We start from the raw sequence: 71,281 nt of genomic DNA, 5'->3' as shown, positions 1-71,281 counted from the left end.
AGACAGTTTGCAGCATGGATGCTTGCTTTCTTTCAGGACGGCCAGAGCAGGTCTTTCTGGTTTCCTCTTCTGCAAGCAGACAGAGAAAATTTGCTTTTGAAGGACTCACCTGATTAGGCCAGGCCCACTCAGCATTACCCCCCTTTTGCTATGTAATGTAACACAATTATGGAAGAGTGATTCATAGTTTCTATCCACACTCAAAGAAGAGGGGATTTTCATAAGATCAAGGGTTATTGGTGGTTGCAATAGTGAGGCTTCTCCAAAGATCCAATAAAATATATATAAAAATATTTATTATAAGGAATTGGCTCATGCAGTTATGAAGGCTGGTGAATCCCACAGATCAGCAGGGTGAGTTGGAAAGCCGGAGATCCAGGAGAGCTGATGGTGTATTTCTAGTTCAAATTCAAAGCCTCAAGAACCAGAAGAGCCCATGATGTTCCAGTCTGAAAGTCAGTGGCTAGAGACCAGAGAAGAGCCAGTGTTTCAGTCTGAATCTAAAAGCAGAAAAATCCCCCAGTGTCCCAGCTTGAAGGCAGTCACCGATTGAATGAGGCCCATCTACCTGAGGGAAAAGAATCTGCTTTACTCAGTCTATCAATTTAAATGTTAATCTCATCCAAAAAGATTCACAGAAACACTCAGAATAATGTTTGACCAAATATCTGAGCACTGTGTGGTCCAGTCAAGTTGACATAAAATTAGCCACCACACCAAGTCAACCAAGCTCATAGATACAGAGAACAGATTAGTGGGTACCAGAGGTGTGTGTGGGGGGAGGTTGGTGAAATGGATAAAATGGGTCAAAAGTTACAAATTTCCAGTTATAAGAGAAATAAGTCCTGGGAATATGATATACAGCATGGGGACTATAGTTAATAATATTGTTTTATACATTGGAAACTTGGTAAGAGAGTAACTTCAAAGTTCTCACAAGAACAAAATTTTGTAACTATGTATGGTGACAGATGTTAATGACTTGTGGTGATCATTTCACAATATATACAAATATAAAAATTATTACGCTATATACCTGAAACCAATAAAATGTGGTATGCCAATTACACTTTAATAAAAAGAAAAAAAAATCACAGTGGCCATCTTAGAATTCTACTTATCATAAAAAGGGAAAGAAGTTGCCACTGGAGAGGGGGCGATTAGGGGAAAGGAAGTGGGTGGCTGATACTTTTCACACAAACCTTGTAGAGTTATTGGATGTGATTTGTCCCTAGACCTGGGTCATGCACCGTGTTCCCTCCCCCACCTCCCCCATGGAGAGAATTCTGGGAAGACAAGAAGTCATGGCCACAGGGAGCTTGTGACACCATCTTTAATCTTGCCCATGCTCTGGGACTACTGCGTGCCCTGATCTACCAGCTCCATGCCTGCATCTAACTCTTTCCCCACATTGGTCCCCAAGAGACCTCTTCCCCAGGTTGGTCCTCTTGTCAGTGGATTGAACACTGCTGTGTGTACCTCTAGATCTGAGAAGAGGATCAGCGCTGCCTATTGGCGGATTGTGCAGTGACCCTGGAACAAGTCGGCCCAGAGGTCTCTACTCAGTGAAACTTTTGATTTTGAGATAATGGCAGAACGACATAGCGTTGTAAGACACAATACAGAGAGATCCTAGGTACCATTTATCTGGTTTCTCCTAGTGGTAACATCTTAACAAACCATTGTACCAAATTACAGTCAAGATGCTGACATGAATACAGTCCCTGTGCTTTATTTAGATCTCCCCATTTTGCTCATATTGATGTGTGTGTGTTTAGTTTCATGCAGATTTTTATCACCCATGTCGGTTTGTGCAGTTTGAGCAGTTCCATCACTATAAGGACTTCTCCTGTTCCACTTTATAATCACATCTTTCTCCCTCCCCCACACCCACTCCACATCTCTAATCTCGGGAAACCAGTAATCTGTTCTCCATTTCTATCACCTTGAGGCTTGAAGAATGTTATGTAAGTAGGATCCTAGTATGTAACCTCCTCGGACTAGCTTTTCCTCTCTTGCAGGGGGCAAAATCCCCATGAAGTTCGTCTAAGTTGTGTGTATCAATGGTTTGTTCCAAGTGCTGGTGAGGATTTGTGGAGAACCAGCATGACTCCCATTCCTGATGGGAATGTAAAATGGTACAGCCCCTCTGGAAAGTTTGGCAACTTCTTATAAAACAAGACACGTGATTCCCATACAACACAGCAACTACCTTCTTTGGCCTTTATCCAGAGAAAGGAAAACTTATGTTCATGCAAAAACTTGGCTACCAACATCCATAGCAGCTTTATTTGTAAAATTCCAAAGCTGAAAACAGCCAGCCCTTTCACCCAAACCATGGGTGAATTGTTTACAAAAGGTGAAACAGCCACACCATGGAATTCTACTCAGCAATAAAGAAGAATGAAATATTGAGACATACAACTTGGAGGTCAATGTTACCCGATACCAAACCAGATATAGGCAGGATGCCCCACCCCCAAAATGAGAAGTGTTCTTTTTTTTCTATTTTCTGTTAAGAGACTGCAGAAACTTTGTGTTAATTCTTCTCTCATGTTTGGTAGAACCCTCCAACGAAACCCTCTGGGCTTGGAGATTTCTTGGTGATTGTTGTGGTGGGATCTCCCTTGTCAATGCCGCCCAGCACCTGGCATCTCTGGGTGGGGAGGGAAGCCCTGGCTGACTGCGGGGTTTGAATGGGTATCCCGTGCCAGTGCTGGGGTCTGCGTGGTGGTGCCAGAGTGACTCCTGTTTGATCCAGGGAAGGAGTGAGCCTACCTGGGTCACCTTTGGTTATTGTGTTGGGCTCAGCTGTAGGTTGCCTTCTTCTGTAGGGTGGTGGGTGTTCAGTGCCCTGCCCATTGTATTGCGCCTCCTAGTCCTGGGTTCTCTCACCAGCTCACCTTCATCTTACCACCTTTCTTCTGGAAGGTTCTTTTTGGATTGTTGGTTGGCAGAAGCAGTACTTATCAGGAAAACATGAAAGTTGTGAATATAGTTCACAGCTGAACCAAGTTTGGGATTTGGAGCTAGGTGACCCCCGGGGCCATCCTTTCTGAGACCTCAGGAACCCCTGTGCTTGGGGGCAGGAGATTCCTGGTGACAGCAGTCAGAGTAATAACAATAGTCCCTTGTCTGCATGTTCAGCACCTAACAGTTGGCAATAAATAAATAAATTAAATTAAATTAAATTAAAAATTAAAAACAATTTATCACCTCATGTAATTTTGCTCAAAGAGGCTGAAAATGTGTCACTATTTCCTTTTTGCAGAGGAGGAAAGCAGGGCTCAGAGAGAAGTGACTTTGGCTGAGGATCACACTGCTGCTGGTTGTGGCGAGAGAGACTCTGTGTCTGCCCCTCTCCCACTCCACCCCTGCTTTACCCCATCTCTCTGTGCTCCCCACCAGGACGAGAGGGGAGGCCTCTCTTCCCCTGAGGGACTGAGCCTTTGGCGGAGTTGGTGTCTCATCCTGAGTTTAATAGGTGGCAGGAGAGCAGGCCAGCGCCTATCTTGGGGACCTGCCCTCTGAAACAGCCAGGGGAACTTGGCATCTGTCAGATCAGGTGACTAGACATAGCACATAAACCCGCTTTGCCTCCCTTGAGCAAACCCCATGGCATGCGGTGTTTGGGACGCTGGGCCGGCCTGGCATAGATAACATCCAGAAGATGAAACAAGCCTGCCCACTGAGCTGGGGCACAGGTCGAGAGCTGGGCTCCCTCTGTCAGGTGGGAAGACAAGGTTAGGAGGAGCCTCCAGTGGCTACAACAACATGGCGGCCTCCGTGACTCTGTGTTTGGGTGTCTTCTCTCATCCTCAGCAGAGAAAGGTTTCTAAAATAACAAATTAAAAGTGTATTTTTTTTTTTAAGTGAACTCATAGAGACAGAGAATAGATTGCCCGGGGCTAGGGGCCGGGTCGGGGAAACTGGGAGAGGTTGGTAAAAGTGTACAGACTTTCAGCTATCTAGTGAATAGAGTACAAGCATGTACAACATAGTGATGACAGCTGATAATACTGGGTTATATAATTGAAATTTGCTAAGAGAGTGGAATGCAAATGTTCTCACCAAAAATAAAATAAATCTGTGAGGGGATGGATGTGTTAATTAACTAGATGAGGAGGATCATTTCAAAATATGTATGTAGATCAAATCATCAGGGTGCACATTTTAAATATCTTACAATTTTATTTGTCAATTTAACCCCCATAAAGCTGCAAAAGAGAGGTGCCTAAAATTAAAGTAGAAGTTCTTTCATACAGAATTGAAGTTCTATTCAATAGCACTTCATTCATTACCATTAAAATTCCACCACTCAGAAATCCCTCTTAACTGCAGAACAGTGATTCTTCTGCTCTAAACTTTCACCTTGAGTAGCCTTGTCCATACCCATGACTTTGAGCATCACTTATAGCTTGATGTTTTTTGAATCTCTATTTCCTGAATTCTAGAAACCGAAAACCAGCGTCTACTGGAACCTCAACCAGGGTACCCATCAGGCACCAAAAGTACATGTCCAAGACCAATCTTTTTATCTCCCCTCAATCTGCTCTGAAAGTTTAATTTCCCATCCTCCAAACCCTGCCAGAACCTCAGGCTCTGTCCTCTGCTCCTCCTGACCCTCAGCATCTTCTTCCAGGCACCTTGGCCTGTCTCCCATGCCCTCGTTTTATGTGAAGTACTTTCAGTGTTGTATGAAGTCAACTGTGTCGATCGTTTGCTTTTGGCTAATTTTCCTGAGTCCAGATGGCTCCTTGGAGGTGAAGAGGACAAGGCCAGAGCTCGGGGTCTAGAGATGCTCAGGGCAAGGCTGGTCACCCACTCAGGAGGAGCCCTGGCACCTTGGGGGAGGCATGTTGGGGGCAGTGATGAGCGGGGTCTCAGTTTGGTCTCCTCTAAAAGCAGAACTTAAGATGGGCTTGGGTGCACATAGCTGATCTGGGAGGTGATCCAAGGAAGCAGGCGTGAAGGAGAATTGCAATAAAGTGTGTGTTAGCCTTAGTAAGTATCCCAACCCAAACTCATATGTTGAAATCTTAACCCACCGATGTGATGGTATTAGAAGGTGGGGCTTCTGGGAGGTGGTTAGGTCATGGGGACTGAGACTTCATGGATGGGATTAGCACCCTTATAAAAAAGAGACCCCAGAGAGCTCCCTGGCCCCTCCTGCCACATGAGGATGAAATGGAAAGTCCGTAATCTGCAACCTGAAAGAAGGCGCTTACAGAACCTGGGCATACTGGTACCCTGAACGTGGACTTCAGTCTCCAGAACTGGGAGAAATGAATTTCTGCTGTTTGTAAGTCACCTGGTCTATGGTACTATGCTAGAGTGACCTGAATGAACCGACAATTACTAGGGGAAACTGGGGCTTAATCCTACTTGGCACTTTTCGAAGAACTGTGTGGAATACACCCGAGGACTGTCCCTCCAAAAGATGGTAGGGCTGATCCCAAAGTATGGGCCAAATTAAACCCTTTGTAGGCCTACTATGGACACCGGTGGTTCTTAAACATTAGTGCTCAAGAGAACCATCTAGAGTGAAGGTTAAGTATGTCTATTTCTGGGCTTTATCTACACTGATCTTGCACCAGGAGCACAGGACTGTGTCTCACTGTGTCTCTAGTAAGAATTTTTGTCTTAGGGATGCCTGGGTGGCTCAGTAGTCAGACGTCTGCCTTGGGCTCAGGTCACGATCCCAGGGTCCTGGGATTGAGCTCCATATCAGGTTCCCTGCTCAGCGGGAAGCCTGCTTCTCCTGCTCTCACTCCCCCTGCTTGTGTTCTCTCTCTCATTATGTCTCTGTCAAATAAATCAATAAAATCTTAAAAAAAAAAAAAAACAAGGAATGTTTGTCTTAAAGTCTACTTTGTCTAATATTAATATAGCCACTCCTGCTCTTTTTTGGTGGTCGTTTGCATGGTATGTATTTGTGTATTCTTTGACCTTCAACATGTTTGTGTCTTTGAAGCTGAAGTGGTCTCTTGTAGATAGCGTAGCGTTTGGTCATTTCTTTTATCTATTTTTCATCCATTCTGCCAACCTCTGCCTTTCTGTGGGGGGAATCACAGGGATGGACACTGACAGCCTTTAATGCAATTACTGTTAAGATAGCATTCACAGCTACTATTGCCTTGTCTTCTGTCCTGTGTCTTCCTTCCTATATTCTTGATTTCTTCTGTGTTGAACAGGTGTTTTCTAGTCTACAATTCCATCCCCTTGTTGCTTCTTTCACTATATTTTTAACTTATTTTCTTCAGGATTGCCTGGGGTTACAATTAGAATCTTAAAGCAATCCTGTTTGGATTAACACTGACTTACTGTGAGTGGCATATAGAAATTTTAGGATAGAGGGCTCTCTTTCTTCCTCATTCCTTTGTGTCATTATTGTCATCAAATGACGCTTTTACACACTATACACACATCAACATAGTTTTATAATTCTCTTTCTTCATCAGTTTGCTGAAGGTTTGTCAATTTTATTAATTCTTTTCAATAAACCAGCATTTTGTTTGTTCAGCCTTTCTACTGAGCGTTTTCTGTTTCATTTGTGTTTGCTTTTTTTATTCTGTCCTTTGTTCTATTTTCTCCTTTATTCAAGGCAGCCTGGTTTTTTTTATGCTGTTGTGTTTTTAAAAAATCCATACTGGATGAATTCCTGCAGCTATAACAAGCTCCCTTGGTGCTTTTGATGCCCTCACTCTCTGTGGTGCTGATTCTGTCTTGCTCCCCACTGAAATCACCTGGTTTTGGGGGTCCATCCTTTCCCAGTTACTGTTTTGGAGGCCAGTTCCAGTCTAGGGCTCCCTCTGTTGGTTATCCTTGAGATTGCATCAGGCCGTTCCCAGCTCTCATCACCCTTAGTTCCTTAATATCCAGGGCACAGCTCTTTATTCCCCAGAGAAGGGGATCTCTGCTCTATTCTAGGCAAACCCTCAAGCTCTGAGCTGAGCCTCCGCCTGGGTCTTTCCCTGGTGCCACCAACTCAGCCCCAGTTAGACCTTCCTGGTTACCTCCAGGCAGAGTGGTTGTGTCCTCCCTAGTACTCTCAAACCCCAGTGCTCACAAAGGGGTGGGAAAGCTTAGGCTAGGGCAATGCTTGGACCAATGCTTGGCTCTGGCAGTAATAATTAAAGCTGTCCTTTACTGAGCACTTATTCTTCCAGGCACCGTTCTAAGGGCTCAGCATGGTTAGCTCAGCCCTCTGAGGTGTGTACCAATATCATCTTCATTGTAAACATGAAGAAACTGAGGCACAGAGAGTATAAGTAATTTGCCAAAGTCATATAGTCAGTTGAGAGGCAGAGCTGGGATTCCCCAGGCAGTCTGGTGCAATAAATAATATTATGTATTATTTTAAATAACTCATTTAATTAATTATTAATTAATATTAACAATCAATATTCACCTAATTTAATAATTTAAATAATCGGTTTGGTGATGAATCTATTATTAATTATTTATTATGTTGTTTCTGTGTTTGGGTACTGTGAGCTGCTTGACATTCCTGACCATATTTAGTTTTGCAGATAAGAAGTCAGAACTCAGAGCGGGAGCCAGACGATGGAGTGGGTTTGCATTGCCTGTCCTGAAGCTCCTCTGAGCCAGGTGTCTGTGTAGGCAGAATTCATTAAGGATGCTCAGTGAAGTGCCTACATCAGGTCCATCTGGATGGCACAGAATGTGTATGCCTCACGATCGTGAGCCAGCGAGTTTAGAAGTTGAGCTGTGAGAATCTTCTTTTAACGGGCACTGTTAGTTGATCCCGATTAATTAAGCAATGTGAGAAACCTTACTGCCCTGCCCCTTCCACCCATGAGAGCACATCTGACCGCTCATCTTGGATGCAAGTGAATTGAGCATGTGTCTTTTTCCCTCTAAAACACGTTAAAAATGTGTTTGTGGTAAAAAAAAAATGCGTTTCTGGCAAGTAATAGAATCTTCGACAACAGTGGCTTAAGTTCAGAAGATCTTTATCGTCTTTTCATCAAATGTGCAGAATTAGACGGTCCCAAGGTTGGTGTAGCAGTTCAGTCGAAGCTTTCACCTACATTATCTTTGGCTGTTGGCTTTTCTTCTTCACGCTTGTGCTTCATAGTGACAAGATGGCTGCTACAGATCCAGGGATCTCGTCCAAAGTCCCCACACTTCGATGTGGCAAAAGCACAGTCACATGACTTAGGCTCAGCCAAGCACATGTTCTCACTTGGAATTTTTAATTGGGAGCTGGTGACCAGAAGTGGGGACAATGAGAACTCCATTCTGGGGGACAATGGTGATGGTTTTGGCAGCCAAAATGGATTCTCATGCTACCTTACTCTCAGGTCACCAATCGTGTGCTCCCTGGAATTTGTCTGTGATGCTGCCTCTGCTTTCTAAGCCTGGTCCTCCTACTTCTCCACCCAGGTCTGTGAGTTCCCTGGTGTCCTTTCGAGATTTCCTCCTCTCCTCGGTCCAGCCAGAGCCGGTTTTCATTGCTTGCAGACAGGGGCTACCATGCTTAGCTCCTTCCAGTCTTAGCTGCAAGACCCATCCTCAGAGAGAGCTTCCCTGGCTCTGGTGGGAAGGTAGCCTGCTATTCTCCAGGACGGCACCGTGTCTTTCCTTCGTCACACTAATCACAAACTGTATTTTATTTGTTCGTTTGTTCCTTCAGGCTCTGCACAAGGATGTAAACTCCACAAAGCCACAGACTGTTGTGTTTCATGTGTGCAACGTGGTGCCAGACACACAGTGAGTGTTCAAGGTGGTTGTGATAGGCTGAGCAGATGCAGAGACGACAGGTGGATGGTCTGTTTGGGGTGGGGCTGACGTGGGAGGCTCCTGATAGGCAGAGAAGCCCAGTACAGCTTGGGTCTCATTCCTTCAGCCCCCCACACCTCCTCCTTCGTGGGGAGCCAGCACCTCATGGACTATGAGAGGGTGTCATGAAGAGAAGTCCCTGCTCTTCAACAGAATCACAAGGGCTTGTCCCTGCCCCAGGTGCAGAGGGTGCTTGCCTCTCCAGCAACAGGCACCGGTCAAGCACCATGGGGAATGAAAATAGAATAATATTTAGATAAAAGGTTATAATTAGCTTTAATGCCTGCCTATAATGCCTACCTAGACATGGATGGCCCTGGAAATGATAGGGAGGCATAAATGACCCTAGGAGATTATTCCCTGGGCTGACATGTGTGGGCGCGTGTTCCGGTCACTACCAATGTGCCACAGACTGCCCCCAAACTCAGTGGTGTAAAACATCCACTAATTGTTCTTATGAGTGAGGATTTTGGACAGGGCAGGGTGGGAATGGCTCGCCTCTGCTCCATGATGTCCGGGGCCTCAGCCTGAAGTCATGAGAGTCGGGTAACTCAGTGTCTAGGGATGAAGACTCCCGAAGGTTCATTGGTGATTGACGCCGGCTGGTGGCAGGAAGCTTGGCTGGCCTTTCAGCAGGTCCACCTCCCTGTGTCCCCTCTGTGTGGCCTGGGCTGCCTCCCAGCATAGAAACTGGGTTCCAGGGGTGAGTGTCCTGAGAGGAAGAGCCAGGCGAAAGCCATTGTGTCTTGTATGATTTATTAGAAGTCAAATAGCATCACTTCTACTGCGTTCTGTTCGTCAAGACTGTCTCCAAGGACAACCCTTTGAAAGGGAGGAAATTAGACTCCACATTTTGATTGAGTCTGGAAGAGCATATGGAATTCTAATTAGTATGTGGCCCTTTTCGGGAAGTGGAAAATTTCATCTGCCACAGGGATCCTCCCCCTGCTCCTCCGGCTCTGTCCCCACTAAACTGAAATTGACTCTGGCCAGTCAGGGTCAGGCTCTCCCCAATCCTCACATTTAGTGACGCAACTTCCTTCTCTTGTCTTCCTCTGCTGGGATCCCAGGCCCCCTGTCTGAACGTGAGGAAGTCCTGACAGCCTTCCAGGTCAGCTCCTCTGAGAAGTCCTCCCTGATTGCCCCAGCCTCCCAATGGACCTCAAGCCCTTTCCACCACCCTCCTGCCCCCAAACCTGCTCCTCCTTCCAGGACTAGCATGGCGCTCTCAGCATCTGGGACCTCAACTCAAAAAGATGCTTCTTTGAGCTTAGGTGGGGGTCCCAGCGCATTGGTTAGGGGTTGGATGGAGAAAGGGAGTTAATTGGGGGGCAGGAGTGATCCTGGAGGGGGAGGTAAGGAGCTTCCCACTTCGCAGTTTTCCAGGGTTCCCATGGTAGGGGAAGAGCCAAACAGCTGTGCTCCAGGAGGGCTGGAGTCATCAGATGGCTTGGGCTACCAGAAAATGTTGTTCATGCCTCCTTTCTTTATAGCCCACATCCAGTCCCTGGGGACATCTGGTGGGTTCTGCCTTCCGCACTACTCACCTATCATGGCTGCCTCCCCGCTCTAAGCTGCTGGCACTCTGCTCTGGACAGTTATAGTAGCCTCCTCATGGAACGACTTGCAACAGCCAGAGGGTTTCTTTAAAAACCATCCTGGGCTCCTCATTCAGTGTAGGAATCAAAATCCTTATGGTGCCTCTCTGCTCCCTTCTCCCACTGCTCCGTCTCTGCCCTGATTCCACCCAGCCTCCACTGCTCGCTGCAGGAACATTGCTCCAGGGACACTCCCTCCTCAGGGCTTTGCCCCAGTGTTCTGGAACTCACTCCTTTAGATCTTCACTTGACTCTCCCTCAGAGTCCACGCCGTGTTTCTACCCAAATATCACCTGTCAGAGGGCCTGCCTTACTGACCCGCTCCCCAACACATACCCACATCCTGGATTTTATTCATCCATTATACTTGGTGTAATGGATGAGTTACACCAATGGTTACTCCTTCTATTACCCATCTCCCCACATCCACCCCTGTACCTCTACCTCCCCATGATGACAAACTTCCAGAAAGCACAGATCATCTGTGCTGAATCTCTAGAACCTGGTCACAGTAGGGGCTCGTTAATCATCTGTGATTCAGTGAGATCTTGGCCATGGAATTTTTAATGGCTTGGTAACCCTAAGAGGTCATATTTTCCAGTATCAGGTAAGTCAGATTGCCAATGTCATACACAAAAATATCAAAGTCTCTCTGTAGAGTGATGTCCCCAGTCCCCACAGGTATTTCAAGTTTAAGTTTAAGGCCAGGCCTTCAGTCTGGAGCACTGGCCATCAGAAGCTTTTACAAAAGTCTGCAATTCCACAGTGCAGCAGTAGGAGGCACCTCACTCTCATCCCTCAAGGGCTCAGAAAACTTGGGGAGGGTGCACTCCCATCTCAAAACTCACGTGTCTTCTGGAGGAAAAGGTAGAAGAGGAGTGGGAAAAGGGAACTGTTTTTTCATTGTTCTGTGCTTTTGCATTTAAGCAATCTTTATACTGTGACTATATTTGTATAAAAATATTTTAATAAATGTGTCCGTATACATTTGAAATTTTTCATTTTATAAGAGAGAAAGCTAATTTACTACACAGTGGCCATAAACTCAGAAGCCATAAGTAATATTATGTTATTTTGTTCCAAATCGAACCCCCTTGATTACATCTTCCGAAGCATGCTAAAAGTATGGGTTTATTTGGTGAAAATCAGAGACATAGATCATCCAAGTCAGCATGCGGGATTAATGGGATCGCTGCGTTAATACTCTAATTTTGTCGCAGTTTGGCACAGCACAACAAATTATGCTGTGCAATAATTCAAACACATGGAATTTATCAGGTAATGTCATTGAATGTATCATATATTCTATTGCGATATCAATAAATCATCTTTATGTACATGGGCCTATGTTTCCCCCTGTAGATTGGCAACCACTGACAGACAAATGATTGCAATAAAATATTGTAGGTGATCCTAAAGGCATGTGAAGGCTATGATGAGAGCAAAGAATGGAGAGACCTTCCTCTGGCCTCTGCTGGTACAAGGGTGGGTAAATAGCGTCCCCTTTTTGAAGGTTGCTGGGAGGGGAAACAACATAATGGAGGAACCCCTCCTATGGGTCACACACCAAGGGATGCTGGTTGAATCTATTGGTCTAAGGCTGACTTCTGAGGCACATATGATCAAGGTCGGGGGGAGGAGTGGCTGAGAGCCAGAAGCAGGGCAGATGAAGAGGCTGCTTCTAAGAAAAGGGAACTCTCAGGTCCCCTGTGAATGGCTCCTCCTCACTATGGGAAAGACAGAGCCAGTAGTTGGAAAGCAGATTGGGAGGAGGCATCCAAGAGTACCCCTCCAGGGCTGGGAGCCATGGCAGAGATGCACTTTCTTGAGTTTTTACATCATTTACCTCTGTGTTTTTGTAAACCTGTGATAGAATTGATCACTGGATACCTTCTGAGAATTCACATAGGTAGCACTGCATAACACTGGGGTTAGACATAGGGGTCAGCCTGCCTAACTCGCCTGTGACCTAATAAACTGTCTGAGTCTCAGTTGTCTCATCTGTAAAATGAGAGCAATATTAGTCTTTTCCTCAAAAGACTGTTGGAAGGAGTTAATCCACAAATGCCTGTAAAATGCTTAGAACAGGCTTCTGGCTTCTGGTCTGGCAAGTACAAAGCTTGAAAGTCGTCAATCCATCCTAACAGGTACAAAGCTGAACAAACCACTCTTTTTAGAACCCTAAGAAAAGTGAGGTCATAGTGCAAACCCCCGAATTAGAGATTGTAACTTACAGAAACCCTTGAGCAGCATCTTCTGTGGGAGCCAGTGCTTGGGGGAAGGAAGCCTGAACTGTGATTGATGAGTTCCTGGAGGCTCAGTGTAGACACATATGAGAGTTAGAAACTCCAAAGGGCCCTCCAAGGGCACCCCATATCTTTTTTGACTTTTATCCCCAGGATCGCTACTAGATTCTCCAAGTAAAGATCAGAGAAAAATCCCCTCATGCAGGAGGAGGCAGAGAACATTAAGAGGGTTTTTTATTTGTTTGTTTTGTTTTGTTTTTAAAAGGTTTTATTTATTTGTTTGACAGAGAGAGAGAGAGAGAGATCATATGTAGGCAGAGAGGCAGGCAGAGAGAGAGAGGGGGAAGGAGGCTCCCCACAGAGCAGAGAGCCTGATGTGGGGCTTGATCCCAGGACCCTGAGACCATGACATGAGCTGAAGGCAGAGGCTTAACCCACTGAGCCATCTAGGCACCCCAAAGAGGGGTTTTGAAATATTTTGAAATATGCCAGAACATTCTGTTCTCCTTAACAAGGTCTTCCTTCCCTCAGGAGAAGCTATTTAACCAGAGTCTGGTCTGTTGGGGTTTTGTCAGTGCCTAACTGACCCAGAGGAAGGGAAATACCCAACCTCAACCCCCTCCAGTTTTCCACGTGGGAGAAGGAAAATACACATCTCCACTCTGGCCAGTTTCCCCAACAGAGGAGCAGAAACTGAGAAACATGTGTAAAATTCACAGTTTAGGGGCATAGACTCACTAAAAAATGTGATTGATGAGTTCCTAGAACTATAGGATGCTTCCCCTCCACCCACACCTGATCAGCACATTACTAAAGGTTATTTACAGCAGTTCATTTTACCCAGGGCATCATGTCTGGCTCTCAAGAAAAAAATTACAAGGCATACTAAAAGGCAAAAACACAGATTAAAGAGACAGAGCAAATACTGAAACCAGACTCAGATACAGCAGGGATGTTGGCATTATCAATTCAAGAATTTAAAACGACTATCATTAATATGCTAAGAGCTCTAATGGATAGAGTAGAAAGCATGCAAGAACAGGTGGACACTGTAAGCAGAGAAATGGAAAACCTAAGGGGAAAAAAAAAAAGAAATGCAAGAGATCAAAAACACAATAACAGAAGTTAAGAATATCTTTGATGGGCTTATTAGTAGACTGGACACGGCCGAGGAGACAAGCTCTGAGCTTGAGATATCCCAGCAGAAACCTCCCAAACTGAAAAGCAAAGATTAAAAAAAAAAAAAAAAAAAAAGGCTGGGTGGGGGGAAATGCAGAACAGAATATGCAAGAACTGGGGGACAACTCCATACAATGCAACATAGATCTAATGGGAACACCAGAAAGAGAAGAGAGAAAGGAATAGAAGAAATGCCTGAAACAATAATGACTAAGAACTCCCCCAAATTTATGTCAGATCCCAAATCACAAATCCAGGAAGTGCAGAGAACACCAAACAGGATAAATGCCACAAAACCCCTATAGCTAGACATATCATTCTCAAACTATGGGAAATCAAAGACAGAGAAAAAAGTCCTGAAAGTAGTCAGAGGAGAGACAAACCCCACCTTCTCTAACCAGGAGCAAACATGAAAAAATCGCATTGGACTTCTCAGGAAGCATGCCAACAAGAAGACAGTGGAGTGAAATATTTAAAGTGTTGAGACAAAAAACTCATCAACCTTATACCCTGTGAAATGATCCTTCCAAAATGAGGAGAAATAGCGGCTTTCTCAGGCAAACTGAAACTGAGGGAATTTGTTGCCAGTAAATCTGCCTTGCAAAAAAGGTTAAATGAAGCTCATTTGAGAGAGGAAGAATGATATAGTTCAGAAACTCAGCTCTGCCTAGAGAAAGGAAAAGCATCCGAAGAGACATGAAGGTAAAGTAAAAACTTGTATTTTCTTATTGTTCACTGATCTAAAAGATAACAGCTTATTCAAAATAATAATAATAAATCTGAGTTTATATAAAATATATACATATATTATATATATACATATATTATATATACACACACACACATATATATGGTATATATGTGTATGTTTACAAATAAGTGAAATGAGGAACAGCAATGATCAAGGAAAACCACAAAAAGGCAGAAAGATAGTGTGAGACCAAAAAAAGGAGCAAAGGACAAGAGGAAGAAACAGAAACAAGTAACAAATATGGTAGATATGAATCCAACTGTGTGTAATTACTTTAGATGTTAATCGTCTAAATACCCCCATTAAAAGACAGAGATGGTCAGAATGGATCAAAGAAGACTCAACTGTATTTTATTTAGAAGAAACCCACTTTAAGGATAAGGACATCTGTAGATTAGAAGTGAATGACTGGAACAAGATATACCATGCTAATCAAAAGAAAGTGGGGTAACTATTTTATATTCAGACAGCACTGATTTCAGAGCAAGGAATGTTCTGGGAGATAAAGAAGCATTCCATAATGATAAGGAGGTCCGTTCTCCAAGAAGACATGGTGGTCCTTGACGTGTATGGACAGAGGAACAGAGCGTCAAAGTACAACCTCCAACTTCAGTTCTCCCAGAAATCAATGTAGTGCTGTGACTTCGACCTGCTTTTTTTTTTTTTTTTCATTGCTAAAATTCTCCAGAACCCAAATCGGGTGGAGGGCTTCTATTAGATACAACTCTTATGGGACACGTGTGCCTGGGGTTGGTTGGAAACCCCACACGGATTTTTTAATGTCACACCTTAAGAGTCTCCCTTGAGGGTGGAAATCCAAGGGCAGGGATGATGATGTGGTTGATTCTCAATCTCTCTTGAGTCCATGCCCAGCAGAGAGCCTGGCACAGGCTGGGCATTGAGGAAATGCTTGCTGATGAGGGAATTAAAATCCAGGGCAGGCCTCACGGGGATGGGAAGATAGGGAAACCTCTGTCAGAAACTAGAGTAGGTCCTTGTCCATTTCACCCTCTCCCTCCTCATTGGGAACTAGTGCAGAATCTCTTGAGGAGGAATGGACTACTCTATCTCCAGGCCGAATCCAGGGGCAAGGGCCTGGAGAGGGTGAACTTGGAGAGGGTGAACTTGGAGAGAGTGGCAGGGTTTGCAAGAAGAGACAAGTCCCTTGCTCCTTGAGGGAAACCTGCTGTGTCCAGACACCAGAGCTGGGGCGTGGAGGGTGGCGCCTCGACCTCGGGAGCACAGGTGGGCACAGCTTCCGGTGCTGACTGCCCCCGGGGAATTGTGGAGGTGGGAAGCTGAGCCTGGAACAGCTTGAGATGTAGGTGGAGAAAGAGGGAGGTGGGACCAGCCAGCTCACTCCATTTGATGGCTCAAGGAGGTATGAGCGTCCCACATGAGGACCCCATGAAAGGGAAGTGGGCCTAAACCATCGTGAAAACACTTCCAGTGTAGTTAGCTCTCATGAGGTAGGCCTCTGGAGGCTGGAACTGAGGACTGTGTTGCCCCGTCATGCAACACGCCGGGCAGAAAGCCTGCGTTTCTTTGCGCCCCAGCCACATAGAGGGCCTCAGTGGCCAAGCTGGGTCAGCACAAGTGAGATAGGGCCCTGTCATGTTCCTCCAGTTCCAGTGGAGGCAGCAGTAAGAGGGAAGTGGGGATGAAGGCGGGGGTGCGTTAGACCTGAGCTGAGCCCAGGGAGATGCTTCGAGCTGGGCATGAGGCTGAAGCTTCCAGAAATCGAGGCACGATTGCTAAAATGGAATTCATCAGCACAAGTGACAGGAAAGGTATGGGCTCTGCTTGAGGAGCCATCAGAATGCATGTGAAGGCAGAGAAGCTTCCGGCTGAGTTCGCAGGGCCATGGCCTCCTGGCTGTAGGAGGGGCAATGGGGCCCCAGGAGGGAGGAGCCCTGTGGGAGCAGGGGCAGGGCCTCATGGGAACCTGCTCTGCAAAAGCGTTCCAGAAAAGACTCTGACATCCTTTCTCTCCCTGACACCAGCAGCCACCCAGAGAGCGCAGGAAGCTTGCTTGGGACAAGGAGCTCCCTCTCCAGCAGCCTCATTTATGCTCAGATATCCCATTAGAAAATTGTCCTAAATTCACTTGAACGGCCTCTCTAGTTCTGCCCCGGAGCCACACAGAACAAGCCCACTCTCTTTGGACGTTGCAATGTGGGAACAAGGCCCCTTTGGGTCCTCCTTTCTCCCCAAGTACATGGCCCCCGGCCTTTCTGCTCCACCTCCTGAGGCAAAGCAGCAGTCTTGCAGAGCCTGTGCTGATTTCATTCTTTTTAACCTTTATTCTGAGTGTAAAGATGTGAGTGCCAACCATCCCCATCCCCCAACGGCGGCCCAAGGAATGGATAGGAATGTCCCATCTGCAGGCTTGGGACCAGCAAACAGTGTGGACTGTCTTCTCCCCTGTATCCATTCAGAGAGTCGCTGGGTCAGGTGCCCCTCTGTCCTGCAGGGCTGATGGGCTGGAGAGCTGAGCAGGGCCCTGGGGCTCCCGCGGCATGTGCAAAAGTGAGGAAGTCCCCAGCTGGGGTGGGGCCCGTCCAGCCTGGGGGCAAGGGAGAGGGCGTAAGCCCGAGGCTGGGGGTCCAGTCCAGGCCGTCTTGGGGGTTTCCCAGGCTGGACAGCATGGGCAGGGGGCTCAAGCCACGGGTGAGCCCTGCCTGCTCCGTGTCACCCAAGTTTGTATGGGGGCCTCTTGGGCCCTTCATTCAGCCACGTCGATGGACAGCATGGCCTTGATTGCAGGGAATTTGTTGCAGGAGAAGTCAGCGAGCAGCTGCTTGGTGCCACTCCGGGTGGGCAGGATCTCAAAACGCACCCGGGACCGCTCCTTGGGGCGCAGGGTTGGCACGCTGAGTGAGGGAGGGCATGGGTTAGTGTTGGTGGGGACGTGCCCTGGCCCATGGATGAGGCGGGCCCTGTGTGGCCCTCCCATCCTGGGCTGGTGAGGGGTTTTCCTCTGGCTGCCTTCCTGGGACACAGACCCTGCAAACACTGGGGCCCTCAGCAAGGGAAGGAAGGGAGTCCCATGATCTCCCACATATGTTAAGCCCCAGGCACCAGCTCCAAGCTCTGGTGATCTCGACTTCCCAGGAGTTCCAGTCCAGCAAACCCCCAGACCAGAGGCAAATGAGCACATCCACAGGCAGGGTCCTCCCGGGGCTGTGGGGAGCCCCCCTTGGACCCTCTCCCACCATCCCACGCTGGCCCCTGAGGCCCAGGACTTACTCAATCCGGAGGCTACCCAGCAGCAGGCCGCTGCCCTCCACCATGAGCACGCAGTCTTTCACCGGCTCGTCCAGGGGGTTGGAGAAGAGCATCTGGACGTTCACGGGCTTCCGCACTCGCGCCTGGTCCAGCACCTACAGGAGGGTGGTGACCACGTCAGGGCCTGGCTGCTCAGCTCACCTGCCGCCCGGTGAGAGCCCACCTGGCTGGCCGGGCGGGTTGGGGATGGGAATACATCTGTGCAGGGGGTTCCTGGGAACCCGTTCTCATCCCCATGCTTCGGATGGGACGCCTGGGCTCAGAGGGAGACTCGGCACATTGTAGCAGCTGAGAGCACTTCAGCTTCTCTGCTGGGTTCACGGTCATCCTGGGAAGGGCAAACCCACCTCCCAGGATAGTGGAGCTCCATATGGGCTGCTCAGTGGGCTGGGGACTATTTCATTCTGAACTTAGTACTTTCCTTGAGGCTCCTATTCATGGGTCCTGTGTCTCCCCTTTTAGCCTAGAAGCGCCCTCCCTGGGAGGCCAGAGCCTGCTCAGACATACCCGCCCCCACCAACCATGTCCTCAGAGCTTCACGCTCTTCTCCACAGGACACGGCACTGGGCTTCCACCTCAACTCAGGCCCCTCTCCTCTGAGGACACACCAGTCTATGGATGTCCTTTGAAAGTTCTGGAGCCCAGAACTTCCCTGTGTGCCGTGTGTGGTGTGGGCAGGGCTCCCGCATCCCACTGTCCTTGGTCAGAGGCCAGAGAAGCCTTGGTTTCCCATCGGAAAAGCCACCTGGACTATTGGTTTGCTGTTGAAGAGAAAGCTGTGTTTCTGCCAAGAAACAGCCATGACTGAGTGGAGACGTCATCTCTCTAGGCCTCAGCTCCCTCATCTGATAAAGAGGGCTAATCGTCCTTCCCCGCCTTGCACAGAGAGAACCAAATGAGATCATGCATGCAGAAAAGAACGTCTGGGAAAAAGAACATGAAATTGTGTGGCTGCGGGATTCCTTTTCTCCTTCTTACCATGTGACAGCAATAAAGCTTCAGTTCAGATAAACTCAACAACCGAGGCCTCTCTAGTTCCAGAGCCTTCTCTCTTCTTACCAGGCCCTGGGTTATCTGCCAATACTTGGCGCCTACCATGATCTCTACAGTAATTCTTCTCATGGAACTCACTTACGGCCGTGACGTGCTGTACAACGGGACACATAATTTTACGCCATTGGAATACAACGTGACTACATCACCACTGCCATATTTTTCATGTTGATATTCAGTTTGAGATTTTCATGTATTTGTTTTTCTTTCATTATTGCTGCTTACCACCCTGGCCTGTTAACCCAAATCTGTTTATACTCCCAAAAGAGACTACAAGAGGCACCAGAAATCTGTGTCTCAGCATCAGTGGTTCATGGGCCAAGGTGAGGGACATCACTCTTTGGAACAAGGTTCAGATTTCATGATCTGATTCCACAATGGAACGTCCTTAATGTCTGTTGCCGATCAGTGCCTGATAAGATCATGGGATTTCACCAAAACTGTTATCTTTTCATAGAGATTACCCTCATGAGTTTAAAAATCTGTGCCTTGCTCCAAGTGAGCTAAGCATCGATTTTTTCATCAAGACAAGAATATGTTGATGCTCTGAAGGCTGAGGTAAAGATGAGGTTGTTTTAGGACGAAATACACACAAAGATGTCCAAAATAAGAATGATCAGATGCCCCCCCCCCTTTTTTTAGAGGGCAGGAGAGGGGCAGAGGGTGAGAGAGAGAGAGATCATCTTAAGCAGGTTCCACACCCAGCGAGAAGCCCAGTCTCAAAGTCCTGAGATTGTGACCTGAGTCAAAATCAAGAGTCAGATGCTTTCCCGACTAAACCACCCAGGCGCCCTCAGATGCCTTTTTAAAAGATTAAGTAAGAAAGTTCTCAGTGGCACCTTTTCAGCCTGTTTATATTCTAATCTCCTTTCTAAAGATATTCTTTAAAGACAGAGCTGACTTGATATGGAAATCTGAAAGATGCAGAGCCAAAGTGTTGAATAAAAGATAAAGCTATAAGAATGTTTGAGGATAAAGGAGAATAAGCAAGGGGAAACTACCTTCCTTTAAACACGGATCATTTTAGCATGGAATCTTTTCCTAACTGAACTGGCTGCTACCTGATGTCACCTCCCACCCTCAGCAGGGGCATCAGCCCTCAGCTGTTCATCGTGTCTGCTGGGACAAGGCACAGTCCTTGGAAATGTCTTGGGAAGCAGGAGAGGCTTCAGCACACAGAGGACAAGTGTGGACTGACAATGAAGTTTCTTGTGAGTGGGGCAGAGCGCCGACCTGGAGTGCTCGGCTCCAGTCCTGGTTATTTTACAAATTCTGATTAGTTTCCAACCTATTGTACCAGGGATGGCAGTGATGGGCCCAGAACAGGACAGCACCTCCCCTGGTGGAGTTGACAGTCCGCAGGAGACCGAGACCAAACAAGTACACAAATAAAGAAATGTCTGACTTCAACTAGAACAAAGTGAGAGGACAGAAAGCTCTCAAGGTTGTGTAACTAGGGACCACGCTTAATTTAGAGGGGCAGGGAGGGGGCACATAAGGGAAAGACTTCTCTGAGGGCAGGACACCTGCAAGGGAAGTATTTTATTATCCCCATAACAGTGCTGGGGCGCCTGAGACACAGAGATCAAGGATTACTCAGCGTGGCTGTTGATTCATGGTGGTGATTCAATGGCTGAACTCCTGCCCCTCTCTGCTTTCCCCCAAACTGCCTGTCCAGTCACTAGCTCCCCCTCTGAGGTGGGAGACTGATCTGCATTTGGAAGGACGGTCCGCACCAACCAGAAGAAGGAAAAGAGCTCAGTCACAGACTGGCTGCATGGGAGTGCGTGCCTTTGGTCTCTGCCCTCTGAGGTCAGAAATCCCTGCAGCTAGGGTGCAGCTTAGGGAGGAGTAAGACCAAGGAGGCCACAATTACCTGGCTTCTCTAGAAATCTGGGCTTGCAATGCTGGTGGCATTGTGATGGGACAGAAAAGGCAAGCATTGTCTAGGCAGCTGGGGCAGATGGTAGAGACACAATAGATGTGGGTGGAACTGACCCATAAGCCTCTCTGTAACTTCACGGGAATATCCGTCTCCTCTGCCCATCTGTCTGCCTGCCCTGCCCGCCAGCCCCTCACCCCTCAGATCCATGCTGTCTGCCTCTGGTATCCTCTGCCCTGGGCTGGGGGAGAAGGAAAGGGTGGGTAAGTCCCAGGTAGGCTAGACAGGAAGGGATGGGCTCGGAGTCAGTCCAAGTACTGGCCTAGTGTTGAGAAGGGACAGAGCGGTCCTAGGTGCACCTGCAAGCCTCCTCCAGAAGCTCCCAAACCCAACCCACAGCTGGGCTCCTAGGAAGGACCTGGGAGCCAAGTCACAGCCAAAAACAAGCCTTAAAAGCAGAGGCAGAGACATCCTCATCCTCAACCACTGGGAAGATGCTCTTGCTGACTGTGGACAAACCCAGACACCTGGAAAGGGCCCTGGGCTGGGAGTCCCTGGCTCTGGCAGCAATGGCAGTTCCCCTCTCTTCTCTGGGCCTCAGTTCATTCATGTGTGAAGTGGCAGGGTATGGGAGCATGAAAGTAGGCTCCTAAGAGTCCATGATTCTGTAACTCTGGCATCTTGAATATGGAGAGTTGCAAGCGAGGGGCGCCCCATTCTGATACACTCCACCAACATGGTCCGGGGCTGGGCTGTGGGATCCCCCTGGGCAGGACCCTCCCTTGTGACTCTTTGTCATTCCTGAGCCTGGCAGAGCCTAGAACACAGCAGGTGCTCAGAGCTGAGTGGGTGAGGGAGCTGAGGAGTCCCTCCAGCTGCTTCTCAGAGGGTGCCCCCAGTGCCTTGGGACCAGAACCAAAAAAGCCCATGAGCAAATGTGCCTATTTATCACAAGGAACAAGGATGCCGGTCTGAGCAGGAGCTCTGGCCCATCCGTGTGGCAGAGGCAGGACCCAAGCTAGGCCAAGTTCCCTAGCTTCCTTGTGGCTCAGGGGTGCCGGCAGGGCTGGGTTGGCTGGGTGGGTACCCCTTCACCCGCTTTTACCTCCAGGGTCAGGCTGGGGTTGTCCAGGATGATGTCCCTTTCTACCAACACCTCAGCCTCGTCAGGCACCTGGCACACAGCTGTGGTCCGGATCATGTTATCTGCCTTCAGGTACTTCTCATACTGAGCATATGTAATCTTCACAGGGTGCTGTATTTCTAGAAGGAGATGCCAAGGAGGCAGAGTGAGAGGGAGGGGGGTTGATTTCTGAAAACATCAGAGCTAATGCCAAGCCAAGGTGGTGGGGAGCTGGCCAGGAAGGTCTGCAGTCCTGGGCTTGACTGAGCCCTTCCTGCCTGGCTCTGTGGGAAACATGCCCCCGTTCTGGGCACCCGGCAGAGCAGAAGCTGGGGAGGCACCGGGCCTCTGACTGGCTGGGCAGCTTCCCAGGAGAATGGGCTGGTAGGGACTGAAGCTTCCTCCCATTCTAGAAAATGTCAGAGGGCAGGACATGCTACCCGATTGCCTAATGATGACAACAAATAATAACTAGGAAGGGAAGCCAGGGATTGGCTCTGGACGTGCTCAGGATCCTCCCAGGTCGACTAATCTCCTGGGATTCTGTTGTGACAGCATCCTGAGCCACCTCCCCACCGCTGGTCGCTCCTGCTTCCCAGTCACCCCCACGCACGCGGCAGCTGTGGCGTCAGAACCATGCCCCCCACCCCCTCGCCAACACCACGCTCCCCCTTTTCCCTGTCACTTCAGAAATTTTCCGTGGCTCCTTGCTGCCTCAGAAATAAAGTTCAGAGTCCTCAGTCTGGCCCTGCATCACTGAAACCTTACTCACCTCTCCCTTGAAAGAGTCCTCGGTGTTTCCCGTCAGTCCTCTGAGAGCACAGGCCTATGGTCACCTGCGCGCTTGGACATACACGGTTCCCTCGAGTGGAAATGCCTTCCCCTGGCTTCTGTCCTTTTGCCTGGCTCCTCCTAAGCCTCAGGCCCCCTCTCCCTCCTCTGTGGTCCAGGTCACTCCCATCTCTCTCTCTCAGTGGTCACGCTGGGTGACCTGGGGTGCCCTGGTACTAAGAGGTTCATATACTGAAGAGGAAGCTATCTCTGCTGCTGGCACCAGAGGAATTAGCCTAGCCTGTGCTGAATGGGCAGATGAACGCAGAGAATGAATTTTTTAAAAAACTTTTTAACCATTTTCCTCTTGTGAACTAGTTTTGGCCTGCAAAAATAGCTCTTCCCTTGGGCTCTGACAGTAGCTGGGAGCCTGGCGGTTGCTTCTGGTGTGGGGCAGATTTCTGCTAAAATTCCGCCAGCAGCCAGGTTTGCTAGGGATGCTGCCTTCTGGCAGGTGTAAAGCATCTCCATTTCCCTACAGACAGAGCTCTTTCAAAATGGGCTGTATGATTAATCGGTTTTTATTTATGTGAAGCAAATAGCCACCCCACCCTTATTAATCTGCTTTGTAAGGCTCAACTTTTCATAACAGCTTGGAGGATTTTGCCAATGTGAGCACACCTGCCCGCAAATTCTCCCAGAGCACCAGCCCTTTGCTGCTCCGCCTTGCTCTCTTCCCAGCAGCCGCCAGTCTCCATTCCTCCCACATTCTCAGGCATCCCTGCCCTCGGGAATCAGGAGACTCCCCACCTGGCAGCTATGTGGGGAGGAACACTGGACGAGGGTTTAAGACCCTGCTGTATGTTGCAACCCTCCCGGGGTCAAACCTGAAAAGTAATGCATTGTGGGGTGGGGGTGGCAGGTGGCAGGGGTGGCAGAAATAGACTGTAGAAGGTGGGGGGTGGGCCTGGATTTTGCAGTAGGAATCCCAGGACCAAGACCCCCGTATTGCCCCTTACTCTCCAACCCCAGAAGGCCATCAGCGACCCTGGGTGCGTGGTGTCCCCCCAAAGCCACAGGACGAGTTACCTTCTTTGGGATCCAGGGATATTGTGACGGAGTCCTTCCACACCTCGTGCACCAGCGTGCCGTTGTAGACGATGGTCCAGGCCGTCATGTTCACGGTCACTGTCTTCATGTCGCTTGTCAGGTTTTTGAGCAACAGGGCCAGGTTGACCTCTTTGCCCACCTCCAAAATGCCAATTACCTTGAACTTCCCTGAGATGCTGGGCTCCCTTTCCTCTCGTGCCAAGGGTCTCGCAGAGGTGGCACCAAAGGATGCATGGGGTTTGAGTTTCCCCAAGGCCTTTTCAAACACTTGTCTCTCCTGGCTGGAACCTGCACGATGGGGAAAGAGGGAAGCATCTCAGGGAAGGGGTAGAAGCCTTGTTGGCTCTGAGAGGATTCTGATCCAAGCAAGTCTCCCCGCTCTCCGGGTCTCTCCATTTCATCCTCCTTAACGTGAGGCTCACTGACCAGGTGGTCTGTGTGCTTTGCTGGTCAGCTCCGCGTTTCCAAACCAGTGTAGGGAACGCTTTATCCGAACCTGCACAAAATAACCGTATGGTCTGATATTTGGCTCAGGCTAACTAGATTGGTTTCTCCTCCCTTTTCTTCGTTTCCTGTATTTCTTTATATTTGGAGAAAAGGTCCCTTGTGAGAACAAACAGCTCCTTTAGAACCAAGTAACAAAAACGAGTCTAAAAAGGGTAGAATGAGTTCTTAAGCAAAAAAGCAAAAAAAAAAAAAAAAAAAAAAAAAAGTTATGATTTAGAATTGGCTTCATCCAAAGAATTTGTTTCCAAACCACGTTCCCATGTTATTCTGCTTTGTTTCTAAAGATGCTTCTGAGGTCAAAGAGGGGCGCTTCTGCCCTTGTGAAAACAAAACAAAACAAAACAAAAAACAATTCCCCATGGCTGGTTTGGTTCCGAGTTACGACTGGTTTAAGTTGTTGAGAGACTTCAGGTTTTAAAAACACAAAGGATGGATTTTCTGACTCTGACTCAGATTGTGAGCGCTGTGTAATATGATGGTATAAACGGCCCCCAGAGCGTGGCCACGGTGTACCCTCAAAGTCAACCGTGATGGCCTTTTCCCTAAGTTCCATGTAACAAGTGGCCAAGACCTCAGAGGGCAACTCATCCAAGCCCATCACATTAGAAGTAAGGTCCTAAGGATGAGAAGCGACTGGTTCAAGCAACTGGTCTAATCTTGGGGTTAGAGAGGCAGAGAGGGGGCAGTCCCCAGGTGACTACACCCATAGTCCAAGACCCCCCCACCCAACATCCTGCTGAAAAGGAGGCAGGCAGCCCGATTACCCGAGCTGATAGCTCCTGGTGGGTTGGGTTCTTTCTGGTGCCTTCCCATCCTGCAGTCGAGTTGTAAGTCCACACCCAGGGCTGATGTATGTGCGGGGAGCTGAGCCTTCTGTGCCCAGGAGACCTCAAAGCAGGCGTGTTTGCACAACGAGGTTCAGAGCCCAGATACCTATATAGGTCACCTGATGGGCTTACTCAAGACTAAGCTTCCTGCTACTGTTTTCTCCTTTGGTGTTGCCATTGCACAAACGCTTAGCAACCCGTTTTATGAGCTTTTCCTCCCTGGGGCCCTTGCAGACAAGCTGGCATCATTAGGTAAGGAGAACGGGGCAACAACTGGCGGTGTGACCAGCTCTGCTGTCACGCAGAGAGAGGCTGGGGCATTGCCAAGATTCCTGCTGGGACTCACCCCCAACCTGACCATGGCCTGGTCTCTCTCTGCAGCTTTGGAGGTTTGGCTGGGACAGACATAGCCCTTCAATAGGCACAATCAAGGTATGACGGTAAGGGAAGGAACCCCAAAGGACATACATCCAAGTAAGCAGTGCACTTCAAAAGGACCTCAGAGGGTCATTATTCCAGTGATGCTGTAGATGTCCAAGTTGATAAGCATCACCTCTGTACACGAGCTCATTTAAATCCTACTGAAGATGGGCACTGCTAGTTTCATTTTATGGGTGAAAAATCAAGGGATCCGAGATCCTAAGACTCCTGCTTGGGGTCTCCTGGTGATCAATGTGGGACTGGAGTTGACCTCCAGCCCCTGATTATTTGTTCCCTGGCCCCTACACTTGTTTCTCCATTGTGACAGTGTTGAAAATACTTCTACGTATGTGAGCTCAGGGAGGGGGGCAGGGGGGAGCAGAGGCCTCATCTGCCATGTCCCTTGTTACCTCCCTGGAGCTGGCATGGAGTGGGCACTTGGGTAAGTCTCAGTGCGTGAGAGAAGGGCTGTCTGACCCTAGCCATGGAATGGCCTGCAGAGGCAGACTGAGGACCACACCAAGGCCATTAATGTCATGACCTTAGGCCTGTGCCTCTAAGTGTCCACAGGTAACACCACCCGGAGGGGTCATCCACTTGGACCTGGAGTCAGACCCCATTTCCTAGCTCTCCACCTTCTCTCTTTGGTGAACTGGGACTGATACCACTAGCCAGCAGCAGTGAGAGTTTGGGGGTTCACTTTAGGGTGTGCTCTGGGTGCCTTTAGGAGAGCACTTTGCTTGACCCCTCAGAACCTATAATCTGTGAGATCAACCAAAGAGTCTCTTTCCAAACACACCAGAAAGAGAGAGACGGGACCTGTTACAGAGGGACTGGCTGGCTAGAGCCAGTGTTCATCTACTCTTGGCTGTTTCTACAGATGAACGTCACTTAGAGAGTCCCCAGCGAGACAGGCTGCTGACTCTGAGGGCAACTTCCAAACTAAGGTAGCTAATGGGATTTGCAGAGAGGCAACTTTGTAGAAACGAGACTTCCTGGTGACTCATACGGGTGTTTCAGGCTTCTTGGGGGGCCTCTGATGCATACGCAGCAGAGACCCACATTTTTAGGGTCTTTGTCCTCTTCTTTGCTCAGTTAGTGTTTCCTGCCTGTGTTTCTTGGAGGCTTGGAGAGCAGACTGCTTGAGAGATTTCTCCTAGAGCCCTGGGCAGCCTGGGGGTGAGGGTGGGGGTTCTCCCTGTGATGTCCAATCACAGGGCTGTCACCCCAGTTGTGGGAAAGGGACACAGCTGGAGAAGAGCTGGGCTGACAGCTGCTGGGCCCCATCACAGAATTCTACCAGCACCGCATCTGCTGTGACAGGTCTGTCCCCACTGGAAATAGTCCGCAGACCTGTGAGTTGGGTGCCAGGGAGCCCTCCTACCACTCAGGCAGAATGCTCTGAGAACACAGGAGGAGTACGAGGGATTTTCCCTTCTCCACCCTGAAAGCTGTGTCCCCACCATCGAGCCCCGGCCGCACGGCCCCACCAGAGCCCTTCCTACCTTCCGGATACTTGTACTTCTCGGTGATGTCCATGCGAGAGTTGCTGCCCACTGCCTTGGTGCTGATGTACCTGCCAATGCTGTGGGTGTCCGAGGCATTCTGCTTCTGGGTGCTGTTGTAGGCATCGTAGATCCAGGTGATGCGGTCGGCGTTCACCTCCGCAAAGACGAAGGGCATGTCGAAGTCCAGGTTCACATCACCCTCTCGGACAGCAACAACCGAAGCTGGGCCGCACTGGAACACCCCTGGTGGTGAGGAGCAGAGACCACATGCAAGCCAAAGCCAGGGGCCGCAGCCCCCTCTGGGACCTGTCCCTCCAAGCGACACCACCCAGCCCTGTCCTGCCCTCCGCTGGCGTGTGGTGGATGCTGACCTGTTGCCCTTGGGCTGTCTCCTTCCTACCGCTTGTGCTCATGGCTGCCTCTTTTCTACCCCTGCAAATCATCCTTCCCAACTCCTGGAAGAATTTCTTACACCCAACCCATAGGAATTTTGCTCCTCTGAGCTCCCAGCCCTGCCTATCACCTTCCTCTTCCAGCATTGGGCACAGGCAAGGTCAGATAGATGGACAGAAATGTAGATAGATATGTAGATGTAGAAATAGAGACTAGAGAGTGTCATTCACCCAGTGCCCAGCTGAATAAAGCAAGGTGTGGCAGAATAGAAAGAAGAGGATTATTCTATTCGTGTTTACAAGACAAAGAGACAAAAAAGACACGAATCGGGTGCCTGAGTGGCTCAGTTGGTTAAACGTTTGACTCTTGATTTTGGCTCAGGTCATGATCTCGGGGTCCTGAGATCGAGCCTCATGTCAGATTCCGTGCTGGGTGTGAAGCCTACTTAAGATTCTCCCTCTCCCCTGTTACCTCTCTCTAAAAATAAAACAAAACCTCCTCAAAAACAAACAAAAAACCCCCCACATACAGGTACTTTTATATGTCTGGAAGAGTGACTTTCAACATTTTTTTATTTTTTATTTTTTAAAACCATGATCTCTAGGTCACAGGACATAGATGGTCCTGAGACAAAAGTTTTACAGGACAAGACTTGTTCTTACTATGTCCAATGCATTCTGATAGTTTTTTCTTTTCCTAATAGTTTTTTTCTTTTTCTCTCCCCCTACCTTTCTATGCCATTCTGCTTCATTTCTTTCTAAAAGATTTATTTATTTATTTATTTTAAAGATTTTATTTATTTATTTGAGAGAGAGAGAGAGAGAGACAGAAATAGCAGGAGAGAGCAGGGGTTGGGAGGAGAAGGAGAGGCAGGCTGCCAGACGCAGGGCTCGATTCCAGGACTCTGGGGTCAGGACCTGAGCTGAAGGCAGACATTCAACTGACTGAGCCACCCAAGTAAGTGTCCCTAAAAGACTTAGTTTTAAGTAATTTCCACACCGAGTGTGGGGCTCAAAGTCACAACCCGAGATCAAGAGTCACATGCTCCACCCACTGAGCCAGCCAGGGGCCCCTACTTTACTTCATTTCTGAAAATGATTATCACAACCCACTAACTATGGATCATGGTCAAAAGTGTGAAATACAGAGGCCTGGAAAATATCTGGAAGGTTACCTCCCACTCCAAATCCAGTAATGCTTATTGCTTTTGGTAGAGGGGCTGGGTTAGGGGAGGGAGGTATAACTTAGTTTTTATTGTGAGTCCTTTTAGAATGGTTTGAAATTTTTCTAACCATGGGCACATGTTACTTTTATAATCAATTGTTTTAAAAAGTAGGCCCCACACCCAGGGTGGAGCCCAACATGGGGCTTGAACTCACGGCCCTGAAATCAAGACCTGAGCTGAAATCAAAAGTGGGACGCTTCACTAACTGAGCTGCCCAGGTGACCCATGATTTTTTTTTTTTTAATATAAGAAAAACAATTCAAAATGAAGGTAGCAAATAAGAGATGCCCTGGAGGCCACAAGAGGGTGAAGAAAGATTCCTGGAGGGTCTGGGACCCAAGCTTGGAAGCGAGTGGCCAGAAGTGGGAGCAGAAGCCCTGGGCCCAGGGACAGGGATGGGACCAGACTGTAGGAAGGAGAATTTGGTTTGGTAGAGGGACGCTGTGGAGGGGATGGAGGTGCTGGGGGTCGTGATCATGGAGACCTCCAGCCCAGCTGGGGAATTTGGGCTAAATCCCTGGGGCAACAGGGGCCAGATGGTTTCTGTGCTGGGAGACATAGGTTACTAGAGGCTGTGTGGGGAAATCACTGTTGGCAGAACGTGGGTTCTTTCCCTTGCTGCCTGGCACGTGCCAGGGCCTCCACAGCATTGACAACAGTCGTGTGGGCGCGGGGAAGCCACTCATTTAAATAGCAGCCTGAGCCAGGCAAAATTAGGATGGGAAGTCTTCTCTGAAAAATATTTTTGGTTTAATTCCATCGTGCCTTCCAGGGATGGAGAGCCCTCAGAGGCTTTCTGCTTCTGTCTACCCCTGTAAAGAATCGAGAGGCCAGGACAGAGAGTGAAACCCAGAGAAAGGGGTGATGACCAGTAGGGCCGGAAGAGGGTTACCTTGGCTCCTCTCCTGGGGGGTAGCATCCAGAACCTGCCATCCGTTGTACGATGGGCCCAGGTCAGTTCGCACAAACCAGCCTTCATTCCAGACGTGGAAATTCCTGCAGCGGGAAACACAGACTGCAGGGTTTGCCCAGGGCCATGCAGCCGGAGGTGACAAAATACCATATCTCTGGCGGGACAGCCCAGTGCCTCCTCCTCATTGAGTGAGTCTTCTCTGCCCCAGCTATTGGACTAAACTCTGCCCAGCACTGCCTCTCGCAAGCCCTCACAGCACTATGAAACAGGTGCCATTTTTTCCCTGCTGATCTCATAAAAGGAGAAACCAAGGCTCAGAGAAGTTAAGCAGCTTACGACAGCAGAGTCAAAGTTTGGACTCAGGTATGCCTAACCCCCAAACCTGGGTCCTAGACCACGATTTTCTACGGCCCTTCTGAGGAGCAGAATGGTTCTAGGTGAGAGCCAATAACCAAGTGGGCAACCCCACGGTGCTTTCTCGTGTGGGCCCTGCTGGAGTACACGTCTGTGTCTCCTGTTGGCTGAGAATGGATGGGGTTGCGGGGAGAGGGACAGCTCTGGCTAAGAGCCACATGCTGCTGGGCTGAGGTCTGGATCGAAGAATGATATACGCCAGTCCTAAAAATGCTCTTCATCAAAGGCATCCCCTCACCTCCCAATCTCTATGTCTTGGTCACGACTCTAGAGATAGCCAATTAACTGGTCTTAATCACTGCATCCCGTGGTTCCGCCCTCTCCCGTCTGGTCCTCCTCTCCACACCCAATGCAACTGCATTTGTTTGATTCTGGGAGTTTTGATCCAACCAGAAGCTGTAAGTCTGACATGAATGCAAGTTCCATCCAACTTGAAAACGGATTTTTTAATACACAGGAGGTGGAGAAGATAGTTTAGTGCAGAGTACCAACTCAGAAGCCATGAAGAAAATGACAGATAAATGTGGCGAGGTAAAAATATTAAACTTGCCTATACCAACCAGCCAAACAAACTGTAATTCTGTTTCCTGCATGGCGGAGTGGGCTCATAACAGATGGTCCCTTCTGCTGGTAACAGTAAACTCCAAAACAAAACAAAACACAAAAGAACAAGACAACTACTTGAGAATGAACAAAACAGAAGGATTTTGGAAAGGAGTCAAAACTTGAAGGAAGGAGTCAGTGTGGGGTAAATTGCAACTTTGGGTGACTTGGCCTTAAGGACAGGCCACAGCTGGGGTGAAGGGCAAGGCAGTAAAAATTGTTACAGACAACCCACATTTTTCTGACCTGAGGAGCCAATAAATAGTCTGAGTCCACCTGGGCCACTAGAGTGTGAGGGGGAAGCTCTGGAAAGGAAGGGGTCAGAGAAAAAAGATCCCAGGTTAGTTGATAAACCCTGCCCAAGCCTCTGAGCAGCTCTGACCCATGCATGTATGCAGATAAGCAGTCTGGCTGACGATTGAAGAATTGAGCTGAGACTTGAGTCTTTGCTGCCACAAGTGCCACGGCGCTTGCCGTCTGGGTCCACCCCCAGGCAGGCTGCTGAAATAAACTGACAGAATCCCGACTTAGCCAATGCCCAGGATACAGACCCAGATGACTCAGCACATGAAGAACCAGAAAAACGGCATCCATCCTTCAAGGGAATAGACTCTAATCAACAGAGTAACCTTAAAATAGTACGGATGCCAGAATGACTGGACACGGACTTGAAAGCAGCTATTATAATGAAGTTCCATGAAATAAAGGAAAACAGGTCAACAACAAGTGAAAAGAGAGGGACTCTTAGCAGAGCAAGAGAAAAGATGAAAAAAGAACCAAATACAAACTTACAACTGGAGAAAAAGACCCACCTTAAATGAAATAATTCGGTGACTGGGCTTAGAATCAAGAGCACAGAGGAAAAGATCTGTCAGCTTGAAGACAGACCAGTAGAAATTGCCCAAACTGAAGAAGAAAGAGAAAAAAGATTGAAAAAAAAATCAATAAAATGAGGGAGATACATAACGTATGTATAGACAGAGATTTACTGTAATTAATATTATAAAGTACTTACAAATCAACAAGAAAAACACACAAAAGAACAAGTGAAATACACCAATAAAGGATGATGGGCAGGCACTTTTTTATAAGAAATACAAGTGATCACTGAACACAGGAAACTAGTTTTAATCTCACTACAGTGAAAAGAAAATTAAAGTGACAAAGAGGTACCATGACCCTCATAAGATGACAATGATGAAAACCCAGGATGACACACAGGATTCTGTAATACTCATTTCTAGCTGTGGGAGAACAAGCACAGTCAGAGCCCACTGGTGGAACTTGAAATTGGTGTGATATTTATGGAGGGCCGTTTGGCAATAGGTATGATAAACCTTTAAAAATCTACGTGCCCACTTAGCTGGTAATTCCACTCTAGGAATTTCTCCTATAAAAGAATCCCCATGAGAATACACAGGTATACAGGGGAAGATGTTCACTGTAGCATTGTTTGTAAGAGCAAAAACAGTGGAGGAAAAATCCATCATTAAGGAAATTCTCTGCAGACTGTGGTGCAGTCATGCGATCGTGTATTCTAGAACTGTCCAAAAGAATGCCTAAAACCAATCCAGCACTTCCATGAAAGATGGCTACAGTGTATCAAGTAAGAAATGGCGCAGGGTCCATGATTTCAACCACCAAATGATACCATCTCTCTAAATTTTTATCTATTGACATAGAAAGATATAAGAAATCATACAATGAGGGGGTGCCTCGGTGGCTCAGTCGGTTAAGCCACTGCCCAGAACCCTGGAGTTCTGGGATCGAGCCCCATATCAGGCTTCCCCTGCTCTGCAGGGACCCTGCTTCTCCTTCTCCCTCTGCCTCCCCCTGCTTATGCTCTCTGTCTCTCTGTTATATAAATAAATAAAATCTTTTAAAAAAATAATAAAATAGACTTGTTTAACTTGAGCCTATTTGGGTAACTCAACACACATACATCTAATGTGTGTGACTATAAATGGAATGAAATGTCCAGGAGGATCTGTCTCAAAATGTTATTCATATTTTTCTCTGGATAGTTATATTATTAATGACTCTTCTAATTTATTTATTTATTGTTATTCTTATTTTTAAAGATTTTTCTGAGAAAGCGAGAGCACACAAGTGAGTGAGCGGGGAGAGAAGCAGGAGACTCTTCAAACAGACTCTGTGTTGAACATGGAGCCCGCTGTGGGTCTTGATCCCACGACCCCACGATCAAGACCTGAGCTGAAACCAAGAGTTGGGCGCTTAACTGACTGTGCCACCCAGGCACCCCAACTTTTTATTATTTTGTAACCAGGAAAAGTGTATTTTCATTTTGCAGGTTTGGAGGAGACTTCCTGGGGGGCCAGACTATGTACATGGGGGAGTGGTATGCTCTGCACCTATTGGAGGAGTTGGAAGTGCCCCGTAAGTATTTACAGGGTGCAAAAGGAGCCTGCTAGTTCTTCAGGGAACAAGGGGAGATATAAAAACTCAGCTCCAAAACAAGGCAGAAGGAGATAAGAGCCTAAGGGGTGAACAGATGATTAAGAATAATACCAACCAACAATATGCATGGAGAAAAAGAATACTCTTATTTACTACTGCAGTGAAACAAAGGTCACACAATCTTTCTGGAAGGAAACAGGAAGAGATGTCATAAACCTTTAAAGCGGTCATTCCCTTCAATGAGGGACAAACCATTTCTAGCAATCTTTCTTACAGGACTAATCACAGATGTGTTCAAGGTTTACACAGAAGAATGCCAAGTCCTGTGTTATATATAACAGGGTAAAAAGAAGGGACATAAGTAACCTGGGGAATGGTAATAAGAACAGTAGGAAAATAAATAATGGTTCAACCATACAAGAGAATACAGTGCACTTAAAATCTTATTTTTGGTGATTATTTAATGACATAGGGAAATATGCTCAAAAATACAGCGTTTCATTGGGCGCCTGGGTGGCTCAGTGGGTTAAGTCGCTGCCTTCGGCTCAGGTCATGATCTCAGGGTCCTGGGATCGAGTCCCGCATCAGGCTCTCTGCTCAGCAGGGAGCCTGCTTCCCTTCCTCTCTCTCTGCCTGCCTCTCTGCCTACTTGTGATCTCGCTCTGTCAAATAAATAAATAAAATCTTAAAAAAAAAAAACAGCGTTTCATCAAAAACACGTGATTTAAAACTGCAAAGTTGGTTTCCAGGTGTGGGGAAAAGCAGGATGCACCTATTATATGTTCTGTTTTGTACTCATGCCTTGTAAAACGTATAATCCCGATTCCATAAAAGACAGCAACTGATGGAAGAAAGAGTTGCTGGAAAATGATCAAATATTAAAAGTATGTGAACAATAGGATTCCAGATGACTTTTACTGCTTTATCCTGAAATTTCCTATAATTGTGCAGTGGGGGAAGGTCATGATAAAAATGATCGCTAGCGGGAGTGCCTAGGTGGCTCAGTCGGTTAAGCATTGCACTCTTGATTTGGGCTCAGATTTTGGGGTGGTGAGATGGAGCCCGGCATTGGGCTCTGTGCTGGACATGGACCCTGCTTAAGATTCTTCTCCCTCATCCTCTGCCCCTCCCCACAACCGCCACTGGTGTGTGCTCTCTCTCTTAAAAACTATCCCTAGGAAGACCCTCAAAATGTCTTTTTTTTTTTTGAATGGGCTTTCATAGTCAGTAAGAATTCACCCAGAAGAAAGCATGGAGTGTGTGAGACAGTGATCAGGAGACAAGACAGGGATGAGAAAGCAGTTTTGTGTTCATCTGGTTCCTGTCAGAGAACCCTAGGGGAAGGGTGGGTTGGTAAAAAAAAAAAACTGGTGAGTAGCTGTGTTTTACTACTTATCTGCAAGGCAAGAATTTAAGAAGGCACAGATAACAGATACATCCTGGTCCCTCCCTCATTAGGAAGCCAGCACTTTACTCATGGTTATGTGGGATGCAGGTACCCTTCTTCTTCTTCTTTTTTTAAAAAAAGATATTTATTTATTTATTTATTTGACAGAGATCATAAGTAGGCAGAGAGGCAGGCAGAGAGAGGAAGGGAAGCAGGCTCCCCACTGAGCAGAGAGCCTGATGCAGGGCTCAATCCCCATAACCTGAGCCGAAGGCAGAGACTTTAACCCACTGAGCCACCCAGGCAACCCATGCGTGTACCTTTCAAATGTCCAAGGGCGCCACCGTGGAAATTCTGTTTCTGATCGTATGTTTCTGATTGTGTGCTGTGCTCTCTCCCACCTCCCAACCTTGGGTTCTGTTTCTGTCTTGAGGGGTTTCAGGAGGAGGAGCTCAAGGAAAGGACACACTGTAGGTATCAGAACTATCTGAGACATTTACTAAAAGATGTGGATTCCCCTATCTCCCTCCATCTAAGTCAATTCTGATGTAATTTTGGAAGGTTATAAGCCACTGCTCTAGAGACAGCATCGGAATTATGCTTACCTTTGAATTCATGGGGTCAGGAGACCCTGTCTAGAAAGGGACCTCCAAACTCCTACCTCTTCCATTGGCAGCCTTCCAGATGCAGCCCAGATATTACCTCCTCCCAAAAGTCCTCTCCTGGTGTGCTGGGAGAATGCCAGCGATCTGTCCGTGCTATCTCTGAATCTTGCACATCACTTGGTTATTTCACGTTTTCTACTCCATAATCGTCTGTCTTGGGCAGCTGTAAGCTCCTCTAGCCCAGTTCCTGCATCTCCTCCCTCTTGGTGCCCAGGGCCCGGGGTGGGGTCTGGCATACGGTATATACTTAATCATGTTTTCTGCAGCCTGAGCCCTCTTGGAGCTGGTTTCCTTGCTGCAGGTCTGAGCGAGGTACACCAGGGCGTCTAAGTAGTAGTGGAGGCTGGTTGCCATGGAGAGATTGTATCAGGAGCCAGGAGCTCAGGCTGAGGCTTGGTTGCCAACAGCTCTTCCCTAGAACTAGCCAACCCCACCTCCCTAGGACGGGGTAGGGCGATCTCCACGTGCCTGCCACCTCAGAGCTATAGAATGTCTACAAGTAGAGTCAGCTCTATGACTCTAGAAATCAGGGAATTGAGTCAAATGAATTAAGAAAATAAGCCAGAAATGTCAAGGTAAAGATAGCTTTGGTCCTACTGTTTCACATCATTTGCTTCCTGCTCAGTGACTGATCAGGGCCTCAGAATTCTCCTCTACAGTGGCTCAGAAGGGACCATGGAGAAGAAGCATCCCAGACTGAGGTTCCCACCCCCACCCCAAAGCAGCCTGCTTCTCAAGAAGCGAACACTCCAGAGGCTTGTACCACTTGAGCCAAACCACCAGCATGAGCAGAATGGTTAAGAAGAAAATGCACCCCAGTGAATTCAGTGAATGTGATTGAAAGAAAGAAGATCTAGAAGAAATTGCTGAGGTCCCCTGTTCTAACCTTTCATTTTACAGATGGGAAACAGAGGCACGAAAAAGTTAAGGAACTTACATAAAGTCAGACGCTTATTAGAGAGCCTAAACGTCTCTCTTATTTCTCTCCAGGGCTTCGTTTTCTCATTCATGAAATCATCAGGTACCCCCAATACCTCCACCACCAAGTCCTAAGATTGTCTGGTTTGGGAGAGTCTTGTTGGCAGGACTCCATGTTCTACTCCTAGCTTGGACACAAATTCACAGTTTGACTTTGGGTAAGTCATTTCTCCTCACTGAGCATGTGAGGTAGTGTTTAGTTTTACAAGGAAGTGCCATCTGCTGCCGAGGTGTGAACCAAAGAGCCTAGCTTCTCCATCTGCACGGGCTGGATGGCACCCAGCCTCACCACAGCTCTGGTTGGTGTCCAGCCAACCAGGAAAATCTCAAGGTAAGCAATGTTCGGTTGCTCAAGGTAACATTAATCAGGAATAATAACTACGTTCTCTGGCATCTCTCCGGTGCTTTATAGTTTACAAAGCTGCCTGGGTTCAAATCCCAGCTCCACTATTTGTTGGCTGTGTGCCCTTGGGTGAGTGACTCTGTGCCTCAGTTTCCTCAACTGTAAAATGGGGGTGATGATAATAGTGCCTATGTCATCATTTCTGGAGAGTAAGTGCCTGGTACATAGCAATTGCTCAGCAAACTATTTGCTGCTGCTGTTATTATCAAGAACTTTCAGAGGCTTAACCTCACTTGATCCCTACTTTCTATGACTTTAGGCATCTCTGGGCAAGGTTTTAAAAGCTTCCAACATGTGCAACACAGAAATATTCAGATTGAAGTGTTTCTGTCCAAACCTGAACTGTCCTTACAATAATAGATTGGGAAAGTCATTCCAGGCAGAGAATGGCTTGTGTTTTATCTCCCTCTGGGTGGGATCTATGCAGAAGGGACTGTATAGGTCCCTTGGGGAGGGTAGCTCCCACACAAAGAGGAGGGTGAGGATCCAAAAAAAAAAAAAATGCCAGTAAGAGACTTAAGTGAACCTAGTGCTGGGCCAACCCTTGTATTTCACTGATGGAGAAACCTGGAACCAGAAAGATGAGGTGACTTACACAAGCCCTAGAGCAAGATAGTAGTGGGGCCAGAACCAGGACTCAGGACTCCTCATTCCATCCAGTGCTGGTTCTCCAGCTGCAGCTGGAAAGTAGCAGGTTGGGGAGGGACCACTGGTTGCCACTGCTTTCACCAGGAAGGCTGGTGGAGGATGAGCAGGTAAGAAAGGAGGAGACCCCCAGCAAAAATCAGAGCTCTGGGGGCTCCTGGTGGCTCAGATGGTTAAGCGTCTGCCTTCAGTTCTGGTCATGATCTCCAAGTCCTGGGACTGAGCCCCACGGTCAGGGCCCCAGCTCCTCGGGAAGTCTGCTTCACCCTCTCCCTCTGCCTCTCTCCCTGCTTGTATGCTCTCTCTCTCTCTCTTAAATGAATAAATAAAATCTAAAAAAAAAAAAAAAAGACAGTGAAAACACCGTGGAATGTCTCCACGGGCCCATACTTGTCCCAAGATAATTATATTTGGAACGAAATCTAAAGCTAATGTGGGGTGGTAGTGTAAACCAGTAACCAAGACCTTTGGGTCCTAATTCCAAATTCAGCTTAAAAGCCCCATATTTCTGCTCCCAGGAAGCATTCCTTTGTGACTCCTTCGCTGAGCTCCCATGGGGCTTACTGTCTGATGCATCTCCCTGGTCGCTTGCTAAACAGCCTCTTCTAACAGCTTCCCCATCCCCTGTCTTCCAACAGCACCGGCATGCTTTTGGTAGAGGACTGACTCTCCAACTTTCTGGTCTCTCTGCGGATCATAGCACAAAGGATAATCCCAGAAGGGTTACACCCAAAGGGACCTCCCTTCCCGAATGATGTTGGACCAATCATCTCCTCTTGCGAAGGAAACCGAGGCCAGGAATGGCATTGCCCCAGTGGTGAAAACAGATTGCAGTGGGATACGGGACACAACAACAAATGAAAAAACTAGGGAGGAGAAAAAAAAATACTCATTCATGAGTAGCTGGGAAACAATATCTTGCTAACGCAGCAATATCATTTAGACAGTAAATTGTATATGTGCAGATCAGGAAAGAACATCCTGAAATAAGCCTGGAAATAAGATGGCATCTGCGATCAGGTTATGTAGCCCCATACGCATGTGAGTGATTGTGTGTGTATGGGGTGGGGGAGGGGATATCCTTGGAAATGGATTAAAAACAATAGATCATTGACATAGGCAAGAATTTCTCTGCATATATGGCACATAGTTATCTGTGTGTACATGCGGATACAGACATAATCATTTTCAGTTACCACTCGGTAATGACTTGGCATATAGTATGATCTCAAATAGATGTAATGAATTTATTTTACGTATGTATACTACTATATGAAGTTATAGATATGTGTCTCTAAGTTTTATACAACCAATTTTCAGTTGCCACCCATTAGACGTTACATATATATATGGGTATAAAGATACAAGGGCACGTGCCATATTTATGGTTAGAAATATAGATGTTTGGGGCGCCTGGGTGGCTCAGTGGGTTAATGCCTCTGCCTTTGGCTCAGGTCATGATCCCTGGGTCCTGGGATCGAGCCCCACATCAGGCTCTCTGCTCAGCAGGGAGCCTGCTTCCCTTCCTCTCTCTCTGCCTGCCTCTCTGCCTACTTGTGATCTCTGTCTGTCAAATAAATAAAGTCTTAAAAAAAAAGAAATACAGATGTTCAATTACATATCCGTATATATGTGTATACATGTATATATGTTCAATGTGTTCAATTATGTTCAGAGCTTCTTATTTTCAATTGAAATCCAGAATAAACAGGCTTCTTACTCTATCAAATCAAGGTGCATAGAAACTACACATGCATAAGAGAAAACACACTGCTTTCCTTTAAGCAAGTCTTTAAGTCATAGGGGTTGCTGGGAATAAGATCAATTGACTTTTGGTACTGGCAAATCAAGAGTTTCAAAAGCTTCTAAAGTAGCTTAGGGTCTAGTGGACTCTCTAAACTCAGGCCAGTTGCACCGAGCCCATGAACCACTATTTTTCACGGGTATTGAACCCTTCATCTGAAAGCAAGACAGGGGACCCCAGACTTCACAGGGCCCTAGGGAGTGTTGTTTTGGATCTTAGGGGAGGGCTCATCAGCACTGCCAACATTCCCACTGGAAAGCTTGCGCTCACGTGTTACTTGCCTCCCAGCTCCTGTGTGAGCCGGGTGGCAGGACCTGGGGGAGGCGTGGGGGTAAGAAGCTGCTCAGGTTCAGTGTTCAGAATAGGTCAGCTACTCACCACACGCTGTCACTGCCTTTCTCTATGGGCCTCCCGTAGGGGTCATAGTACACGTCCACACTGAGGTTTCGGTCTGTGTCATGGGCTGAGTTGAAGTTGGTGACCACTCGGGAGGGAATCCCAAAACACCTCAGCACTGCAAGTCAAGGAGGGGTATGAGGACCCAGGCTGCAGCGGAAATGGCATGTTGGTCACGCCCCACCTTCCTCCCCATGGTTGCCCACCGACCCCGAGTACCTGTGTTGAGGGTCCCAGCAAAGACCCAGCACTGGCCGTATCGGACGGGTCTGAAGCCCGATTTTTTCCACTCCTTGAGGATCTCCACACTGCCATTCCAGTTCCGTGGGTCCAGACCCCCCGTGTAGTTGCCACTCCAATTCCCGGAGATCACGCCATTGTCATCATTGCCGTTGACCTGGGCAGGGGGAGCCCCAGATGCGTCAGTGGTGAGTTCAGGGGACAAGGTAGGGAGATGAGGAAGGAAGCCAGGAAGATGTCAAGTGGATTTTCTGTGTCTTCCTGGGTGATTTGGGGATGATCACTGTGACAAAGATCCTCTTAGGGTCTGGAACACTTCATTAGTTTAGAAGTGTTTTGTTTAACGGGCTGTGACGATTGCCCCTAACCCATCTATCAATCCTGTGAGCAGGCTCATGGGATAACCTGAGGCTCCACGGCTTGTTCAGCGGCTAGGCAGGGTCCAGACGCCAGCCTGCCCATGGCTTCTTGCCAGGACTCATGGGGGGGGGGGCGGGTCGCTGATGTCTGACTTGGAAGCCCATGTTTTAAAACTCAATTTGGGGGTACTGGTCTTCTCTAAAAAGGTGCTTTAGAACTTCAGCGGCTAACTTCTTGGAATGCATAAAGATGGAATGTTGCTTTTCATTCATTCATTCATTCATTCTCTCCCTCTCTCCCTCACTCATTCATTCAACGGAAGGCCTGATTCCTGTATAAGCAGCACGGGCAGGATGCAGTGTGAACAGAGCCCCGGGTTAGGAATCAGGAGACCTGAGTGGCATTGTCTTTTAGAGACACATATTGTAATACTTACAGGTGAAATGATATCGTGCCTGGGATTTATCAACTACTCTGTAAAGGAGTGGGTCAGACCTGAAACCACACTGGCCTTGAGGAGGGGACCACAAAAGCTGGTAGTGGGTAGCAGGGGTTTGTTTTACCATTTCCTCTATTTGTGTGAAGGTCTGAGCTTTGCCACAATAAAAAGTGAAAAGGGAAAGAAAGGAGAAACCAGGTTCTAAGCCCAACTCTGCTGCTCGTCAGCTGGGGGATGGTGGGCAGGTCAGTTCACCTCTCTTCACATGCTCTTCATGTTCCTTCCCATACAGGGAAAGTTAGAAACAAATGAGCTTCCAGGAGCCGAGCGTTCAGAGTTTAGGAAACTTGGACCAGCATTGATCCCAACCCTCCAGTGAGAGGCCTTGAGCCCCATTCCCTGCCTATGTTTGGCTCCCCAGGTGGTAAGGCCAATGAGAACAGAGTCTGGACACAGAAGGATCCTTGGCCAGCGCAGGCCAGGCCAGCCTTCCCCAGCCCCTCTGCGACAGGAGTGCGCTCCTCCCCCCACTCCCAGCAAGGCCTGGGCTCTAATCGCAGGATCAGGCAAGACAGGCCTTCTCCGAGATGGAAGATTATGTAGCCCATCCCATCTCCTGAGTCACAGGTGCTCCAGCCACCAAAGTGGTAATCGGTAGGGTCATCTCTGGCTGAGAGCTGAGCCTTTCAAAGCCTGGTACAGGCCATAATTAGCTCAAGGCCCAGCCCGAGCAGGAGGCCTAGAGAGCGGGGCAGGGAGGTGTCGCTGAGGAACTTGGCACTGAGATAACATGGTTTGTCCGCAGGGTCAGAGTGAGTCAGCAGCTGCTGGAGCCGGCTGGCCTCCCCCACCCTCTCCCAGGCCCACGAGGCTCAGCCTCCCTTAACCTCAGCTTTAGCTCCGTCCCCCCCTTCCCAGGTCACTCCGTTTCCAAGGGTCAGCCCAGGCCCCACGTCCCTGGTTCCCTTGCCCGTTGCATCCGTGCGGTTCCACATGCCCTGGGGCTCCCCTTACTCCTTTCCTGCCAGCCCGGTGTCCGCCTCCGCTCTCACAGGAAGCCCCCTGCTTATTCAGCAGCTGGAAGATTGCTCTGATGTCTAGCAACCTAACTAGTTCGTGAACTCAGATAACGCTCCCACTTGAAAGGGAAAGAGACGGAGAAAGGCCTAGGCCACTAACGACAACAACAAAAAAGTTAAGACACATCTGGGCCATGAATTTCAGAGGTTTAAACTTCAAGAACCCTTCGACTTTTGGCATTTCCATTTATATATAACATTTGAGCAGGCGGAGACCACGTTTGGACCCTTCTGAGGGAAGCCTTGTCAACACACTGAGTAGCGAGACTCTTCCCGGCCCCAGCGTGTGTGTGTGTGTGTGTGTGTGTGTGTGTGTGTGTGTTTGGGGAGAGGGCAGGTCTCATGTGGAAGGACTGAGCCCCGGGCAGGCAGTTGGAGGACTTGTTCTGGTTTGGCTCAAAGGCTGTGGTTACAGCTGACCAGTCCCTTTATCTGCTTGGGTTTCCCCATCCAGGTGTTGAGTGCGGCTGCCCCAGCTGAAACCTGAGCCAAGTTGCTGTCCAGGGGAGGGATCAAAACAAGGGAGGCTAATGCCTGGGGCTCACTTGGGAGCTTACCCTCTTCCCCAGGAGGTCCAGCGATAGAGCAAAGTTTCAGCTTTGTGTCCTCCTAGCCTGGTGGACCCCAGAAGGGCAAGTTCCCTTTATGTCTGAGAAAGGCCTCAAGAGAGAGAGAGGGCAGGACCTTGGAGCTGGGCAGACCCATGTGTCTGAGGCAAGTCCTTTAATTCAGAGGAGCCTCGTGCTCTGTGTGTGCAAAGTGGGATGGTCATGGCCACCAACTCTATTTTCTGAGGCTTCCATGGAAGGACATGACGTACCTAATCCAATGCTGAGTCCGATCTATGGCGACAACTGGTTGTTATGATTTTCCTATCACTTACCATTGCACTGAGCACTCGTCCGACGTACTTGGGGTCATTTCTGCGGGCCACGTCGGTAGCAGGGTCACGGCGGAAGTTCAGGCTGTGATCCAGGATCGAGAGGCAAATGTTCAGAATGCCATCTTCGAACTGTTCAAAATGGGACATACGCGATGATGAAAGAAATGACAAGGAGTGTTGGCTAATTAAGGGTATGGAAGCTATGCGGCTGCGAACCACAGGAATGACCCCGGGGCCTTCTACTCTGGGGCCTCGGGGACAGAGAGTTCCCAAGGAGTAGCTGCCTCGCCCAGCCTCTAACCTACAAACCCAGCCAGAGCCCAGGCTATCCACCATGCTGAGGTGCCTAAATAAGACTTTCTCACTGTCATGGCCTTGGGAGCAAATCACTTAGCCTGCCTGGGCCTGGCTATATGTATATACAGAGGTTCAGGCCAATCTCATCTCAAAGTTTCCATCTGGCTCTTGAGCCTATTATTTAGGCTTCTGGGAAACTAATAATAAAGATAAAATATCCCACTGAAAGAAGATTTTGAAGCAGTTTTCCCAAAATAAGACTTATTTTTAGTGTCTGCTTCTCAAAAGAAGAAGGCCATGTTTCTCTTGCCTCAGAGTCTTTGTGTATGCTGTTCCTTCAGCCTCCAGTGCTTTTCCCCAAGGCATCTATCTAGCTTCCTTGCCTCCTTCAGGTTTCCGATTAAATGTTTCTTCCTCAGAGAGGCTTTTCCAGACCATGCCATCAAAATCAGCCTCCCGGGGCGCCTGGGTGGCTCAGTGGGTTAAACCGCTGCCTTCGGCTCAGGTCATGATCTCAGCGTCCTGGAATCGAGTCCCGCATCGGGCTCTCTGCTCGGCAGGGAGCCTGCTTCCCTCTCTCTCTCTCTCTGCTTGCCTCTCCATCTACTTGTGATTTCTCTCTGTCAAATAAATAAATAAAATCTTAAAAAAAAAAATCAGCCTCCCTTCCACTCCGAGGTACATTGCATGCCCTAATGCATTTTTTTTTCCCCTTTTTCCTCCTTCCAATGAAACTTGGCCCCAAAACTCCCATATATAAAATATACAGCTGACTTGCCATGGTTGACTACAGAATGGGAACTGGAGGCCCATGCCCTTTCCACCCCCTCCTGGATAAGCAAGGCACTCCACCCACTCTCATGTCTCCATTTATATGCTGGAAAGAAGGAGAGGTGGGGGGAATCCCTGAATGTTTTCTAGGAGCTCTGTGGACTCAGATGGGGGAGGGGTGTGCATCACAGTAACAAAGGACAAAGAGGCTATGGCTTTGAGAGGCCAACTCCTCCCACCAAGGACATTCTGTCGTACTCTTACATGGAATGAATAACAGAAAGTACACTCTTATTCCAAGTGCCTCTTTTGGCCTTATCCTCATCTGTGAATCATGGCACCAGTAAAACTTCATTGTATTGATTTAGCTATGCTATTTGTTTTGCCCACTAGAGGGTGAGCCCCTCAAAGAGAGAAAATGTGTCATCAGTCTTCTGTGTGCACAAGTGTGCAGCTGAGGCCGGGTGCATAGTAGGTGCTCAGCAAACGTCTTCTGAATGAGTAAGTGAATGCATAGAAGGGCAGGCAAATAGAGTTGGGAACTTTCACCTCCCTGCAGGGAGAGCCACAGAGATTCCTGGGCTATAGGAACAGCAGCCCCAGCCTCCTTATGATGACTTTACCTGTCCAAAGTTCCAGCCAACCATGCCGATTCGATTCGTGCTCCCCACATAGATGATGCCGGCATCTTCCTGGACGTACTCCTCTCTCTCAGCATGGTTACTCATAAAGACACCATCCTCTGTTTGATACAAGAATCAGATGTCACGAACTAGAATCTTACAGAGGACCCTAGGGGACCAGTCCTCCTCCCATTCCGGAGTACCGGCTTAGCGGCTTGAGCAACCACACCTACAGCCCTTCCCTCAACCTCCATTAAGGAATGAAGCCTTGAACTCTAATGCTTCCAAGTCATATTATGGCAACTATGAACTTGAAAGAGAAGCCGGGATGACCTGAGGGTCTGAAAATGAGACCCTAGGAAGGAGATACTTGCTCCTTGAGGCAAGAAGCTGTCTCCATGCCGTAGAATTGTACTGTGGTCATTGTCCCTTATAGTTATACCCCATTACGCACTTTGTAAAAGCTCATGAGATCGCCACAATAGCCCCAGAGGAAACAGCAGGGTTTCCATGTAATGGTAAGGAATATGAAGCTCAGAAGGACAGACTGACTGCCCAGACTTACAGAGCTGGTTAGGATGCAGAGCTGGGACTCAGATCTATGGCTTCTGACTCCTGGTGTCTATACCCTTTCCATAGCCCACGAACTTCCCCTAATCAAACTTGAGCCTGGAAAAATCCTTTTCCCAGCTCCTTTCCATCGGTACTGCTTAGCTGATGGCCATTGAGAGTGGTTGGTTTGGTCCCTACCTGGCAACCAGGGGTTAAAGAGCAATATGAATGTCCCGAGTTTCAGAACGAAGTCTTTGCCCTGGGAGGAGATCTGAGTGTTCAGTGTGTACCAGCCTATGGGCGCGTTGGCAGGACTGGAGATGGAGATGGTCAGGATGTTGTCTTGTTTGGACACGAGCTGGGCACTCCAGCCCCCATGACTTGTCCCACTGGAGAGTGGAAAGACAGCCTTTGTCCTGGCCGACTCTGAAGGGTAAGGCCCTGTAAAAGAAGACAGAGGACAATGGGAACCAGGGAGTGCCAGCCAGACCATGGAGAGAGATCATATTCCAGTAAAACTACAGGGATGCTCTGGGGGGACATCATCTACAGAAGCACAACATGATGACCTTGGAAGCGACTGGAGAGACCAGGTAGGCCAAATCTCTCTGGACTTAAAGAATAGGAGTCTCAGGCTCATCGACAGGCAGAAATTCACCCAAGGTCACACAAATCCATGGAAGGGCTGGGTTGGAGCCCAGAGCCCAGTGGTCCCAATGTCACACAACTGCCCCGTGGAGACACAGCCCCAAGGGCTGCTCAGGTGTGTGTTGGGGGAGTGGTGAGAAGATACCTGTGGAGGTGATGAAAGCCAGGCTTTCTCCATCGCCAAGACTTCGGTTCAAGTTCAATGAGAAACTGAAGGGTTGGCCTCTCCGTAAGATGAGCTCCCGGCTGGAGAACCTATCCGTGTGATGCGCCCGCCGGTTGGAGGTCTCCTGCCAGTTGACATTCTGTGGTTCTAAAGCTGTAAGACAGAAGGGTGACCTGAGGTCCTGGAAGGCAAGGGAGGGTGGTGCGGGGAAAGGTGGACGTTACCCAAAGGACAGCTTTTGGGTGGGGCTTGTTGGGGAAGAGCCAGACTTCTAGGAAGAAGCACGCTACCATTCAGAGACCTTGACTGAGCATAGCAAGCATTCCATAACCTATTCCCCATGCTGCCCTTCCAGGCAGCTCATCCTCTGCACACACTACCGCTGAGACTCTCTTCCCCTCCTCTTGGTCACCTGTTACTTGGCCCTTAAGGCCCTAAGGCCACGTGCTCAGCATAGCTTCACCCAACCAGCCAGGAGAACCATGCAACCAGCTCTGTGTCAGCACATTCTGCTGCCCCAGCATCATTACTGGGAGGGTGGGGGGCAGTGCTCAGACAGACCCGGCAGGAGGCTATGTCTCCCAAATCCATCACTCACCAAGGGAAAAGCTTGCTTGCTTTTTCCCTTTGCACCTTCCTGGACACCAAGTGTTTCTTACCCCTCCAACATCCAGCAAACATTTACTCGTGTATTCCTTACTTTCTCTAGATGTGCATCCCCTGGATGTCGGGTAGGCCTCAGCTGCTGGCTGGGGAGGATGGCATGATCCCGAGGAGCATTTCTAGGCCTAGAGGTCGGGTGATCACTGGCCTGGAGGGTACTTTCAACTGCTTACTTGCAAGAGCGGTTTACAGGAACCAGCCAAAGCCTCGTGAGATCTCTGGATAAGACCCTGAGGACAAACACCTCGAACCCCCCTCCCCAGTCCCAGATTCATCTTATATGATTGTGGAGCTAAACTGAGAAGGGTCTAGGACAGAGGCCATGATGTATAAGGAGGGTAGCTTAGTTAAACCTTCCGAGAAATGTTATTCCTTCAAGTTGCATTTGAGATGGTCTATCACCCATTCCTCTGCAAATCCAGCTGGTTTCTAGCTTTGTGATGGGAATGTAGTGAGGCGTCCCAGTGCTAGGCACAACTTTTTTTTTTTTATGTGTCTGTCTGGCTCCATCAGAATGTGCTTTCTTTCTTTCTTTCTTCCTTCCTTTTTTTTTTTTTTAAGATTTATTTATTTATTTACTTGACAGACAGAGATCACAAGTAGGCAGAGAGGCAGGCAGAGAGAGAGGAGGAAGCAGGCTCCCCGCTGAGCAGAGAGCCGGATGTGGGGTTCGATCCCAGGACACTGGGATCACAACCTGAGTGGAAGGCAGAGGCTTTAACCCATTGAGCCACCCAGGCTCCCCCAGAATGTGCCTTCTTGATCCTCATATTCTGGTGCCTATCAAATTGCTCGATTGTGTTCGGACAAGTAGATAGACCAATGGATGAAAGAATAAATGAACAAATAGAGACTCATCATGTGGTGGCCATCATGTCTACAGCTCAAAATTTAATCCATAAGGAAAGGTGAGTATGGGGCATTCGTTCAATAAATACGTAGACAGTTAATCTCTTATTTGCAGGACACTACATTTGATGCAATGTGGGAAGTGTAAAAATGTATGAAAAGTGGTTTTAACCCTCAAAGAGCTTCAGCCATGAGTAAGGCAAGCACAAGTGGGAATGAATGATGTAATGTGGGTAAGTCCACTGTCCCTCAGTGAAAGGTGTCAAGGAAATGCAACCAGAAAAGAATCCCTTTCAGTTGTAGGGATCAGAAAAAGTTTCACTGAAAATGTTGGGTCTTGAAGAGACCAGCAGGCTGTATCCCAGAGGATAGGGAGACAATCCCAAGGCAGGGCCAGCAGGCGTGTTGTTTGGCTAGTGCAGAGGCTCTGCACGCAAGAGAAAGGTGAGGTGAGAGAGAGTGGGGCTCGAGGGCAGGCCAGGGGCTGGGGGCTCCCACCCAAGCAGCCGGGGAGATGGGCAGAGGCTCCTCAGAGATACTCTCTTAAATGAAATGTAGACTGTCTGGGGTGGTGAGCCAAAGACTGGTGCTGGATACAGGGTTCAGGAAATGATCTTGCCACTGGCTCAGTGTACGAAAGATTCATTCATTCATTCATTCCATCCATCTGCCATTCATTCATTCAACAGATAAGCATTGAAAGAATAAAGTGATAAGCTTTTGCACAGGTTCAGGGTAATGAAAACATTCATGTAATCAACAAATATATATTGAATAAAGGGAAGGGCAGAGGGAGAGCAGAAAGATGAACTTTCCTCTACATAAATATTGAATGGTGACAGCCCAGACCTGAGACACTCTATACATGCCCATATAAACAGACAAACCAAGCTCCACATGACTTGTATAGAGCTAGCTTGTTAGCTGCTTGGTCTTTCTAGGGCAAAGGTCCCATCCGTTAAAACCCCTGTTTCCTACTAACTTGCTCACTACCTACTGCACATCCCTGCCAGTTGCGATCTGGTAGAGCTTAACTCTCTGTCTTGTTTTAGAAAAAAGAAGAGCTCTAAGGAACATGTAGCCTCAGATCGTTTGAGTCTCCAGAGATTCCTCACCCCCTTCCCAAATCCAAAAGGAAGCGTGCCTTTCTCCCCTATGTGAAGCTCGCTACTTTAGACCATGAACTTTTTTTGAGAACAGAAGGTATGTCCCCAGACAGCCCTCTGCCAAGCACAGGGGTAAGGAAAGCCAGGTTCCATGTCTGTAGCTGGCATCTGCCTCCCCTCCAACAAATCCACCTCCTTCTTTGGTCCACCAAGTGCTATGCACTATTTGCTGAGTCCCCAGTAGGGGCTTCTCCCTTTCTTTCCAAAAACCAATGGCTTGTTCATAGGGAACATGACAAAAGGCTGAGTCCCTGGAAGGAGATGGGGACTGCACACGTCCCAGTAGGTGAGGCCTTGCTCAGAGGGACTGTGATGGTCATCTCTGCATTTTCTGACCCCAAGCATCAGCCCTGGCACAAAGGAGCCAAGTTCCCCATGAGGGTGCTTGTGGGATACATGAAGCATCTCTGAGCTGGGGGGTGAGCAAAACCCAGGTCTCGCCTTCGACATCAGTCTCCTGCATGTCAACTGCTATTAACAATATATGGAGTGCTTTGCATACATCGTGGCTGGAATCCTTATACAAACTGGAAACCGATGCTCAGGAGGAATCAATGTCTTAGCTGAGGTCGTATACCTCGGAATTGGCCAAGCCAGGTTCTGAACCCAGGTCTTACTGTCACTTGCCTGTTGCTGTAATCCCCAGTTCTCTGTCTGGAAAGGGGACCCATGTAGGACCTTCAGTCCAGAAGTTACCCACATGGTGAGCGGACCTCACTATGCATTATCCTCCATGCTGCCATTTGTATTCAGACGAGGAGGAGAGAGGGAGCCCCTGGAAGAGAAATGTGTTCCAAAAGGGCATTCATTTTACATGGGAGGGGGATCAGAGGGGAGCAGCCTGTCCCTGCATCCCCAAGTGGGACGGGCAGGTTGAGGGCATGCTCATAAGCCCCTGGTGTGATTTCAGAAAACCTTCTCCATCCACAGCTGTCCTCTTCAGTCACTGTCCTATCTCTGAACCCCAGGATTGGCTCTGCAAGCCCCCAGATCACGGATCTGATGCTCCTGTCGGTGAATTTCCTAGTTTCCTTTGCCCACCCCCCACCTCTTGACCGAACACTAACCACAGCCCCCTCTGTCCGAGTGCCAGGGAAGGGATGAGTAGGGATGGACAGGGAGTGGGGGAGGACAGGAGAAGTCAGGTTCTTCTCGGATTTACAACCTCATGGACACTTTGGAGCCTCAGGACTATATTCTGCCCCGGTCTGGATGGAAGGAAGGGAGGAAGGGGAGTTGCATGACTCCTACAATTGACTTATGAACATATCCTCTTAAAAAACATCAGAGGGAAAGGAACCTTGGAGATAGATCATATACTCACATCCTGATTCTGGATGTGAGCACATGGTGGCCCAGAGGGTGGCTTACCCACAATGGGGGGCCTCTGGGCTCTCATCCCAGTGTTTTTGCATTTCCATGCCACCTTCTCAAGTTACTGCTTAGCTCCAGGGTCAGGCCTGGGGCAATTTCTCTAGTTCTTTTCCCTGAGCATATCTGTGCCACCAGCAGAGATTACTAAGCATCTATCCTGATATTCCCTCGCCCCCTCCTTTTTTGGTAATAAAATCTCCCATATAACTGGGCACTACATTTCCCAGGTTCCCCTGCAGCTGGGGTGGTGGTGGTGGTGGTCATGTGAATGAGCTCCAGCCAATGACCTCTAGGCAGAAGCTATAGAGTGCCCGGAAACCTCCTTTTTTTTTCTCCTTAATTGAGCTAAAATTCACAGCACATACAATTTACCATTTTAACCACTTTAAAGTGTACAATTCAGTGGCGTGTGGTACGTTCACAATGTAAAACCAACGCCATGGTTTTAGGTCTGCTTGTCACCCCCATTAGCAGTCATTCCCCATTCCCCCTTGGCAATCCTGCACCTGCTTTCCGTTTCCGCGGATCTGCCTATTCTGGACATCTCATATGGAAGGAACCACTCTGGTGCCTTCAGGGTTGGTTTCTTTCGCTCAGCATCATGTTTTCAGGTTCATCCATGTGATAGCATCTATCAGGAGTTCATTTCTGCTTATGGCTGCATAATATTCTGTGATAGGGCTGTGGCCTATTTTGTTTACCCATTCATCCACTGAGAGACATTTGAGTTGTTTCTACCTTTTCACCCTGGTGGAGAGTGTTGTTAGGAATGCGCTTATGCAAGTATTTGTTAGAATACCTGTTCTTAATTCTTTTGAGGAAACCTCTTTTTAAAAATGGTTGGCAAATCCCCTTAATCTGTTTACCTCCCTCTTCTTCCATCCTCTTACCTGGAGTGTGGGTGTGGTGTGGACAGAGGCCATCTGATACCATGCAGGGCCATTACCTTGGGGATGGCAGAGTTGGGCCCCTGGAGACGGTGCACCTGCCTGACCAGCCCAGAACGGCCCACATCTAGACTTACCATCTAAGAAAGAAGCGGACTTCTGTCTTGTTTCTCTAAGTCACTGCTGTTGGGGAGTTCAGTGTCATTCATAAGGCAACCTAATCACGTATTCCTGAAATGTAACTCCCACCCACTTGTTCTGTGGTCCACGTTTGGCAGAGATAACAGGAGAAGCCCAGAAGAGATCCGAGACTGTGTCACGAGTCAGCTGTCTCAATCTTTATCAGCCTGGCTTTATAACTGAATCATTGGCTGCAGACAGGACAGCAGCAGACGGGGGGTGCCCGGTGTGTGCCTGGAGTTTGCATGTCCTGATCGCAGGAGGACCACACCATCCAGGTGCCGGCAGGTGGTCCAACATGACAACTAATGCTCCAGTGGCTGGGTCTTCCCTGCCTGCCTAGACCCTATTGTCCATGCCTCCTCTCTAGACAAAGACAGATTTCTATCTTACAGGTTTCTAGGGCTAATTAGGGCTGATAGATACACTAAAAATCGTCTAGCCAAGTGTCTTCAAGCGTTTTGTCAGAAACCACATGAAGAAATTAGAGAGTGTTTAAATACACGGGTCTATAACAGATACAGAGTTTCACAAAACAATATTAACCCTCACTTTGTACAATGTACTGATATTTTCCCTTCTACTTCTACTTCTTTTCTTTCCTGTTTTGATTGCTGGTCACAATCCACTAAACTGATTTTACGATCTTCTAACGAGTGACAACTGGCAGCTGGAGAAACAGTGATATAATCCAATACTCCCATATTACAGGAAGAGCACTGAGCCTCCGGAAGGCTTACGGAGTAGCTGAGAAGCAGAGCAAGGCCCAGAAACCAGGTCTGGAATCCTGGTCATTGAGGGTCTGCGAGCCTTTCCCAATGCCCCCTTCTCTCCCTACTGCTCCCCTCCAGGCACATGGGACACCTCTATCTCCTGGCCAGCCCCCCACCAGCCCCAGGCACACAGGGCCTTTCTCTCAGCTCTCAGCAATCTTGAGCTTGGGCCATTTCCTATGTCCTTCCTCCATATTCAGACATGTTCAATCCCCGAAGAGTTTCTTAGCATCCAGATGGTGGGGAGGATAGGGTTCCATTGGCAGCTGAGCAAGGGGCTGGCGAGGCCCGCAGGGTCATGTGGAATGAGTCCTGGACTGGAGATCCAAAGGGGTGAGGGGTCTTGAGGTGAGGTCGCCACCTCTCTGGGTGCTGCTTTCTCCATCTGTAGAAGGGGATAGTGAGACCAGAACAGCCTCCCTGGTTGGGTTATTATCTGGATCCCATCACTAACGCCTGGGTCCCCAGAGGTGGGGATGATGGGAACAAATCCCTTGGGATCCCGCACATGATGCCAATAGCAACAAAGGATAAGGAGTTTGAGCTTCTCCCTGGGCTGCCCTTGACAGCCTCAGACGTGCCAGGCACGCTGCGTCTTCCCTGCATTTTGTCCCTCAATAGTGACAAAAACCCTATGATGTCGTTATCCCCATGTCTCGAAGAGAGATCTGAGAGTTCATTTGGGTAATGCCACTTGTCAAATAGCACGTGCTCTGGCCGAGCCTGGACCCAAGCCCATACTGGAGGCCAGCCTTGCCCAACCTCACGTGACTCTAAGTTGCCACCAGGAAGCTGTCACAGTGAAAGGGCCACCTGTAGCTGACTCCCTGCCTTGACATTACGTGGGTGGGGGGAGGGGAAGGAGAAGGACTCCTTGACCTGTTCACTTCCAAAGAGAGGTCAAAAGCTCCCAAACCAGGGGTTCTCCACCCTGGCTGCACAGAAGAATGGCCTGGAGAGTTCTCTTGGCCTGAGCCTTTTCCCAGACTGACTCTATTAAATAGTCTCAGGCATATAGGGTGAGCCCTGGTGGTTTTTTGTTTTGTTTTGTTTTGGTTTGGTTTTTTTCAGTTGTTTTAACCCACCCCAGTGATTCTAATAGGCAGGCAGGACTGAGAATCCCTTCCTGACTTCACACCTATCAGCATCCTCTCCTGCCAACGGTCTGGCCTGAGCCACACGGCCACTCCGGGAGGGAAGTGGGGGAAGTCGCTGGCTCCTGCTCACAGAGGAGGAAACTCAGCTAAGAGCAGGGAAGGCAGACGCCTTCCGAACCCATCCCTCAGCCCCTACCAGAAACTCTGGGTCTTGTTCCCTCCACTCCTAAGCGATAGGGAAAAGAATTACCTCTTTCGACTCACACCCCAGGCCGGCATGTGGGCCCAGGGAGCACGATTGTCCCACATGTGGGGCACAGACCAGAAGGGCAGAGACAGACAATTGTGGGAGGTGAAGAGAAACAGCACACAGACAAGAACTGTGGACTTGAGAGGGGTCAGTGAGGGGGCTGAAGGGGGAGAGGGTCCTGGGAGGTCCTCCCTGATTAGAAAATGGACTTCATCTCATGGGTTGTGTGTGTGTGTGTGTGTTTTTTTTTTTCCAGACCCCAAGGCAATGAAAGGCTCCGGAAAGAAGTTTCCAAGTCATAATAAGCTCTGGGGCCTGAGTGCCTATGAAGTGGATACTAGAAGAGCCCCATTTTATTTTATTTATATTGATTTATTTATTTTAGAGAGAGCTAGAAATAGCACGAATGGGGGCGGGGCAGAGGGAGAACGAGAATCTTCAAGTAGGCTCCCCATTTCTCTGAGTGTGGACCCCAATCCCATGACCCTGAGATCATAACCTGAGCTGAAATGAAGAGTCAGACACTTAAACACCGGAACCAGCCAGGTGGCCCTAAAACAGCCCCATTTCAGAGATGAGGAACCTGAGACGTGGGGTTAAGCAGCCCGCCCAAGTTCACTCAGCTGGTCAAGACCAGCGGAGATTCAGCCCTCCAGGGCACATCTGTGGATGTGCACTTGAAACCCCGCGCTACCTCTGCATGGAATGCTGGGTGGTGAAGGTAGAACCCAGGGCAGCCCTCACGGCGGGGGTACAACCGCTGGCAGGTCTGGGTTTGGGAGGACGGGGAGCAGGGGCTGCCCCAGGTGGCAGGAAACTGGGGTGGGGGGACTGAGGCAGAAAAGGGGCAGCTATCCTCATTCACCCACTGAGCGTCTATAGCCCCGAGCCTCTGTGCCCACAGGGGTGATTGGCCTGCAGATGGAGTCTAGGGGTTGCCCTTGTCCAGGGGGCTGAGACGGGAAGCCAGTACCCCCGTGAAGAGAGCCCTGCACACTCATGGGTCTGCAGACGCGGGGTAGGACCCCAGGAGGAAGTCCTGGCTGCTGCCACTGCATAAAGAGCTGCTGGTGTCCCAGTTCCAGGGAGAAAGGTGTTGTGGCTGACCCACAGCCCGGAACAGCACAGGTCCTCTGCACATCGGGCACGAGTCCAGGGAAGGTATGGGCTCTGCCCAGTAAAGCAGTTGGCAAGAAAAGCTCACAGCCTCAGGGTGTCCCCAGAACAGAGGTCCTGGCCTCCTGCAGGTTTGGACCCTGAGGACTCTGCCTCTGACCCAGGGCCCACAAGTGGCTTTGGGGGTGGGGAATGAGGCCCCCCTGGGACGGTGGGCCCCAGGACCCTGCACCCCATTGTGCAGAACACTGCCACCGTCATCCCCGCTACTGCCCGGCTGCTTTCTCCATGAGGAGTGGAGTACCTGAGTCCCTGCTGATTCTAACTAGAACCTTAAGTTAGGACCAGGACATGGAGTGCTCTCAAACCAGCACACATGGGATGCTGCTGGTCTCTGGCTCACACCTGCCGACCCACCCACACTTATTTTTCTGTTCCCTGTGCTCAAAACACTCCTCACCCCCCACCCCGGGCCCCAGACCACGTCTAACTCATTGCCCATGACCAAATGCCATCTGCTTCCTGGGACCTCCACTAGCCCAGATCCTGGCTGAGCTTCATGTCCTCCTCCCCTTGGCCCCCACAGTGTGGGGTTTGGATTCGCAATGCACCCCTAATGACCGTCCACCTTGCAGGTCACTTGCCTATGAACTGCTGTTTCCAAGCACGATCAGGCTGGGGGCTCCCCAAGGGCAGAGACTACAGTTCCTGGGTCTGTGTCCCCTACTGCACCTGCCGTGGCTCCTTTCCCTAGGTGTCCTACTGGTAAAATTCATTCATTCAAGAAACCTCTTCCGAGCACCGCCTGGCTGAGTGACTTCGTGCTGAGCTAGGAACTGCATGCGTGACAGTGTGACAAATCCAGGGGAAAGAACGTATCCTATCCACCTGTCTCTCTCCTGCCTTTCTGAAAATTGATTTTTTTCCTAACTGGCTTGCGTCTACATTCTGTGGTGACCTTAGGACATCTCCAGTTGATTTAGATGTTGAGCTCTTAGAGTACAGCGACTCCACAAGTCATGGGCACTGACTCACGGGCCTGCGGCCATGGTGTGGTCTCACTGCATCCAGGCTATTCAGGGGGTCCCCACAGGGGATGCGGAATGATGGTTGTGCTTTCGCTCTTGGGCTGAGCACATGCCAATGCCCAGACTCCTTGGCCCTGGTTTTCTCCCATGGTGAGAGCGGTCAGTACTAGAAGGAGCCGGACGGAGTCTGTCTACTCCAGGCCTTGCATCTTGCAAACAGGTACCTGGAGCATGGTGATGTCAAGGAACACAAAGGCAGGTGGGTAGAGAGCTCAACTGAGAAACCAAGATCAGTACTGTTTTCCAGCATCCCAGATGCCACACATGCTCATCTCTGAATTCTGGTAACAGGACAGAGCGGAAAAGGCACTGCTGGGACTTCATCCGGGCTCTGCTCCCAACTTCCTGTGTGACCCCGGCAAGCCTGTCCACCTGGAGGGAGGGAGATGGCCTGGGTGACACTGACATCCCCTCATGCTAAAGTCTGTAGGGTCTGGAGCTCTTGCAAACAACCTGGAGCGAATGCATGTTCATAGGAGGAAACGGGATGGGGGAGGGGCTTGTGTTTGCATCCGCCTTGCCCTGGGCTTTGGGATTACCAGCATTCACCTGTTTGCATCGTGCTGAAGGGTTTCTTTGGCAAACCCTCCCGAGGTCCAAACTACCATTCACGATATTTTACAGGTTTGACTCATGCCCTCTTTGGGTTTGGCGTCGCTGTCAACCCACGAGGCTGAGCACCCCCGACAGGCAATAATTAGCACGCTGCCCAGCAGGGGCACCGACTAAGGAGAGCCCAGATCCCTAGCAGTGACCACAGGGCCAAAGAACCTGCACTCCCCCATAGCTCCTTCTGGCCCCCTGCCCCAGCGAGGCTCAAAGGGACAGCCTCAAGGCACATTGGCTCCTTCTGCCACGCCACACGGGAGGTTTCAGCTCATGGAGTCACTTACAAAGAGCCTGCGGTACTTCCGGATGTGTGGTTTACCTAGGAGCATTCCAGCTGTGCTAATGATTTTTTTTTTTTAAATCAACTTACACCCTGTCACTCTCGTTCTCCCTGTAGCACTGAGATGTGCTTTTCTTTGCCTACATTACTGACAGCTGGAACAATTGCACTGAGAAATAGGGGAAGCAGGGCTCAGCCGGCTTGAAAAGGCCAGACGTGTCCACCTGTCTAAGGGACGTGACATCCAGCTGGGTGGAATCCCTGCACATCACTCAGGACTACATTCCAAACATGTTCTACCCCTGCGATCACCCGGAGGGACGAGGCAGCTCCTGAGAAAGAGGCGCCCGTGAATACTATCCTTCAGTACTAAGATTTCGCCTTCAGAGCCTACGGGCCTGGTGTCCTGAGCCGGACATGCGGCCTCCCAGGCTGGCCCCGGGGGAAGCTCGGGCTTCCAGCAAGGACCTGGAGGGAAGATGCCAGGCACTCACCCGTCATGTTCGCCTTCCTCTGCCTCTTCTGTGGAAATGGCACGGACAGACGGATGGAAGGTGTGGGGAGACGGCTGGGGATGCCCTTCCCATTTATAGCAGCCTCTCCTACACATCTAATTAGAATTCTAATGAGGTAGGCGAGGCACCAGGTCAGGCCTGTAGTGCCTGTAAACGTTTCCCTTACGACATACTTGTCACCCAATGGAAGGTCATCCTGCTTGTGCAAGACCAGCCTGGGCAGAAGAAGGGAGATAAGAAATGCCAGCAGTTTGCTTTTGTGATTTTTTTTTTTTAAGATGAAAACCCTGGATTGTAGAGTTTAGGAAATGATGTCATGCTTTTTCTCAAAGTACCTTGTCCAGAGCTGATGCTAAGGAGTCCTCTGGGAGGTCAAAAGGGTGTGTCTACAGAACCCAGGAGCAGAAAACGGTGTGGTCGTTTCTCCATGTGCACAGTGTTGGTGTTTTCTGCTTGCACAAGAGGTAGGAGACATCATGGCTGGCTTGTTGAGGTTGCAGTTGGTTGGAGCTTGAAGCAGTGGGTTCTGATGCAAGCAGGGCCCTGGGCCATCACTGAACCTCAAAGCCTTGGAAGCCCCGTCTGAGACCAGGGCATTGTGTCCACCCTTCGCTCCCTAAGTGCTGAGAACAATCAAATGAGGTGGTACTCATGTGAAGTGCATGGATGTGGACTGCAATGGAGTAAATCCAGACCCAGGGGAGACTGTTCTTTCTAAAGAGGCAGCAAGGACAGCCACAGTTAGTTATGGTGACACGGTTTCATCCTGGTTCAGCCTCACGGTCTCTGCAGGGGGGTGGGCGTAGGTCACTGTCTCTCTCTTGGTCCAGATTCTACAATGGTTTGAAAAGGATCAGGGTAGGGGGATGACCCTTGCCATCTGCATTTTGTATTTGCTGGTTTGTCATTTACACATTGTTCAGAAAATCTTAGTGTGGATATTTACAAGTACCAGGGTTTCCTGTGATGGACAAAGGAGTCAGGACAAAGCAGACATTGCTCAAGGTCTCCCCCAAGGATGGAGTGGGAAGGAAGACCGAGCACCACAATGACAAGATCAGGTCTCTAGGGAGAAGGTGGGAAGACTGAGCCTCCAGGAAGGTGAGACTGGACAGACCAGCGGGATGGAAAAGAGGAATTGGCATCCTCCATCTGTCCTCTTGGCTCCTGCAGCATCTCGTACCTGGCATACTTTGGGACCCTGATGACCATACGCTCCTCATTGCGCTGGTTCCTATGCTTAGGTCTGCCCCCATCCCAGGACTGAGCTCTTGAAAATATAGTTTGTGTACTATTTGCATCTTTTCTGAGCTGAGTGGAGGGCTTGGTGCATGGCAGGAGTACACGTATTTTTGAATAAGTCAATCAATCCGTCACCATATACATGGAAATATGAACTACCATTAATTTGGTGCTCACTGTGGACAGGTCAAACACTTCACATCTATTACATTTTCTCATCTTTAGAGCAATCCCATGACACTGGTACTATTATTTCTGTCTTGCAGCCGGGAGAAATGGGTGAACTTGAGTGTTTGCAAGCTGGGGATTCACACCCATATGTGAGCGACTCCAGAGCCTATTTGAAATCGGCTGGCCAAGCGAGGTGGGAAACACTGAGTTCTCTGGTGGGTCCGAGTAGGGTGACATTGTGCCCACACCAGGCAGAACACAGCCCCCTCTTGGCTCCGGCAGATAACCAAGAAGAGAGAGGAGGGCAGAGGGATGTATGGCATGATGTGCTGGACTCCAGTTAGGAAGTCTGAGTCTTGGCCCCTGCTGTGGCACTGGCCGTGACCCTGAGCAAAGCCCTCCTTATGCTGAGTCAGTCCTGCGGAAACCCTGAGAACTGTGTGCATTGTTTTAGCTGAGGATCTGAAAGTCCACCATACACTCTTGAGTGTGGCATCAAGAGGGTTTTGTTTATTATGACTCCCGTTGTCGTCTGCTGGGAGCTGAGAATTGGATCCTGGGCACTCCTTTCAGAACACATTGCCCGAAGATGTGCTGCTTTGTCCTGTGGTTGGTTTCAAACTGAAAATGATCAAGGCTCACAAGGCTCAGGAAGAAACGTTGACTTCCCCCCTTCTCCAACTGCCTAAAGTGTTTTTTGCTTGTTTGTTTTTTGTTTTTTAGAGAGGATCTGCTCCAGGAAGGGAGCTGTCACCATAGATGATGGCAGTATGACATGAACTAGGTTTGGTGGACAGGGAGGAGCCTAGGAAATTGGTCTGATCCAAATTCTTCTTTTGTCCCATTGTTCCTGGATGGCCCAGCAAAGATCTGCTCACCAAACCCTTACACTTCCCATTCTTCCTGTGCCTGGCCTTCCTTCCCTCTGAAGCCCCAGACCCTTTAGTCCTTAGTCCAGAATGACACAGATACCTCATTTTGCCTCTGGAACCTCTCAAGTTCATGTGGGTTCTCTGCCTGGATGTAATTAAATTTGATTTTCTTCTGTTAATCTGTCTCATATCAATTTAATTCATAGAGCAGCCAGAAGAACCTTGAGGGGCAGAGGAAGATTTTTTCCTCCCCAATAGTTGGCCTAGCTGGCAGAAGAGACTTCCCTGGCTAGAGAAGCTGCAGAGGACAGATCCTAGGACCAACCACCAGCAGAGGTAAGAATTCTTACCCTGACAGCAGCCTGGACACTCTGTCTGCGAGGTCTGGTGGAACCAAAGTGGGGAGAGTCCTTTGTCTCTCTCTGAATTGAGATTAACAGGAAAAATGTTTGTGGAAGTAGTTCCTTGGATTTAGTGGCTCTGGTAAATATGGGTTTATGGATCCATTTCCCCTCAGAGACAGTCACTGCCTTTCCCCATCTGTGTCTCTCCTGTCCTTTGTCATGAGAAGGAAAAGCCGCAGAGGTACAAACACAGGCATAGGTCCTGTAAGCCTGCAGCTGGAGCAGCCTCACAGACCCGGGAGCTCATGGTTCTCACCACATCAGCACCTGTTGAGACAAAGGTGCTGTGGGTCCACATGAAAGGGAAATAAAGGCTGTTGCTAAGCAACGTCTTAGAAGCCAAAGTCACAAATGGGTGGGCACAGGTGCAGCATTTAGGAGCACTTAGAGCACTGGTCACCTAACCCTGAGACCCCCTTGTTAGGAGAAGTGGGCCACAGAATGGGTTAGGGGGACACTAGGTCACCTGACAACCTCAAGGACACTTCTGTGGGACCAGGAGCTCTGTAAGACAACACACAGTCCCCTGCCCGACAGCTCATGCTCTGAGGGACCGAAGGCTCAGCTAAAGCTGTCCATATGCATATAAAAGATACTGGGTGAGTTTTTCCTTTCGTCTTGTTCTGGGTTCTGAGACCTTCACTTAGGACCCGTGAGGATACTCTCTCTGCTCTCCATCACTGGGAGGAGCGCTTACTGGAAGTGCAAGAGGCTTGTGCTCGAAGGTCTCCTCTTTGCCCAGCTGTGCCAGATCTTGTGGGGGGAAAAAAGCCTTTAGGACACCTAGCTTGCTCCATTGGTAGAGCGCGCGACTCTTGATTTCGGTGTTATGAGTTCAAGCCCCATGTTGGGTGTAGAGATGACTTAAAAATAAAATCCTAAAAAAAAAAGAGAGAGAGAGAGACTTTAAAGCTACAATTCTTGTTTTTTGCCTCCTGACTCTTTGAAAGGGCAAAAGCATGACTGAGAGAATGCAAAACCTGTTCCCTATCTGCCTCCAGACAATGGCAGAGGTTGCAAGAAACGAAAACATTAAAAGAAAAATTGTGCTGGACTTAAGAAAAAAGGAAAGCTTAAGAAGCCATTTCCCAAACCCCATCACACTCAGAAAGTTCATTTTTCTTCTCCTGAGGCACAATTTCCCCTCAAATGATGGGTCAGCTGAACTTTGGCCACTCCCCAGAGCCCACCATTAAACCTAAAATAGAAGGATGGGGAGCCGGATTTCTTAATTGACACCGTTGTGATTTTCTCCACCATCTGCTCAGAGGATTTTTCCTCCTCCATCCCCTCCGATTCCATCCAGCTTGTCTGAGTCTCCAGCCCACATCCCAGCCAGCCCCGATATCTTCAGCTCTCTTAACACCATTCATGCCTTTCTAGTTTCTTCTTATTTTAAGATTTTATTTATTTGACAAAGAGAGAGAGAGAGCGCGCGCAAGGAAGGGGAGGGACAGAGGGAGAGGGAGAAGCAGACTCCCTGCTGAGCAGGGAGCCAGACTCAGGTTGGATTCCAGGACCCTGAGATCATGACCTGAACTGAAGGTAGATGCTTAACTGACTGAGCCACCCAGGCGTCCCATGCCTTTTGAGTTTCAAACTGCTCACCAGCAAGCCTTTTCAGTAGAGAGATGTGTTACATAAATTTAATGGCACTACAAAATGTAGTGAAAAAGCCATTTTTGTCTTCCTTCCCTCAGACCAAGTCCCAAATCTCCTACTTCCTTTGCTAGAACTCATTCTGAATTAATTCCCCTGAAAGGGATGTCTTTTTTTTTTTTTTTTAAGATTTTATTTATTTATTTGAGAGAGAGAAAGGTGAGCAGGAAGAAGGGGAACCAGAGGGAGAGGCAGACTTCTTGCTGAGTGCAGAGTCAACAGGGCTCCATCCCAGGACCCTGAGATCATGACCTGAGCTGAAGTCAGACGCTTAACTGACTGAGCCATCAGGAGCCCCTCAAGAGAATGTCTTTAAAAGATGTCCTGATTAGTCCCTGGGCTACACACACAAACAGCCGGATTGAGTGCCAAGCCTGTGTGCATTGCATTAAGCCAGAAAAGGAAAAAAAAAAAAAAAAAAGGATTCCATTAGTAGTTCCATACAGGTTTCCCCCACTATAGTTAAGCAGAGTGTCCCCATGAAATCTTTCGAAAGCCAAAGTGGCAGAAAATGAGGAAAGCAATTGCTATAAATTTATATGAAAAAAAATTTTTTTTAGGTGTTCCTGGACCCCAAATTAACCTCTCTTTGGTTTTGCTGATACCTTACGACACATCTTGCTAACAGATGCACAGAATAAATTGAGACAAAGCATGAATGCTCACAGGCCCACTGAGAAGCTATGGTGTCTTGATGCTGAGATGCTGAGCGTAGGTCCCAGGGAAGGAGCTCGGTGGGGCAGCCCTCTGCGCCGGCGGTACGTGCTGCCTCCATAAGGGCTCGCTGCAGAACAAACGCGGAGTGCTATTTTTGCTTTTTGCCCTTTCTCCCTGTAAAAATGAAAATCCCCTTGGGATTTCAGTTAGCGAAAGCAGGGATTCATGTAGGTCTTTCGTAAATGCCAAGTGGTATAGCGCACACTCTTGAAAAGCGGGAGACCCCTGGATCCTCTCTCCAGCCTGGCGGAGTGAGGAGTTGAATCCGTAACAGACTTTCTCTGGTTAGCAGGGTGTACTTTTCCATACTTCACCGTGGAACACTCTAATCTTGCCAGCGAAGAAAGAAGGTAAATCTGACGGAGACTGGAATGAGATCTATCTATTCGTACAGGACCTCAGGGCCATAAACCTTCGCTCTTCCTCTGCATCCTGCCATCCCAGGTCTGGCCATTATTCTTAGCTCCGTTCCTGCTGAGACAGTCTGGTGTATCGTAATTGATCTCTGCTCAGCTTTCTTTTCTCTCCCATTGCACCCTGACTTGCACATTTCTTTTTGCATCTGCATTCAGAGGGGGACAATTAACACAGACTCGCAAACTTCAGGAATATTTCGAGCCTCCCTCAGTATTTTCCAAGCACTTAGAGCAGACTTGGATTTTTTTTTTTTTTTGAAGATTTTATTTATCTATCAGAGAGAGAGAGGGGGAGAGAGCAAGCACAGGCAGACAGAGTGGCAGGCAGAGGCAGAGGGAGAAGCAGGCTCCCTGCTGAGCAAGGAGCCCGATGTGGGACTCGATCCCAGGACGCTGGGATCATGACCTGAGCCGAAGGCAGCTGCTTAACCAACTGAGCCACCCAGGCGTCCCCAGACTTGGATTCTATAGCCTTTACCCAGGGCTCCATACTTGTTCACTCTGTTGATGGTCTTTTACTTTGTGATCAAACTAAGCTCTTACAGACCCCCATCCTGCTCAAGGCACGAGCTGACCCAGGCCAGAGAGCCCCCAGACCTAATTTCAATGGGCGCAAACAACTATTACCTTCTTAGGATATGAGTTCATGTTGGGACATTCGAAAGCTCACCCTAAAATGTGTTGAGTCAATTTTGTCTGTTTCTTTCCCCCAAACGAGAAAGCGGTTACATAAATTTTCAGGGGCAGCTGGCCATGGCTGCCTGTGGATCCTTAATTTTGCAACTCTTGTTAAACGTCTGTATGCCCTTCTCCTAGATACCATATATCCCAGCCGTCACAGACAGGAGCCTCCTTCGAAGCCTTGGAACTAACACGCCAGCACCCCCAGCTTTTGGCTTGCTGAATTATAACAAATCTTTTCATGTATCCTGCCATAAAAATCGTGGGATTCCTACCAGCATCTTAGGGCAATCTTGTGTCTCTCGGATATGTCTTACGGGTTTATTTCTCATGCCAGTTCGACCTTGCGGTATCAGGTATGATCTCATGCTCACATGCAGTAGTGGCTTCTGCCAGCTTGAATGACAAAGCCAATGCACTTACATTAAGTTTCCACATTCATCTCTGTATTCCCCATGCAGTGTCCGCTCTCTCATGTTCATAAAATCCAGCGCCCCTCTACACAGTGACAGACCACTTGTGTACAAGCTCTTGACTAACCCTTCCATCATCTTAGATGGTTGTCACACTTGAAATCCGGCTACCTTCCTGACCACCCCCCACCCCTGATAATGGAGAGCCCACTCTACTCCCATGATTGCCTTTCAGGTATAGACGTGGTCTCAAATCCCAAGAGGATCTCTCAGACATCCCTTTAAAACACCCAGATGGACTTCTATTTTGTGAAGGCTCCTAGAAATGATCTTTCTGGGCAGACACAATAATTATGGCTATGCCATAGTTTCCCCTGCCGTGAACAGTGGAGACCTCTTCTTTGCCTGTTAAAATCAGCCCATACTGCTGAACTCCTGGCTCTTACTAGAGCTTGCATGTTGGCAGCAGGGAAAACTGCCACTATTGAGGCAAGCTACAAATAGGCTTTTGAAGGCTGTTGTGCTGTTGGCACAATTTGGAAATTCTCTGAATTCTTCACCTCTGCTGGTACTCCAGTTGCTAATGGGCATATAATTGCTGGCCTATTACAAGCTATTCACCTCTCTTCTAAAGTCACCATGGTTCATTTGTTCATTGTTCCCAAATTAAGGAAACCAATGCTATATCTTTAGGAAATGATAGGACTAACAGAGCTGCTAACTATGCAGCCCTAAATGGACCCCTTTATCCACTCTCCACCCAATTTGCAAACCTGCCTTTATCCTTGACAAATACTATTAACTCGCAGGCACATACCCCACAATCTGAAAAAGACAGTACCATACAAAAGGATGCCAAAGAATTATCAAATGGATTATATATTTCTCTTCTCTTTTTTTTTTTTAAACCCTTTGGCTTGTGCTTTTCTTCCGCCAAATGGGACATATGGACAGACAGGAAATAGTTAAAGAACAAAAAGTCAGTTGGTTTTGCCTTGGCATCCACAAAATTCCTGACCAAATTATTTTCCTGTGTAACTAGTTGTGAATCTCACCAAATTTCTGGAAGAAATTGGTATGCTCAGGAAGTCCTCCTAGGCCCGTGCTACCCTTTGCTGTCCTTCTGATGGACTTTGTACATTTGCCCTCAGCTTTGGGCTGTTCTCACTGTTTGGTTATTGTCTGCGTATTTAGCAGTGGACTGATGCCATCTGACCAGACCAGCTCATGCTGCAAGAGTGGTAAAGAAATTAATAACTGAGATTGTTTCTCATTTTGGCATCTGTTTAGGGACTGAATCAGATCAAGGAACTCATTTTACAGCAGAGATAAACCACTTCCTTGCAAAAACTCTGGGGTACTCATTAAGATTTCATACCCTGTATCATCCTTGATCATCAGGGCAAGTGGAACATAACAATCTGGACAGAAAAAGGACTTTAGGAAACATCTGTCAAGCAATCAGACTTAAATGTCCAGAAGCATGTCCTTGGCTCTTATAAAGATCCAGAATACTCCAAATAGGGGACATGGAAGTAGCATGTGAGTACCCAGTGCCTATGGGGATCTCTCAAACTCCTGTGGGTTAAGTGAACATTACAGGGACTGAAGTGAACAAGTTAATGCCATGACTAGCTATCTGTGAGCATAACTAGTGTACTTGAAGCATATCACCAATAGGTAAAAAAGGCATGGCGCCCGCTGACGGGCGAACTTTGCCACCCCTTCCGACCAGAAGACTGGGTATGCATCAAAGTCTTTAGAAGCAAACATGTGCTGTTTCCTCTCTGGGACAGACCTTACGAGTTACTGCTAATCACTCACACTGTTATCAAAATAAAAGAAAAATCCTCCTGGGTTCATGCCAACTACACCAAAGCAGACCCAGATCACTGGTCTCAAGACCATTGCCTTACAGGTAACCTTAAAATGAGGATTTCCGGAGCCAATTCCCAGGCCCCAGAAGTGGTCAGCGTCACGAAGAAGACAGCTTTTCCCAAGATCATGGAGTAGGCGACTTTCCTTTCACCTGTCTCTCCTTTAAAACAAATGAGCAAGTAAACAAACAGAAACACCCTACCTTCACTCTACAACCCAGCAACAACTACAAAATCAAACACTCCTTTTCTTATTAAGACTTTTCCATATTCATGAATCACAAAGTTGGCTGGAGACCACAGGTCTTGATCTATCCCACTTCCTATCTCTAAGTTTCCACTCTGGGCGTCTTTTCGATCTGTGTCTTGGCCTTATTAGCAGCACTCCTTTTCAATAGGTCGCGTGCAGAGTGCGAATCCCCCATGCCAGGTGGCCGCACCCAGCCCCATTACTGGATGGCCCCACTCCTGGGACTGGGAGCTGCTCTAAGGAGCCATGGGGATATGTGTTTCCACTTGTTCTTCCCTGTTTGTCCTCATTATAATCTGTGCCTTCCCTCCCATGACGACGGTTCCCTCGCCACTTGGCGACTAACTTGTTTCTCTCTCCATAGTCGCAGGCTCAGCTTTTAAGATAGGAAATTTCCAGGAAGCTTCAGAGGAGGGAACCCTGGAGGTTCAGAACGCGTTGCCCTAAGATGTGCTGCTTTGTCCTGTGGTTGGTTTCAAACTGAAAATGATCAAGGCCCACAAGACTCAGGAAGACACATTGACCTCCCCTCTTCCCCAACTGCCTAAAATGTTTCTTTTTTTTAGAGAGGGCCTGCTCCAGGAAGGGAGCTATCACCATAGATAATGTCAGTGTGACATAAACTAGGTTTGAACAGGGAGGAGCCCAGCAAGTTGGCCTGATCCAAGTTCTTCTTTTGTCCCGTTGTTCCTGGATGGCCCAGCAAAGATCTGCTCACCAAACCCTTACACTTCCCATTCTTCCTGTGCCTGGCCTTCCTTCCCTCTGAAGCCCCAGACCCCTTAGTCCTTAGTCCAGAATGACATAGATGCCTCATTTTGCCTGACTGTCTTTGGAATTGCTCACGTATATGTGGGTTCTTTGCATGGATATAATAAAATTTGATTTTCTCCTCTTAATGGTCTCATCCCAATTTAATTCATAGAGCAGCTAGAAGAAACTCGAGGGCCAGAGGAACTTTTTCTTCCCCAACAGTTTCAGTGACCTGGCCAGGTCCCTTGTAGAGGTGATGGGGAGGTGGTGGTGTGGAGGTCACACAGACGTGGGTCCAAATTCCGGTTCTGCCAGGTCATCTCACTTTTCAGAGCCTCTGTTTCCTCATCTGTAAAGTTGAGTTTGAGGTGCAGCAAGAATCAAAACAATGAATAGAAAGTGCTTAGCACATTGTCTGCCCGGCATAGCCCAGTGTAATCCGTTAGTGTGGGCGTCACTAGTCTTCTTATAACCCTTATAGAACCCTCCAGTCCTGAGTGGTGCAGATTTTGCCCCAGGACCCACAAGCATGGACAGTGGTGCCTGCCCACTTGGTCTTCCCTTGGAAAGGTCTGTGGCTGATCAGTCTTAACCCCAGTATGGTAGAAAGAGTCCCAGGTTGGATTCAGAAGACCTGAGCTCTGTGGCATGCCCACCGTGGGACCTAGATGGAAATCTTTTACTTCTCTGAGCCTCAGTTTCCTCCCAAGGTTGTAGCAAGGCTCAACACCATGAAATCCTGCGTATGACACTCCTCTGTAGATAAGGTGGTGTTGCACAGACATCAGGGCTGGGCTTCTTCCTCCTCTCCCTGCTTCCCCAGCCAGCTCCCCTACAACCTGCTGACCAATACACAGCAGGGCCCTGCCTATGCCACCCCAGAGTCTGCCCTGAGTTGGCCTGATGTTAGCTGCTGGAGGATTGCACCATGGCTGTAGCCACAGCCCCAATAATTTGCATGCTTATGTCACAATTTTAGCTAAATGACTTTCAGTTCATAGGTGGAGTCACCCAGCTACATGCAGGATGAAATTCCTGCTTGGCCACACTCTGTACCTTGAACTCCAGTTAAAATGGAACATGCACATACGGGTTGTTTTTTTTTTTTAAGATTTATTTATTTATTTGAGTGGGGGGAGGGGAGGAGGGTGAGGGTGAGAATCTCAAGCAGACTCCACACTAAGCACAGAGCTGGACATGGGGCTCGATCTCACGACCCTGAGATCATGACCTGAGCCAAAACCAAGAATCAGATGCTCAACTGATTGTGCCACCCAGGGACCTCCAAGTATGGGCTTTTTTTTTAAAAAAAGACAACATTGGGTGATGGGAATTAAAGACGACACATGATATTATGAGCACTGGATGTTATATGCAACTAATGAATCATTAAACATTATATCAAAAACTAATGATGTACTATACCTTGGCTAATTGAATTTAAATTAAAAAATTAAAAAAATTTTTTAAAGGCAATATTAATTAATCATTTGCCTTTTTCCTCCCTGCAATTAAGGGATTTAGGGCTGCTGGAGTTTTGCAACCTGTGGAGAGACACAGAATCTTATGCAATGGCATCAACCCGGGTTTTCTTCAAGCCCAAGGATCCCCTTTTCTGACAAATTTCTCTTGAAAACTCCAGTGGTGGAGAACTTGCCCCTCTCCAAGCAGCCCACACCCTCCCTAGCCGGCTCTGGTTGTAACAGTCCTTTCTGGAGTTCTTCTGTTCAAGGACTCTCTTCCCCCATTTCATAGGAGCTCCATGAGGGCAGGAATTGTCTACATCCAAGACTGGCATCCATCAGTGCATCGCCGTGCGGGGGGCAGGCCGGGAGCTCTCAATAAGTTGGGGTTCAAGTGCATTGAAAGGACCAGAAAGTTATTCCTCATTTGAACTGAGAATTTGTCCCCCTAGAGCATCTACCTGCTTCCCCTGAAACTCCTCATTGAGCCCACATGAAATAAGTCTGTTTTTCCTCCACCCAACCATGACCATGTTCTCCCCCAGCACGGGGGCAAATCTGGCAAACACCTCCCCCATGCCCCGCAATACATTTTCTCTTCTCCAGGTTCAGCGTCCGTGTCTTCAACCATTCCTGATGAGTCTGATTTAGAAATTGCTCCCTGTCTTGGTGAGATCATGTTATTCCTTCCTCTGAAAACTTCAGTGGCTCTCCGTGGACTCCTGCAGCCCCAATTCCCTAGTCTGGCATTAGGGCCCTCCAGTGTATATTCAAACTTAATTCCATTGTTTCCTCCTCAACAAAACGCACTGAATCTTTTTTCCTAGAACCAGACCTCCTTGTCCCTGCCTCTACACTGCAATGCCGTTCTAGGCAACACCTTCTCCATCCCTTCCGGCTCTAGGTCTCATCCCTACCAAAGCCCCAAGCAAGTCCCTCCCTCCCTCCCGATCCTGCCAGTGTATTGCAGAAAGAGGGTTTGCAATGAAACCGGCAAATCTAGGTGTCAGTCTCAGAGACACATTTTCACTGGTCACAAGCGTGTATTTTTATAATCACACTGACCCTGGGCAAATCACTTAAATTCTCTGAACCTAAGGCTTCTCCTTTGAAAAATGGGGGGATCCCCATACCCCTCACTCTCTAGAGCAGTCTGAGGAGTTGTGAGATGACCTACGGAAAGCCCTTGGTACATGACAAGACACGTGGACACCCCCACCTCAGCGCCTCTCGGACATGCCCTGTGCCATTCACCAGGCACTAACAACACACTACCTAGATGTGTCAGGGATGCCTCCTTGGGCGGGGAGTGTGCCAGCCCATACGGCTGGCTGCCATTTCCTGATGCCAGGCTCTGTGTGAGGAGTTTCGTAGCAGTTAACTTTTAAGCCTCCTGACAACCCCAGGAAGGAGCTACTCCTATCCTGTGGCACAGATCAGAAACCAGAGGCTGGGAGAAGCTATGGAACTTGTCAAGCTTCCGCCGCTGACCAGTCACAGCACCAGGGTCTAGAATCTCAAGGTCTGAAATCAGGTCTGCCTCACGGCAGAGGCCCCGCCTCCACCACTCTGTCTCCGACAAATTCTCTGGTTCAGTGAAACCAGGGTCTTGCATTCAGTAGGCTATCCCGGATCCTGGCGATGATGGTGTTAATAACCCAGGGCTGAACAGGAAGGTGAGCCCATTTCCAGGACTAAGAGCAAAGATTCCATTTTAATGAGTTCACACCCAAATGTTCCACTCCTGCCCAAATCAACAAAACTTTGAGGGAAGAGTAGACATGTAGAAGCCCTTATAACTCCTGTTGTATTCATCTCATCAGATGCCTGCTCGCGTGATATCAGTGCTGAGGGACACCCAGCCCCCGAGAAGACAGATGGAGAGCGATGGAACTTTTTTTTTTAAAGACAGAAACTGATAAGAACTAAAGGGGTGTGCATACCGCTCATGGAGAGAGTCCAGAAGAAATGATTTATACCATTGTGGAGATAAGAGTTATTTATTGAGAAGGATGCCATTCGGGCATACCCTGAAGGTCGAGATCACAGAGAGACATTCCTGGCGGGAGGAAAGTGAGTGGAGGACTGTACCTGGTTCTGCCCAGGAAGTCTGCGAATGAGTTTATCAGAAGTGCTGAGTGCCCAAGAGCAGCGGGAAGGGGACAGAGAGGCCCTGTTCCAAAGGGAAACAGAAGGAAGGCACTTTCATCCAGAGGCGGGGGGGAAGGTAGAACGTTGGGCAGCGCCAGCTTGCCTTGGGTCGGAGGCCTCCTGATGGACACGTGGATTCCTCTGCCCGGCTGTCCCTGTGAGCCCAGTCGCAGAAAAGCCAGACTGCGGGGAGAGGAGAAGCTGCAGCCCATCCTGTGCGGGCCATGACCGGGAAAGCCACCTGGTGGTTTGCATCAGAACAGAGGCAAGCAGAGTGCACTTGAGGACAGGGACGCCAGAGAGCAGGTCATCAGGGCTGTGTTAAATCCCAGAAAGGAAATGATGAGAAGTCATCCAGCCTGACCTGATCATTTTAGAGATGAGGAAACAGGCCTTCGGAGAAAGAGTGACCAAGTAATCGACTGACCTGTGTCTCAAAGCCAGAAGAGCGTTTAGAGGTCAAGTCGTCTACCTTTTCCTTTTATGGATGAGGACGCCCATGTCTGAATCACCTGGGACTAGAGAGAGGCCTTTCTTGCCTTCTGTACCTGCTTTCCTCTGCACTGTCCATCTTTTCCTTTTGGACGAGAAACCCATGGCAGAAAGACCTATGGGGTGGCCTGCAAGAGTAGGGAAGTATTTGCCCCTGTTCAGTAGCGGCAAACATTATTCGATTGCTGAACACTCATACTATGGCCACAGAATTCGCTCTTACAATCACCCTCTCCCCTGATCCTTAGCCAGCCCCTAGGAAGCTGCCGTTGTTACAGGGGAGCAAGTGAATGCCCGGAGGGACCACAGCATCTTAAGAGAAGCCAGACTTAAGCGGGAGACTTGAGTCGTACTTCCTCCCCACTTCGTGTTAGGGCTAATAGTAAGTGGGTTTCAGGAAAAGCGTGTGTTTGGATCACACCTGTGCTGGCTTGCCACATGACAGAGCATAAGCTGCTTGAGCATAAAGGTAATTTAGGAAGAAGCTTAAAGGCCTGGGAGGGGGTATAGGGCAGTCCAGGGGAGTGTGGTAGGTGGACGGGCTGGGAGTCTGGTGGTGCAGGGTCCCAGCCCTGAGGTTCCCCTACTGGCAGACTGGGAACCAGGCACTCCCTCTCAGGGCCCACCTCTGCAGCTACCACTGCGATAAGAGAATTAGGTGGCTCGCTTATGCCCTGCCTCTAATCTGGATCCTTCCCAGGACTGGGGTGGGGAGAAGGGGGGCGTTGGGGAAGACTGAAGAATCAGTAGATCATCCTCTGAGGTCTCAAAAGAAAAGGAAAAAAAAGATCTGAGGGGCAAACCATTGCTTCTGGATTCTATTCATTCACACACACACACACACACACACACACACACACCATTTATTATGTCCATTGCACGGGGCTGTCTTTTGACATTTTGGGAGATGAAAAAATAAACACGTTTTAGGGAGGGCCATGACTATGAAACCAAAGGGTACATATTCTAATACATACAAAAGAACAGTTTATAACATTTGTTAATAAAGGGGAATGTTTTAGAAAAAAATGTGTTTGATAACAGGAAGCTTATTAAATCATGTCAGAGCCCCTCATGCAGATATTAGAAAGGATGATGTAGATATTGACATTGACAGATGTCTGTGATATGTTCACTAAAAACAAAATTATGTGCATGAGTGAACATATTTAAACAATTGTGTATGAATCTGATACACACATACATAGTTGCTGTCACAGAAAAAAATCTACTATGTCTAGTACACAGAAGATTTCCTGCTACAAAGTAAACAGTCATCTCTGTGGTGTTGTTAAATGATCTTGATACTTTATAAAATTCTCTGTGTTTTCTCAATTTTTATAAATCATATTATAAATCCCATCACCCATCTTTAGAATCAGAGAAACAAATTTCCATTTAAAAAAAATGACTAGGGGACTCCTGGGTGGCTTAGGCGGTTAAGTGTCTGCCTTTGGCTCAGGTAATGATCCCAGGGTCCTGGGATCGAGCTCCGCATTGGGC

The 71,281-nt window shown here is 48.5% G+C and overlaps 1 protein-coding gene across 1 annotated transcript; it reads right to left on the bottom strand.

The window, feature by feature from the left end:
- Positions 1-14,756: 14,756 nt before the first annotated feature.
- On the bottom strand, positions 14,757-56,246 carry TGM3 (transglutaminase 3). The gene is made up of 13 exons (XM_004772920.3): positions 56,197-56,246; positions 45,350-45,523; positions 44,755-44,997; positions 44,005-44,123; positions 42,314-42,442; positions 39,532-39,709; positions 39,295-39,430; positions 29,579-29,682; positions 27,066-27,311; positions 23,786-24,094; positions 21,908-22,065; positions 17,829-17,962; positions 14,757-17,452 (listed from the first exon to the last, which is right to left on the bottom strand). Exons 1-13 carry the CDS (start codon positions 56,201-56,203, stop codon positions 17,305-17,307), a joined length of 2,085 nt encoding a protein of 694 aa, XP_004772977.1. The 5' UTR covers positions 56,204-56,246; the 3' UTR covers positions 14,757-17,304.
- Between the last annotated feature and the right edge of the window lie 15,035 nt (positions 56,247-71,281).

The sequence above is a fragment of the Mustela putorius genome, unplaced genomic scaffold, assembly GCF_011764305.1.
Source record: "Mustela putorius furo isolate JIRA1106 unplaced genomic scaffold, ASM1176430v1.1 tig00000054_pilon_pilon_pilon, whole genome shotgun sequence".
Classification (NCBI taxonomy): domain Eukaryota; kingdom Metazoa; phylum Chordata; class Mammalia; order Carnivora; family Mustelidae; genus Mustela; species Mustela putorius.
Note: the sequence above shows the minus strand (reverse complement) of the source record. Positions and strands in the feature narration are given on the sequence as shown.

Coding starts and splice junctions, on each gene's coding strand:
- TGM3 (XM_004772920.3), bottom strand. Junction 27,312..29,578: donor CCCCCAGGAGAGGAGCCAAG/GTAACCCTCTTC, acceptor CCTCACCACCAG/GGGTGTTCCAGTGCGGCCCA. Junction 17,453..17,828: donor CTGGGTAGCCTCCGGATTGA/GTAAGTCCTGGG, acceptor TCCCTCACTCAG/CGTGCCAACCCTGCGCCCCA.